Here is a 55,242-nt window from a genome sequence, read left to right on the forward strand (position 1 = left end):
TAATCCTATCTAACCTGGTGTGACCGCACATCCATCTCAACATCCTCATCTCTACTACCTTCATCTTCTGGACATGAGCGATCTTGACTGGCCAACACTCAGCCCCATACAACATCGTTGGTCTGACTACCACTCTGTAGAACTTACCCTTAAGTTTCGGTGGCACCTTCTTGTCACACAAAACCCCGGAAGCGAGTTTCCATTTCATCCATCCCGCCCCAATACGATGTGTGACATCTTCATCAATCTCCACATCCCCCTAAATAATAGACCCAAGGTACTTAAAACTCCCTCTTCTCGGGATGACCTGCGAGTCCAGCCTCACCTCCCCTTCCCCTCCTTGAGTCTCGCCACTGAACTTACACTTCAAGTATTCTATCTTGGTCCTACTCAACTTGAAACCTTTAGATTCCAGGGTCTGCCTCCATACCTCTAATTGTACGTTCACGCCGTCTCGCGTCTCGTCAATCAATACAATATCATCTGCAAATAACATACACCACGACACCTCCCCTTGGATGTGGCACGTCAGTACGTCCATCACCAGAGCAAACAAAAAAGGGTTGAGTGCTGACCCCTGATACAACCCCATCATAACCGGAAAATGGTCCGAGTCTCCACCCACCGTCCTCACTCGAGTCTTTACTCCATCATACATGTCCTTAATCAACCTAACGTAGGCAACAGGTACACCTCTAGCCTCCAAACATCTCCACAAAACATCTCCACGTATTAGTTCTATTGATAAACAAAATAGAATTGAAGTTTTTGACTTGGGTAATTGATGGCCAATGATATTTGAGGCCTAAATATGTTGATCTAAAGCCTACAATAGGACTAAAGGTCAAGATGTACAAAAGCAGGCCGATAAATAGATTTTACGAGATGATCATATATGCAGTGGATTCACAAAGGAACAGAGCAAGGCAGGCTTGTGCCTATCATGCAATTGCAATCAAAATGGTACATGAAAGGATCACAGCCTAAATAAACAAATAAAGATATAAGTGGATCTACCTCACCACCGTGCTCCAGAACAGTGTCTTCCACGACATCACTCAACATCTCTATAGAACGGCAAAAACCAATTATGCAGAGTTTCCTGCCCATGTCAAGGCCCTGGAATATTTATCAATTCCATCTCTCATTAAGATGAAATGAAACCTTGAATAATAAAAGTCAACAAGTAGCAGAAATTTTACATTAGTTGCTGCGATGTCAAAGAGAGCACCCAAACAGAGGCCTTGATTTGGATCCATGTAACTGCTCTCGCGAAATCGTTGAAATCTTGGAGACGCTTTCAATTTTCCCTGCTTCTTCTGCATGTCAAAATAAAATATCAGACGACCTGTGCATAATCATTTGCAGAAGCAACTGTCCTTATTAAAGGAGTAGATTAAGTACGGAAGAGGGGAGCAAGGAGTATGCCAAGAAGATATGTAGATTATGAGATGTGTTTTATTAACTTCTACAAACTGCAGGCTTAATCAATTTTACAAGTATGTTGTGTATCTTCCAAAATAGAATAAACTAATACACCTAACAATGTCGAGAGATCCAATGAATGAGCTATAATTGTTACAAGAAAATAGAACCCTCAGGGGCTGGCCTAGTGGCAATTGACTTGAGCCTTGGGGTATGCTCCCTTTCAAGGTCTCAAGTTCGAAACCCACTGGGTGCAAACAATTTCTGAGGGCCATCGAATTGGGTAAAACCTGAATTAACCGTGGTGCACTTGCGGGAAATTCCTTGCCGAGGGCTTGTACATTCCCGGGATTAGTCGGGGCTCATAGAGACTCGAACACCCGGTGCAAATCAAAAAAAAAAAAAAAAATGAATATTCAATTATGCCTTTTTGCTCAGATACGGCAAGATAAAACAGTGATAGAACTAATGTTTCCTCCCCAAATGGGGGAAAAATAAGCATACATCAAAGGAAGACATTTGTCGCGGGACCATGTTGCCCCCAATTTGAATCAGTCCATCAGCAGTGAACAGTGTGATTTTCTCCTCCTGTACCCACTGCACAGCTGCAAATATCAGGGGAACACTTCAAACAAAATGATTGAACTCAAAAAGGAAAGTTAAATCGACTATGACAACCAAGTGACTATAAAAGTGAAGACATCCTAGTTAAATGATGAACTATATGTATACAAAACGGGACATACCACACAGAGTCAAAAGGAAGAAAAAGTTAAAAAGAGATAAATGCCTGTAAAACATCAAAACTGTTATAAAATAAAGACAGTAAAGTAAAGACAAGTATAGAGAGAAACTGATATATTATTCTGATTCAAACTGATGTACATAATGAACTGAAATCTCTTCTATTCATAGAAGAGAGTAAGTTGCTGTGTAAACTGCTACTGTAAGCTGTCGTGTAAGCTGCTATTATACCAGATATGGATAATCTTCTACTGAGAGCAATGTTTATCCATAACGGAGTACTGAATGGATAAGCTCATTGTACCCAGTATAGACAATCTTCTATTAGGGGTAATGATTCCATAACGGAGTACTGAAAGGATAAGCTCATTGTACCCGGTATGGATAATGTTTATCCATAACGGAGTATCGAAAGGATAAGCTTATTATACCCGGTATGGATAATCTTCTACCGGGGGTAATGTTTATCCATAACCGGGTACCGAAGTGATAAGCTTCTTCAGGAAGCTTATTTCCAATAGAATACTAAATAGATAAATACATTTACGGCGGAATCCCATATGGATAAGCTTCTTCAGGAAGCTTATTTACAACGGAGTACTAAATGAACATCCATAATATAATATATTTATAACACTCCCCTTGGATGTTCATTAAAAGATAATGTGCCTCATTAAAACCTTACTAGGAAAAACCACGTGGGAAAAATCCTAGTGAAGGAAAAAGAATACACATATTTAGTAATACGCATTGCTATGTGCCTCATTAAAAACCTTATAAGGAAAACCTCATGGGAAAAAACCTTAGTAAGGAAAAAAGAGTGCATCGCGTATTTTACTCCCCCCTGATGAAAACTTTGTTTAAAATATTTGAGTCTCCGCATTCCAATCTTGTATACCATCTTCTCAAAAGTTGAAGTTGTCAAAGATTTAGTGAATAAATCTGCTGGATTATCACTTGAACGGATTTGTTGCACATCAATGTCACCACTTTTCTAAAGATCGTGTGTGTAGAATAATTTTGGTGAAATGTGTTTCGTTCTATCTCCTTTTATAAATCCTCCCTTCAATTGGGCTATGCATGCAGCATTGTCTTCGTATAAAATTGTGGGTCTTTTCTCACATTCTAAACCACATTTTTCTCGAATAAAATGAATTATTGATCTCAACCATACGCATTCCCTATTTGCTTCATGAATAGCTATTATCTCAGCGTGATTTGAAGAAGTAGCAACAATAGATTGCTTTGTGGAGCGCCATGATATGATAGTACCTCCATATGTAAATACGTAGCCGGTTTGAGATCGAGCTTTATGGGGATCAGATAAATAACCTGCATCTGCATAACCAACAAGGTCTGCACTATCTTTGTTAGCATAAAACAAACCCATATCAAGAGTTCCCTTTAAATATCGCAATATATGCTTAATCCCGTTCCAATGTCTCCGTGTAGGAGAAGAACTATATCTTGCTAGTAAATTAACAGAAAATGCTATGTCAGGCCTTGTAGCATTAGCAAGATACATTAGTGCACCAATTGCACTGAGATAGGGTACTTCGGGACCAAGGAGTTCCTCGTCCTCTTCTGGAGGTCGGAACAAATCCTTATTCACTTCAAGTGATCGAACAACCATTGGTGTACTCAATGGGTGCGCTTTGTCCATGTAAAAGCGTTTTAAGACCCTTTCTGTATAGGCAGATTGATGGATAAAGATCTCGTCTGCTAAATGTTCAATTTGCAGACCAAGACAAAGTTTTGTCTTTCCAAGATCTTTCATCTCAAATTCTTTCTTAAGATATTCAATTGCCTTTTGGAGCTCTTCTGGAGTTCCAACAAGATTTATGTCATCAACATAAACAGCAAGTATAACAAATTCTGATGTCATTTTCTTTATAAAAATACATGGACAAATAACATCATTTATGTAACCTTCTTTCAGCAAATATTCACTAAGGCGATTATACCACATGCGCCCAGATTGCTTTAAACCGTACAAAGATCTTTGTAATCTGATTGAATACATTTCCTGAGATTTTGCTTCAGGCATTTTAAATCCTTCAGGGATTTTCATATAAATTTCATTATCAAGTGAACCGTACAGATAAGCTGTAACTACATCCATTAGATGTATTTCAAGCTTTTCATGTAGTGCTAAACTGATGAGATATCGAAATGTTATGGCATCCATAACAGGTGAATATGTTTCATCAAAATCGACTCCAGGTCGTTGTGAGAATCCTTGTGCAACAAGGCGAGCTTTGTATCTTTCAACTTCATTTTTATCATTCCTTTTTCGCACAAAAACCCATTTATGACCAACTGGTTTTATACCAACAGGTGTTTAGACAACTGGTCCAAAGACCTCTCTTTTAGCAAGTGACTTTAATTCCAATTGAATTGCCTCTTGCCATTTTGGCCAATTAGATATTTGTCGACATTCTTCGATAGATCGAGGTTCAAGATCCTCACTATCTTGCATAATATTAAGTGCAACATTATATGCAAAAATATTATCCACCACTATTTCAGATCGATTTAAATTAATCTCATCACCGGTCGAACTTATTAAAAGTTCTTCACTCACATGAGCTTCGGGTTCATTGATTTCTTCAGGAATCTCAGAACTAATCAGATCTTGGGTCTCTTCAGAGATCCCTTCATAGTATCGTTTTGATCATTTGTCGATTTTCTTTTTCGAGGATTTCGATCCTTAGAACCCAAAGGCCTACCACGCTTCAGGCGTGCTTTAGATTCACTAGCTCTGCTAGTAGATGGTCCTACTGGGACATCAATTCGGATAGGCACATTCTCTGCTGGGATATGTGACTTAGTTATCCTTTTCAAATCAGTAAATGCGTCTGGCATTTGATGTGCTATATTCTGTAAATGGATGATCTTCTGGACCTCCTGATTACATATAGAGGTACGGGGATCAAAGTGAGATAATGATGAAACTTTCCACACAATTTTTCTTTTGATTTCCTTTTTCTCTCCCCCTAATTGTGGGAAATTTGTTTCATCAAATCGACAATCTGCAAATCGAGCAGTAAATAAATCTCCTGTCAATGGTTCAAGATAGCGAATAATAGAGGGTGATTCAAACCCAACATATATTCCTATCCTTCTCTGTGGTCTCATCTTACTACGCTGTGGTGGTGCTACTAGCACATATACAGCACATCCGAAAATTCGTAGATGGGCAATATTTGGTTCATGACCAAAAACTAATTATGACGGAGAATATTTATTATAATGTGTCGGTCTGAGACGGATAAGTGATGCTGCATGCAAGATAGCATGGCCCCAAACAGTAGTGGGCAATGTTGTTTTCATAAGTAGTGGTCTTGCTATCAATTGCAGACGTTTAATAAATGACTCTGCATGGCCATTTTGAGTATAAACATAAGCTACAGGATGTTCAACTTTTATCCCAACTGATAGACAATAATCATCAAAAGCTTGAGATGAAAATTCTCTAGCATTATCAAGGCGAATAGCCTTTATAGGATAATCTGGGAATTGTACCCTTAATCGAATTATTTGGGTTAATAGCTTTGCAAACGCCAGGTTGCGAGATGATAGTAGGCACACATGAGACCATCTTGAAGATGCATCTATTAGGACCATAAAATATCTAAACAACCACTTGGTGGGTGAATAGGTCCACATACATCCCCATATATACGCTCTAAAAAGGCAGGGGATTCAATGCCAACCTTCATTGGTGATAGTCTAGTGATCATTTTGCCTTGATAACAAGCATCACAAGAAAATTCGTCATTTGTAAGAATCTTCAAGTTCTTTAATGGATGCCCACTCGAATTTTCAGTAATTCATCACATCATTATTGATCCAGGATGGCCCAAACGGCCATGCCAAAGCACAAAAGTATTTGAATCCGTAAACTTCTGGTTTACGATAGAATATGCTTCAACTGTACTAATTTTTGAATAGTATAAGCCAGAAGATAAAGTTGGTAACTTTTCGACAATGCATTTCTGGCCAGAAATATTCTTTGTAATACAAAGATAGTCCTTGTTCATTTCATCTATTGTCTCAACATGATACCCATTTCGGCGGATATCTATAAAATTCAACAAGTTTCTTCGGGACTTGGAGGAGAACAATGTCATTGTCTATAATAAGTTTTGTTCCCTTAGCCAGAAATATAATGGCTCTTCCGGAGCCTTCAATCAAACTTATATTACCAGAAATTGTTGAAACATTTGCTTTTTCCTTATGCAAATAAAAAAAGTATTTCTGATCCTTGAATATGGCATGAGATGTTCCACTATCAATAACACAAATATCTTCATGATTTGTCTTTGATCCAAACATAATTTGAGGATTATCCATATTCTCTAATACTTTCAAAGTATTTGCTCGAGATAGCAGAGTGTCGTGCTAATAACGTGTTATAAAATAAAGACTGTAAAGTAAAGACAAGTATAGAGAGAAACTGTATATTATTCTGATTCAAACTGATGTACATAATGAACTGAAATCTCTTCTATTTATAGAAGAAAGAAAGTTGTTGTGTAAGCTGCTACTGCAAGCTGCTGTGTAAGCTGCTATTATACCAAATATGGATAATCTTCTACTGAGAGCAATGTTTATCCATAACGGAGTACTGAATGGATAAGCTCATTGTACCCAGTATAGATAATCTTCTACTAGGGGTAATAATTATCCATAATGGAGTACTGAAAGGATAAGCTCATTGTACCCGGTATGGATAATCTTCTACCGGGGATAATGTTTATCCATAACAGAGTATCGAAAGGATAAGCTTATTATACCCGGTATGGATAATCTTCTACCGGAGGTAATGTTTATCCATAACCGGGTACCGAAGTGATAAGCTTCTTCAGAAAGCTTATTTCCAATAGAGTACTAAATAGATAAATATATTTACGGCGGAGTCCCATATGGATAAGCTTCTTCAAGAAGCTTATTTACAACGGAGTACTAAATGAACATCCATAATATAATATATTTATAACAAAAACAATAATTACTCTTTCATTCCGGTCTATGCAAGGGAACCTTTGGAGTCAGAAGTATGCATTGTACATGATTGGACATACAGTACATCTTTCTAGTGTTTGATTTTATGCTACTTATTTTAACACACACAAAGAGAGAGAGAAATCACCAGATATTTGGACCTTCCATAGAACAACAAACTTGCCCATAAAGCAATGAAAACATGGTTGATGTTTCAGGGCAGTGTTGGAGTCACAGGACAAAATGTGACATCATACACATGAAACTTGACTGTCCTTAACCAATCCTAACAGAGATTCCTCACCTGTTATCTTTCATCTTAGATCAAAACAATAAAAGGTCCGTAATAAATTTAAAAAATATCCGATCCTCAAGGAGGCAGATGCATGAGCTCCAACTTTGAAGAATTTTAGATGCTTCTTGCATATATGCTTAATATCAAGTTCAGCAGTGTTCAAAATTTTACAGCACTTCACTCTCTCCCCCATAATTAGCTATGCATTTATTGCCTATGCATTTATTGCCTGACAACATATTTTATCTTTTTAAATGGTGTACCCAAAGAAGCCTTGAGAACACGCTTACCAGTTACCAGTAGGAGTGGCAAACGAGCGGGTCGGGTCGGATATGGTTCGGGTCGAAAATAAATAATGAAAAAATGGATAAATTATCCGACCCATATTTAATACGGATAAAAAACGGGTTAACCGGCAGATAATATAGTTAACCATATTATCCATGACTTCTTGCATATGATCACTTTTTGGAGAATTCTTAGTCTCCCTAACTTGAGGAACCCCCAATTTGAGGCTTTACAAATGTAAAAGTTAGACTCATTGGGTATCCATTGGTTACCCATTGGTTATCCATTTAGAAAATGGATAATATGGTTTTTATCCATATTTGACCCGTTTTTAAATAGTTCATTATCCAACCCATTTTTTAATGAATAATATGGGTAGATAAGTTTTTTCTTTAAACCATTTTGCCACCCCTAGTTACCAGTTAATGGTTCATCACACAAGTGCAATATTTTCATAGTAAATTTAGAAGCCACCATCCCTTGTTTTTGGTGAGTCCTAGTCCCAAAGAAAAGAGGGGGAATAAAGGTAAAGCCATGTTGGCCAAGCAAAAACATAATCTCATTAGAATCTCAAAAAAATTGTTTCATATCACGCAAGTCTCTACTATTTGGTTGATAAAACACTACTTCCTTTTTGAATTTGAATAACCATGTTCACCATTTCTGCATGGTTTCGTACTACTCAGAAGTTTAACATGATAATTGTCATCCATGTGGCCATGTTAAAAGTCTCTCTCCCAAAGATACACGAATAAGCATTATGGCTGAGAAAAACATCAATGAGATACAAAATGACACTGATTCTTCCATCATGTTGCACAGGAAATCAAATTCCTCATCACTTAAGTGATCTCCTATTTTCTTAGACGCTCCTAGAAATGATGGAGTCATGGAGGTGTTGCTCTTTTTTTTCCCTTTGGTTTTCAAGTACAACTATTAACTATGGATCCGAACAACAGATGCATATAATAGCATCAACCAAAATTTGCTTGATTCGGAACTTTATTAGGATTTTCTGTATATGAAATCTGATTAAACTGTTTAACAAATTTTTTGCACAACTTGAGATGCAATGCATTACCCGTAGGATTTTTTGGAGTCATTCTCGAAGCATTCCAAACTAACTCCATTTCTATCTTCCTTCTAATAAGGGTGTATGGCCACAAAATTCACACTTAAAAAACTGTACATACATCTATTGACATACTACTGCATCGTGGTCACTAAATTAAAATCCGTGAAGGAATTACAGCTAGCAGAACTTTTTCAAATATGGCCTAGATTTTCTCACAGAGAGAATTGAACCTTAAATCAAATATGGCCTCGTTTTCTTAAGCATATTATAAAAATATCAATAAACTTTAACTTTGAGGTGGAGACAAGAATGACCTAAGGACTCCAACATTAATTGACAAGGAAACTAACGCAAGTACAATTCTTTAATATTGCAGAGCATCACTCTTCCCCCCCCCCCCTTTTTTTGTGAGAAAGAGAAGAGCAACTTTACTTCCTAATAAAATGTCTTTACCCCACCCACCGCCAAAACACACATAAATTAAACTACACAAAAGGAAAAGCATTAATCAAAACTAAGATAGAATGATAGTAAAAGGAAAAAAGAAAACTATAGATAAAGAATGAACATTCAGCACCTAATTCGTAAGAAAGCCTAAACAAGTGTCTCTGCCGCATTACTGGAAAAAAAGCTAAATTCAACACATACATCAAAATATATCCTTATTTTGTGATTAGTTAAGCCTTAAAATTTTGTTGGGGCGGAGCATATAGAGCCAAGGGGGTTCCATTGAATCTCCTCAGTTGAAAAAACTATGCTGCGCAAGTAGGGAAAAAATGAATTTGTTGGTTATATATAAATTGTTAGAATCCCCTTGGAATAAAGGAAGATTTTAGTGCAGTGGCAAATGTGAATTTAGAAATTGCTTTAGGTCGCAGGTCCAAATAAGAAATGTGACATTTTAGTTTTTTTTTTTTTTTTTAACCACCTTGCATAAATTCTAGCTCCTCGACTCATTATATATGATACATGATACCAACTAGTTGAATTAAGCTCAATTGTTGTTGCTACATCTCACTTAAGTCTGATATTTGATAGTCTCTTTTATTTGGATATGGGCCTTAGCGCAGGATAAGTGTAAGATTTAAATATCATCCAGAACTGAAGCCTAATTCGCCTTAAAAATAAATTCAGAAGATAGTATTGAAATAAAATAGACTTGAAACAGATCAAATATATTTAAACAAAATTCATATAGCCGAATCCAGCTAGCTTAAGATTGAGAAGCTTTGACTGATATCAGGCTAAAATGAACAGTAGAGAAGAACATCTCAAACATCAAGCAGCAAAAAGGAAAAAAGAAAAGGTAATTTTTTGCTTTTAAGTTTTAAACTAAAAATATCAAGAGATAGACGAACATACAAGGATCATCAGAGTCAGAAGATTCCCAAGGATAAGGTCCAAGTGCATCACCGCCAAAGAAACCGCCTGAACCGGACGCCTTCGCAACGAACCGGATGGAGCGGATCGACGATTGGCTCGAGAAAAGCGGCGGTTTACGATAAGCCAAAGAAGATGAACCGGAGGAACACGCCGGTTCTTTTAGGAGAGGAATAGAAGAGACGGAGGAGAAACAGACGACAGCGATCTCCGACATTGCTCGGACGGGAGGAGGAATCTCAAAGGGGAGGAATCGGGGAAGGAAAATGATCGGAATCAAAGGAAAGTAAATAGAGAAAAGAAAAAAGGGGGAAAAAGGGGCAGAAAAGGAAAGGAGAAGAAATTGACGCCACAGGAAGTGAGGATGACACGTGGACAAAAATCTGTTTAATTACGTTGGGGCGGTGGTTAATAGGATTAGAGGAGTATGAACCGGGTCTGAAACGGTTGGTCCTATTGCCTTTTACGTTTTTGGATAACTTTTGCATTTGAAAGTTTTTTATGGGAAAAAAAAAAGGAATTTTTACCTCCTATAGCAAAGGTTAACACCTTATTTATTTTAAATAAATACCATTTTAAAAAATTATATTCTATAGATATCTTTTAATGTTTATAGTAAAATATTTATTTTTGGTTACCTCCTACCCTTAAGCCACTATATACGCTATTTTTTATTTTTCTTTCTCCTTTTTCAGATTTTTCTCTCACATAATTACCGTATTTGATATAAACCTCTCACTTCACGTTCTCTCTCTCTAATTTGATACGTCATTCTCTTCCCTCATTCCGCGAATCTCCGCTCTTTCTTCTCACGCCATGCCAAAGGGTTGCCATTGTTGTTGCCACAAATAACCAAACAAATACTGTATGAAGAAAAGAGCTTCCAAACAAATCCTCTCGCTAGTATAAAAGAGCTTTCATCAAAGATCTTTCAGAGTCAGTATTTCGATCTCATAACAGTGGCTATGGCTACTCAACGAAGGGCAAACCCTAGCTCTCATCTAATTACTGTATTCTCTCTGCCTGTCGTTGTCGTCTCCGTTGAGGTCTTCTTCGAGAAGAGTTTCAACGGTAATTTTCTTCATTCTCTCTATTTCGGGAAAACGTTGCAAAGCTACAATTTGGTTGTTGTGTGGTCGTTTTGAATAAAGGTTAGATGTTGGAGAGACCGGTAGTATCACAGTAACGGGAACAATGACGTTTCGAGTCAGAATCGCGGTCCTCACGACGAGACGACATTAGGGTTGTTCTTGAACAAAGACGACGGAGTTTTGGGCTGAGCAACTTGAAGATTTTGTTACCTTTTTTTAAGTGTATTTCAATGTATCTCGTTGTATTTCCATATATTTTATTGTATTCATTGTCTTTTTTCCATTGTATTTTAATGTATCTCGATTTATTCCATATATTTCATTGTATTCGTTGTCTCGCTATATTCCATGAATGTATTCATATATTTTTTTAATTAATATAATTTATGTATTCAAATGTATATATGTATTCAAATGTATCTGCAGTATGTATTCATATGTTTTTGCACTATAAATGACCTGCTATACTTCATGTATTCAGATGTATTATTATATATTTAACTATATTCAGTGTAATTAAATAATTTCTCTGAAGATTGCTATGTTTTTGGGTATTTTTCGGTTGAGAATCTTTTTAATAACTGGAAATACAAAATTTGTGTGTTATAATTGAGTTTGTTGAGTTATATTAGGAGTCTATTATGTTAATTGATTCACTTTCCGTTTAAAAACTATGTAATCCCATGTTTCACGCCGTAAATACAGTCGAATACAATAATCTATCCAGCTGTAATCCCATGTTTCACGCCATAAATACAGTCGAATACACTCGAATACAAAAATCTATCTAGCTGTAATCCCCTGTTTCACGCCTAGAAATTCTATTGTATTCATGAATACAGTAGCTTAAATACATCGAATACAATCTAAAAAATCTCAAAACATAGCTATAGGAAGTAATATAGTAAATGGTAGCTACAACTAGGTAATAACCACTAAAACATAGTGGTTTTTGAAAGTTTCTCAAAAATAATGTGGTTAGAAGAGTTGTGTTTGGATGCATGTTTTCTAATGAAAAGATTCATGAGTAACTCTGGCGTATATGATTTTTCTGTTCGCAGTCTGTCAAATTATAATAAAGTTTAAGATATCATCCCACAGAGATTGGAACCACCTAGGCTACAGATTTATATTGTCTTTGTCACTATTTGAGAGAATCAAGTTGATGAAAGGGGTTGCTCTTAAAAATGTAAAATAAAAGCAATAAATTTTTTTAATTTTTCTGAAAATAAAAATAGAGGTTGGAATACTTTGAATCAGCAAGATAAAATTATTATAATAAGATCAAAATTCTATTAATTATTTCTTTGTTTAATGAAATGATTGCTTATTTCTAATTCAACCAAATCACATAAAAGTAACCAATTAATAACACATCTTTCTATTAGTGTTGTCAATCGATTAACAATGAAACAAAGACCTTGTTTAAAGAATGACTACTTATTTCTAAGACATCACTCCACATAACAACAATATATAAATAGCACCGCTCACGCTTAATGTTATTAATTTATTGGCAGTTAGTGACATTAAATAATAATTGACTAATAACACCTCTTTCGATTAGTGTAGTTAACCAATTAAAGTAATGGCTTCAAACAAGAATTATCTTAGTTGAGTGCACCAAGTGAGAAAAAACCTCGTTCGATTAGCCTTTTCTAAATCAATAAACTTGTTTAAATCTTTCTCTTCTCCCGAATATGAAACAAAATAACAAGATAAAGATTTCAGTAAGTGATATAATTATATCAAATAAATAGAAATAATCAATATCAAATACCTTGGTGCATAATGATGATAAAGAGAAAATCTCAACATAAGAAGATAATAAAATTAAGATAATTATTATAACACTTTTATAGTTTCATCTAGTATCCCAACCAAAGAAAATTACACCATTATGGAGAAAATATAAAATAGAAAAATACTATTCCTATAATAAGAGAAATAACTTTTAAAACTAAAACAAAACTAATTAAAGTTGGTGTTCCCTGCACAAGAATGGTTCTCCTTTTCAATTGAAGTTTACGCCCTTTTTATAGGGACAAGCACAAGCAAAAATTCCCAAGGATGTCATCCTTGGCCTGGGATGTGGTATGGGATGTCATCCTTCGTCTGAGTTGCTCAATTTTCTTCAGTTGTTTCTCCCACGGATGTCATCCTTGGCTCTCTTTCTTTGCCTTTGTATTCTTCTTTCTGTTCTTTGTCTTTCCCTGCAGTATTTATTATATTTACACAAATAATAAACAAAAAGTAATATATTTAGAAATAAAATATTTTTTATTTAATATTATATATACTTAAAACATACACAATTTATACTTATCAAATACCCCCATACTTGAACGTTTGCTCATCCTCGAGCAAAATACACAAAATAAAATAGCGGCTAATTTTTTTTAAAATAAAATTGTGAGAACATTTTTCAAACAAGAATATAACCAAGATCAAAGCCACGAATTCAAATAAACTTTAATTGTACTCATGTTCACTTATTGAGAACCAAAATTATAATACTTTTTAATCCCAAATGTGTCTCACCAAATGAAGAGAGATACCCATAAATCACAATATATCAGTACAAAATAAAAAAGGACATTGAAAAATTCGCTCACTCTCAACAAAGAAGTATCTCAGGCCACTGAAAATTTCCATAAGCTTGACTATCATGTGGTTCTCCACTAATATAGGAGTCTTTGAATTGAGATCATGTAGGGCTTTAATAAGGTTGTAATGTTGGTACTAGGACATGTAAGATATATATGAATAAAGTGACTCAAGTCTCTTACAAGCACCACAATACTTTTGACAATTAAGTATATTGTCTTCCTTCTTTCTAAAACAATTTAGCCTCTTTTTTTTTATTGTCTTTCCTTTCTAAACTCTTTCATTGTTTTTCTTGTTTGCCCTTTTTTTTGCAGTTGTCAAAATTCTCTTTGTTGCTATAATTTTTTTCACACGCAACAATTTATTTCTTTTAAAGTCACATGACAACATTCTCAAAAGATAAGTAAACCCAACTATCATCTATCTCTTCCTTCCACTACAACTCCATCACACTTAGTTTTTTTATATTTTAAAGCGCCAAAAAGGAGATATGGTAAAAAATAGATGTGATATTAAAATAGGCTAAGGGTTAAAGTTTGGCTATCAAGAAAATAAAGGATAATTTATTTAGGCTCAAGGGGGCTGACAAGGGATAAATATAATTAAGGCACGTTAATTTAGGTAATGGTTCAACAAGGAAGGCCTACTTTCATTTCTCAACTCAAAAATCTACCTAGAATTTCGCCTCAAACCACATTCGAGACAAGTTCTAGATTTTTAAATAAGCAGGAGAACTTGGCAACATAACCTGACAACACAATACACTTGGAATCAACAAACATTACAATTTTAATTACCAATAAACAAATATGAGCTTGAAAAGATATTCATATAACACATGGATGATGCTCAATTAAATCTCATTTTTCAAAATCTCTTTCTCAAAAAAATCAAGTTTTAGCCGAGTTATGTACTACAAATTCTAGAAAGTGTTCAGTTCAGAATATTACGACCATGGCAAAGAACTGAACAAAAAATCCATGGAGATGTATAAAAGAAGTTATACTAAAAAATATAAACATACACAAATATATATTCCTCTACCCCCATACTTAAATATTGTCATGTCCCCATGACAAATAATATAAAAGCAAGATGAGGTAAAGGGGCTCTGCTGAATATTTTTTTTTTCTGGAGCTAGTGAACTCCAACCTCAATTCTGAATCACTCTTTCTTTTTCGCTCCTTGAGGTTCATCTTAGAGGGCACTTGGCCAAGAACATCACAAAATATTTTCTTTTTTCTCACATCCCGCTCTTTCTCGACCTTGTCTCGAGCGGGCAAATAATAGTACATGTTGATCATTAACTCCATTCTGCATTTTCACGAGGATCATTCCATGCATTTTTCTGAAAGTCTCCAATAACAAAATCCACAAAATCATAATGATCAAAAAAAAAATAAAGAATGATGGTCCATGAAAATTTTATTTTTGTGTATAACGACCTCTTCATTCTCATTTTCTACCAAATTAATAAATTTATGTGAATAAGAAAATTGGAGTAAGCACTCATCACCTATTGAATTATATTCAATTAAACCTTTATTGTCAGCCTTCTCAATTGGATCGGTATGTTCACCATGAGTGGTAGATTCTTTCTCACAAAGCTCAATTTTTTTATCAATAGGTCTATCCTCACAAGATGCAGTTTTATTTAAAAGCCCGCCACAAAAATTCAAGGAGATTGCCATACTTACTAATTGATTTACTTTTATTGTTAGATCCATAAATGGCTTTATGATTCTGTGCATATTTTTCATCGGTATATTCTATAAAATTATGCACAACTTTTTTCAAGTTTACATTCTCCTCTTGAGGTGATTGACTCTTAATATTTTAATTCTTTTGTGAATATTGATTGCACTCCGGATTGCAGTCATATTCACTAAAATCAGTAAGTCTACAAGAACTAGAAACAACATTAGATTGTTCATTTTATAAAACAAAAGAATAGGAATTACCGGGTTGACATTCATGGGTAAAGTGACTTCCAACATAATATTCACAAGTAATGGACCTTTGACTGATTTTATTAATTAATTGTTCAAGGTCATTCATTCTCCTAGAATCCGCATAGGAGAATATGTTACTTGTTTGGCATTCAAAGCTTTGGTGGTTGCCTCCACAATAGTCACATAAGATGACCTTTTTACAATATTCTTCTACCAACTCAACAAGCAGTTTACTTGGTTGATCGAAATTCATTTTGAAAGTATGTGGAATAAATTGACCCTCAGGATCCCTTTTTTTATTTTTGTTTTTTGGTATTGCTCCCTAGTACTTGTCAGGCACTAGAAAACAAAAGACATGAAGCTAAAGAAACAAATCTCAAAGTAGTAGTAAGACAATTAATCTGAAGTAGATGTTTACCAATCCCCGTCAACGGCGCCAAAAATTTGACGAGCTCTGGGCGTATATGATTTTTCTACTCGCAGTCTGTCAAATTAAAATAAAATTTAAGATATCGTCCCACAGAGATTGGAACTACCTAGGCTATAGATTTATATTGTCTTTGTCACTATTTGATAGAATCAAGTTGATGAAAGGGGTTGCTCTTAAAAATGTAAAATAAAAGCAATAAATAATTTTGGTTTTTCTTAAAATAAAAATAGAGGTTGGAATACTTTGAATCAACAAGATAAAATTATTATAATAAGATCAAAATTCTATTACTTATTTCTTTGTTTAATGAAATGATTGCTTATTTCTAATTCAACCAAATCACATAAAAGTAACCAATTAATAACACCTCTTTCGATTAGTGTAGTCAATCGATTAACAGTGAAACAAAGACCTTGTCTAAAGAATGACTGTCGCACCTCCTTTTTACCGCGCCCGCGGGGCGCGTGGGGAGTTTTCTCCAATTGAAGGACAATCGAAACGGGATTTATTTAATTATTTCAGAGTCGCCACCTGCAAAAATCACGTGCTCATAATGACTACTTATTTCTAAGACATCACTCCACATAACAATAATATATAGCACCGCTCGCGCTTAATGTTATTAATTTATTGACAGTTAGTGACATTAAACAATAATTGACTAATAACACCTCTTTCGATTAGTGTTCGATTAGTGTGGTTAACCAATTAAAGTAATGGCTTCAAACAAGAATTATCTTAGTTGAGTGCACCAAGTGAGAAAAAGCCTCTTTCGATTAGCCTTTTCTAAATCAATAAACTTGTTTAAATCTTTCGCTTCTCCTGAATAAGAAACAAAATAACAAGATAAAGATTTCAGTAAGTGATATAATTATATCAAATAAATAGAAATAATCAATATCAAATACCTTGGTGTATAATGATGATAAAGAGAAAATCTCAACATAAGAAGATAATAGTATCCCAACCAAAGAAAATTACTCCATTATAGAGAAAAGATAAAATAGAAAAATATTATTCCTACAATAAGAGAAATAACTTTTAAAACTAAAACAAAGCTAATTAAAGTTGGTGTTCCCTGTACAATAATGACTCTCCTTTTCAATTGAAGTTTACGCCCTTTTTATAGGGACAAGCACAAGCAAAATTCCCAAGGATGTCATCCTTGGCCTGGGATGTGGTCTGGAATGTCATCCTTCGTCTGAGTTGCTCAATTTTCTCCAGTTGTTTCTCCCACGGATGTCATCCTTGGCTCTCTTTCTTTGCCTTTGTATTTTTCTTTCTGTTCTTTTTCTTTCGCTGCAGTATTTATTATATTTACACAAATATTGAACAAAAAGTAATATATTTAGAAATAAAATATTATCTATTTAATATTATATATACTTAAAACATACACAATTTATACTTATCAATTCAGGAAATATTGCTTTCCACATTGTTTAACTTCAGCATAGCGAATTTCACGCATTAGTGTTGTGCATAATAAGTAGTTCGAATTTTGAAATAAACAAGCAATAATCTTTTCATTAAATTTCTCTTAATTGGAAACATTTTTATGATTATCTAATTATTGGTAATTTCCTAATTATTTTCCTGTACAAAGTTTTAATCAATTTTGTTTTCACAGAAAACAATTAAGTGCTAAGTTGTCTAATATTTGTAAATATATACATACAAAAACACTTTTTAGCGTAACAACAATAATAACAACCTAGTAAAATCTCACAAGTGGGGTATGGTGAGAGTAGTGTGTACGCAGACCTTACCTCTACCCCGAGGGTGTAAAGAGGTTGTTTCCGATAGACCCTCGGCTCAAGAAGATGAAAAGAGACATATTAGTACCATCAACAAAAATCATAGAAATACTAACAACATCACAAGAACCGGTAAATAGATGGAAAGCAAAAACAATAACTAGTAAATAAGGCTCGGCACTATGAAAACAAAAGCGTAGTGTGAACACAACATTGACCACTAGCAGTCTAAGATAAAATCCTATCAGACTAGCCTCACACTGGTACGAGTTAGAAATATGCTCAATTACCTCCTAACCTACAATCTTAATGCTCGGCCTCCACAGCTTCCTATTGAGGGCCATGTCCTCGGAGAAAGCCTCGCCATATCCCTCTTGATCACCTCTCCCAATACTTTTTAGGCCGCCCTCTACCTCTCCTCAGATCCACCAACGCCAAATGCTCGCACCTCCTCACCGGGGCAGCTGGGCTTCTCCTCTGAACGTACCCGAACCATCTGAGGCTTGCTTCTCGCATCTTGTCATCCATGAGAGCCACGCCCAGCTTCTCCCGAATGTCTTCATTCCTAATCTTATCCATCCTAGTGTGCCCACACATCCATCTTAATATCCTCATTTCTGCTACTTTCATCTTCTGGATATGTGAGTTCTTAACTGGCCAACACTCAGCCCATACAACATGGCTGGTCTATCGCTTTATAAAACTTACCTTTGAGTAGTGGTGGCAGTTTCTTGTCACACAGAACTCCAGATGCTAACCTCCATTTCATCCACCCCACCCCTACCCCTATACGGTGTGTGACATCCTCATCGATCTCATCATCCTCCTAGATAACAGACCCAAGGTACTTGAAATTGCCTCTCTTGAGAATGACCTGCGACCCAAGCCTCACATCCATGCCGGCTTCCCTCTGCTCGGCACTGAACTTGCACTCAAGATATTTCGTCTTAGTCCTGCTCAACTTAAAACCCTTAGACTCAAGGGTATGTCTCCAAACCTCCAGCCTCTCGTTAACATCGCCTCACGTCTCGTCTATCAAAACTATGTCATCAGCGAATAACATACACCATGACACCTCCCCTTGAATATGGCGTGTCAGTGCGTTCATCACCATGGCAAATAAGGATGGGCTGAGCGCAGATCCTTGGTGTAACCCCATAACAACCGAGAAATGCTCAGAGTCGCCTCCCACTGTCCTAACCCGAGTCTTCTCCATCATACATATACTTAATCGCCCTAATGTAAGCAATCGACATACATTTAGCCTCTAGGGATCTCTAAGGAACCTCTCTAGGAACCTTGTCATATGCTTTCTCCAGATCAATAAACACCATGTGCACATCCTTCTTCCTATCCCTGTATTGCTCCACCATCCTCCTAATAAGGTGGATAACTTCTGTGGTAGAATGACCCGGTATGAACCTAAACCGGTTGTCAGATATAGACACCGTCCTACTCACCCTCGCTTCTACCACCCTCTCCAAAAATTTTATGGTATGACTTACTAATTTGATACCCCTATAGTTGTTGCAACTCTGGATATCACCTTTGTTCTTGTACAGAACCACCATACTCCACCTCCACTTATCCGGCATCCTCTTCATCCTGAAAATAACATTAAACAGCCCAGTCAGCCACTCCAAACTTGCTCTATCCACACATCTCCAAAATTCTACCGGAATCTCATCAAGCATGGTAGCTCTGCCCCTGCTCATCTTACGCATAGCCCTCACGACCTCTTCAACCTTGATGCGCCTACAGTACCCAAAGTCACAGTGACTCTCAGAATGCCCTAACTCACCTAGCACAATATCCCGATCCCCGTCTTCATTCAAAAGTTTATGAAAGTAAGTCTGTCATCTCCGCTTAATCTGGGCCTCTCCCATCAATACTCTTCCGTCCTTGTCTTTGTGCATCTCACTTAGTCCAGATCCCGAGCCTTCCTCTCTCTCGCCTTGGCAAGTTAGAATAATTTCTTCTCCCCGCCTTTGGCCCCTAGTTCCTCGTACAGACGATCAAAAGCCGCAGTCTTAGCCTCCGTGACCGTCTGCTTCGCCTCCTTCCTAGCTACCTTATACGTCTCTCTGTTCGCTCTCCTCTCTTCCTCGCATGTGCTCCATACTAACTTCAGGTATGCCGCCTTCTTCGCTTCCACTTTATCTTGGACCACTTCATTCCTCCACCGGTCGCCTTTGTACCCGCCAGAGTGACCTCTCGAGACTTCCAACACCTCTCGCTGCCTCCCTTATACAATCAGCCATCGTCGACCACATATCGCTCGCGTCCCCGCTACTCCTCCAGGCTCCCATAGCTGATAACCTCCCTTCCAACTCCTGAGCGATATGTGGTCATAATTTATTCATACTTGGATAAAATTTATTCATAATTTGCATATCGTGAAATTAGTTAAAATCATATTTTGTAAAATTTTAGATAGTTTATTTTGGTGAAATTTTTATGCTTTGTATAGATTTAAGACTACACTTTCAGGACACCACTTGTTGTACTTAAAATTCTATGAAATGGTTAAAGTTGAATGATTAAATGATTAGGAATCTAGTGCAACTAATTAAAACACTCAATCCATTCTATATTTAATAACATATCACTGATGTCACTAATCTTAACATATCGCAATGTTAAGATTATAGAGTTTCCAATATAAAAGGGTATCAATGTCCTTCAAACAGAACAAAAAGGGCAATATCACAAACTAGAAATGAAGCAATATTATGTGATTGCATTCAAAGATAACTGAGAGAACCAATATCGACACTTTCATTAGCGGAATGAAATACGACCTTTTTTCAGAGAACTTCTTCCCTTTGACGAAATAAGCACCTTTTCTGTCGACCCAAAATTATTGAGGGAGGAAGAAACTAAACAGTAAGATGGCTTTTAAGGAACCCTTTGTTGACGCAAAAGAAACAAAAATTTCGGACACTACTAGCAGAGCTGGGAATCATGGACACATGAAGAACAGCCAAACAAGGCAGTCATAAACAAAATTTAGCAATATTGCTAGTTCCTTACAGAAACTGTCAAGACATTTACAGAACTCATATAAGTAAATCAGTATCAAAGGAGCTACATAGACAGAAACCGAAAAGAGGAAGTTCAACTCATTGACATTAGCTTCGGACCATTATCTGGCATGCCCATTCCAGCTGCCAAATCAGCATCCAGTTGGGTGTGTGGTGCAGGGCCCATCATTAGCTTTACACTACATGAACAAGAACTAGTCAGGTACACAAGGTTTCTACCTATTGTACAGATGATCAATCACAATGATAAAACCAGAAATAAGTATACAATCAACTATCATAAGAAAACCGCAAGTTAACAACTAATAACTCAAACTTGTAAATGTGAGTTGCATATTTCTAGCTGAAAAACATCCTATATTTTTATAGCCAAATGAGAGGAATTTTTCTCCCATGCACTACGTATATGTCATATTTACATCTCAGGATGTCAACAAAAAATTACTCTTCTTACCTCAGGATATATCCTTAACCATCCAAGAAACCAACTCACTCAGCTGACTAAGATGAAATAGAAAATATGATAGGAAAAAAATTGTTCAAGGTGTCTTCGAAGCTCTATTACTACATGTGATATTCAGCACAAAATGCTGAAATTTCATACTTCAACATTCAGAAATCCAAGATAGTATCCTGAATTTCAAAACTTTCATAGCCGGAACCACAGAGTCATACACATATATCGTCTTGCCATTCAAGTTCAAACTCCTAAAAAATAATGGGTATTAGTATCTAACGAGATCCTGAAGTGTGAAATTCCAGGATACTATCTTGGATTCCTGAATGCAGAAGTGTGAAGTTTCAGAATCTATCCCAGGGTTCTAACTATAGAATTTTATAATCCAAAATACTATTCCTGGATACAATGACGAAATGTAAAATTCACATCACATGCATCGGCTTTAAGTGAATTTTTTTTGTCTTTTGCAATTGAAGGCATGTATTTTATTAATACACCTTTATCAATGATATATGTATAAAGACGAATTGAATACAAACACTATTTTTATTTATTTTGCATTGACAAAATGCTACTAATGCAGAGTAAAAATCAATGTGCAGGTGGTAGGTGTTAACTTTGGCTATAAATAGCCTTTGTTCTTTATTAGAAACATAGACAAATTAATAGTTATTGTTTTTCACTTTGAACAAATGTCTAAAAGCCCTGTTGGTAGTGAAAGGCTTTTTCGATAAAATGAGGGAGGAACTAGCCTTTGATGGCCTCCATGTCTAAGAACACTGTTGCTCTGTTTCAGGCCAAAGATGCTGAACAACATCGTATTAAGCTTGCTCATAGGGAATTTGGTCTGTTGGTTGAGTCCCCTATTATCGTCTCTCATTTTGATGATCCCACTGATCTTTGGGTTCTTGGCTTTTAAAAAACAAATTTGTGCAATAAAAATGGAAGCTGTTCTAAGGATCAATTTGTTATCCTTATCATTAGTTATTTTGTAAAATTATTTTTGTGCAATGAAAATTCTGCTCTTCTTAGTATCATTTTGTTAGATATATTAATGCAAATTATATGCTTTTTTAAAATTTTATGTCTAGTTTTTGTTGAACACCAGGACAATTTGCGGGATATTACCTTATCCAGGTTTGAAGTCCATTATAATGTCCTGGAGTTCCAAATTTAGCAATTTCCATGTTATTTTCAGAAATTTGAACTTCAGGGTAAACTATTGGATTTTTAATTATTCTTATTTACACTTTATACAAAAATAATATCTATAATAATTTAAAGCATGTCTTTTCATATTCTTTTTGAAGTTTTTGATGAAATGTGGCTGCAAAAAAGAGATAAAAAGTCACTACTTAATTAATTTGCATTGAAATAGGTATCTAACAGAGGGTAAATGAAGCATCAACCGGCAGGTGATGATTTTTGCTGTAAAAGGGCTTTGTTTTTGTGATAACGATGTACACAATACTTGGAAAGCAGAAAATGGCTAATAACAACGTTCCTCTTACTAAACTCAACATTAAAGAGCTGAAACAAGACACTGAGGTTCTGAGCACTCAGCTTCAGAACTCCAGAAATCAATACTGAAGGGACATGGAGGCTGAAACTCAAGAGGATCTAGTGGTTACTCGTGATGGCGGGAACTCACCTTGACTCCCGCTCTTATCGCTCTTCCAGATCCACTGATGGAATGGATGATTAGTTTTTCCAGATTAATATTAATATTAAGTATTTTGTAAAGATGATTCTTCATCTCAGAAAGATCGTCTTAAATATCCACCCTACATGGGGGACTGGTTTTTATTTTATTTGCTGACACGAAATAATTTGTAAAGCTATCCTTCATGTTAGAAGGATTGTCTAAAAAATAGAGCACTCTAAATCTCACACTACTTAGTCCTATACAGACACACAATCTAAGAGTTAACTCATAGAATCAGCTTTAAGCTCCATTACCACGGCAATAGAATTAACAATAAACTTGAACTGCAGATCTTCACTTAATTTTAAATTTGACTCATGCGAACCAATATTACACAATTATACGTAAAGAAAAAGAAACTGAATTAGCTGAAAGATATAATCATACCGCTTCCTGTGCTTTTTGGTCTTGAAATGTTCGTCTCTCACCGTAACATTTGCAAAATAACGACTGATACAATTAGGCAAGACAAAATTAAGGACATTTATAAGTAAACATAAAACAAAGGAAGAAAATTGTGTTAAATTGAATTAAAAAATCTACTAATTGAGTTGTAAGGAAGTTGGAATTACTCGCAGTGGAAACAGTAATATTGTCCCATGCCGGGAAGATCTTCGTCGACGGGCAACGGTTTTCGTTCCCCTTCCGGCCGTTTGAGCTCATCAAAAACGGCGTCGTCGCCTTTCACAAGGAATTTGGAGCGGCGAAATTGTTTGTGGGAGTACCGTCGCTTCTTCACGCTTCGATGAGGACACTTTCCTCCCATTGTTACTGCAAATTGAGGGTTTTACGGTTGACGGTTCAGAAGCCGAAACCCTAGAGTATGTTTTAATATATAAATTCCAAAATACGGTGTCGTTTAGATCCGGATCTCGTTTACGTTAATTATATTCTCAGCGAGGGGCAAGAGTAGCTTAATCATGAAATGTTAACCCCCTTAAGAACCGATATTTATTATTTGACCCCTTTCATTTTTATGAGATGTTTGTATGAGTGTTTAGCTCTAGAAGCTATTTTTATGATCAAGTCCCAGTGATAAAGCATTGAGATAAAATTTCTATTTTTTTTTTAAGTATTACATTTGGATATAATATGTAAGAGGTGTGAATTAAAGTTTGAAACTCTTAGCGGAAACCAACTTCCAATATTTTTTCTTTCTTTTGATAGAAAATATCTTTAAAGTAACATTTTACATATACACTTCAAAACAATTGAACATTTATGTCATAACAAACATTAAAATGTACATATCCAAAATCATTTCTTACTAGTAATACTATGAAAGATAACATAGAATTTGTTCGCAAAGTATGATATGTTCCCTCTGTTTCAATTTATGTGATATTTTTTGCTTTTTAAGAGTTAAACAAGAAAAAAATTTACCACGATTTATTCTTATGCTCTTTAAATATTTTAAATTGTTAAATTATTACTATGACTTATAGTACTTTTATGTAGTTTTTAAATATGAAAAAAAAATTAAAAACTTAGAAATTAATTATATGTCCGGAAAAAAGTTTGGCTCTCGAAACTGAAACTATGTCACATAAAGAAAACACCTTCAATGAAGTTTCTCGATCTTTCTTTCATTCTTTCTCAGTAACTTTCCTCTTCTTGCTAAAAAGATGTCAACCACTAGTTTATATGAATGGCACGAAACTTCTTTCCTCACGGTAGGGGCCTCTCTCTTCCCTCCTTTTAGGCCATTACTTTCCAATTCCCAAAGGACCCAAACGGCAAAAACGGTCCTTGCTAGCTAAGTCATATTCATTTTCTACTACTGGCTATTACTACTACTGGGCTTCTTCCTTTAATGGAGGTCTGGGTCCCATAAGAAATGACATAGAAGTAGAGATGTCACATTTGGCTCAAGTCCAAATGACCCGTCCAACCCGTCTATGTTTGGGCTGGTTATTGACCCGTTTATTTATTAAACTCAATCCACCTTGATCCAACACATCTCAACTCATTTAAAGTTGGGCTAATTTTTAGCCCAAATTAATCTATGAGTAACTTTCCCAAAAATGTTTAAAAATAATTTTTTTTTATTTGATATGTTATATATAATCATAACAAAAGAAAAAAAAATCTTATTTAGTAAATATATAATTCATAAGAAAACCACATATATTAATGAAAGTTTTGTGATAGTTCTGCGGGTTGGGCTATGACCCAAATTTTAGCCCATCATTACCCAACCCATCTCAACCCAAAATTTTTTTGGACGGGTCATTATTAACTCAATCCATTTTAACCTGCCCAAAATCGGCCCAACCTGCCCATTTGACACCCTACATATAAGTCACATATGTATGGGCCAAAATTAGATCGAGTTTAGCGAATGCAAATAGACGAGCTGAGGCCGAGGTCGAAGCCAAGTACGGCCCAGTGGCTAGGAGTCGCTCAGAGAGAGAGATCAGTGCCAAGGTCGAGTAGAGAACAAACAACATCAACGGTTAAAATATTCTTAGGATTATGAATAGGAATATTCTATTGAATATTCCCCCAATTGTACTATTTTAGGATTTTCTAGGAATATCCTTTATAAATAGGAAGAGAGGGGGAACAAAAAAAGGGACTTCTGGACCTTTAGGAGAAAGCATCTTGTAAAGGGTTGACTACCAAGAATATATAAAAAGCTTGTCTTGTCTCCTCTATTTGATTCCATTGCTCAACATTCCTCTTTTATTCACAAGATCCAAGAACACTTTGTTCATTTCCATAGTCAGTTGTCGCATGCTATAGTCAGAAGAAGGAATCATCCATCTCATTCAACATTTGGGTGACAAATTCCTTCTTATTACATTTAATGTCATTTGTCACATTTATTGCATGTTTTTATTCTCATATTTAGTGATAGTCATTGAGCATTAACTTGGCAATCATTGACTTGAAGACGGTCCAGTACCATCAAAATTATTGAACTTCAGATCTAGGATTTATTACGTTTAACTAGGATTCACCCTTTATCTATTTATTAAATTGGTTTAACAAAAAGGACCTAAAACTTTTTCATCAAATAATTTGGCGCCGTCTGTGGGGAGTTCCTAATTAAAAAGTTTAGTTTCTTTTAGATCTTAAAAAAAAAAAAACAAAAGCTTCCTTTTTCTTATCTGTACAAGCTAACAATGACAAGAAAAGGAGAAGAAAAACTGAAAGCAGTGATGGGTGTCACTACTAACCTCCTAGGCACCATCAACGAGGTGGACAGGGAAGCCGAGGAGAATGTGACGTCGAGCGCCTCACCCAGGCGAAGTGACTCACCTCCTCCTCATGGGAGTGTAACCACTTCACATGAGAAGGGAGCCTCCACATCCACGACGGAGGAAGCGCCGCCCGCAGTTAAAAAGTTATTGGAGGCGTGGCTGACAAATACCTTAAATAGTATATTAGACAAACCCGCTCAAGGGGCAAGTAGGAACACCGCACGAGTTGACACCCCAACAACCATCCATGATCAACATGTTCCTACCCCAACAGGTAACACTTACACCATTGTTGATGTAAGTAACGACGCCCTCATAGCTATTCTGAGGAAAATGGAAGAAATGGAGAATGAGAAGAAAGCACTCCGCGACAAAATGAGGGAGCACCAAGAAAGGGTTGATAAGATACTAGGCGCCCCGAAACTTCTACCAAAACAGGACGTCGGCTGGTTCGTGGAACAGCCATACAACGAGGAGGCAACCCCACATGTTATACCCAAAACTTTAAAATGCCACCATATTTGAAAATATACGACGGCACAACGGACCCTGAAGACCATATCATTCATTACGCCACGGCGATAAAAGGTAACGACCTCTCGAAAGAGCAGGTACCATCGGTGCTACTAAAAAAGTTTGGCAAAACCTTAACAGGGGGAGCCTTAACATGGTACTCACAATTACTGGCATGTTCCATAATGACGTTCGAGGAGATGGCTGACAAGTTCGTCACCGCCTATGCCGGGGCCAAGAAAGCAGAAGCCAGAGTGAATAACATATTCGCCAACAAATAATCGCCTGGCGAAGGACTCAGGGGCTTCCTCGCCCGATTCAACAGAGTAAGAATAAGCCTGCCAAATATTAGAGGGGATGGCGATAGCGGCTATTCAAAATGGGTTAAACAGGAACGGGTCGAGGGCGACCAAAATATTATTAAGCAGACTCTTGAAATACCCTCCCACCACCTGGAAAGAAATCCACAACGCTTACTGTGATGAGGTAAGAGCAGACGAAGACGACCTCAATGGTCCAACTCAACGGTTAACGATAGTCCAAATGGAACCAAGGAAAGATCGTCAGAATGACAGCCGAAGAGATCCCGCAGGCCCATGCCTCAATTGGTAAAGGCACCAACCGTACATCAGAGCACCCATCCCACTACCTCCCCGCCAAGCCGATGGGGCGTCCAGGCCATAAACGGGGACTCACTAAAACGAAAGGGGTATGCCTCCACTTTTATCTGCTCATAATTTTTGTGTTTCTCCTTCAGAAATAGTTTACGCCCTAGAGAAGTTCGGTCTCAAGGTGAAATGGCCACAAAAGATGAAGTCGGACCCAAATTCCAGAAAGTCGAATGCCCTTTGCGAGTTCCATCAGGAATGGGGCCACAAGACCGAGGATTGCATAGCCCTACGACAAGAAGTAGTGAACATGCTCCACCAAGGACATTTAAAGGAGCTGATGAGTGATCGAGGGAGAGCTAATTTCGCCCGTGGACGAGAACAATGGCCCCCCAAAGCCACCCTCCCCTGCCCGCACCATCCAAATGATCATCGGCGGAGGTGACGAAGCAACAATCAACCATGTGAAGTTTACCACCACACACAAATTGAAGCGGTCGATCACCCATGAACGATATGATGACCTCAAAGATAGTATCATCTTCAATAAGTCAAATACCCATGGTTTGACCTTTCCTCATTTCGACGCTCTTGTCATTACTTTCGAATTTCAGATACCTGTAAAAAAAATCATGGTAGACAATGGGGGCGGTACGTGTATTATCTACCCTAGAGTTCTCACACAAATGAGACTCGAGGATAAGATAGTACCATGTTGCATAACACTAACAGGTTTTAACAATGCAGTTGAACGAACCTCCGGAGAGATAACATTGCCTGTTCTGGCCGGGGGCGTCATCTTGGAAACAACATTCCATGTCTTGAACCAAGACACAGCCTACAACGCCATTATAGGGTGACCCTGGATACACGCCATGAGGGTCATCCCATCCAGTTTATATCAGCTCATCAAGTTCCCTACCCCATGGGAAATATTCAACATCCGTGGTAAATAGCGCACAGCTCATGAATGCTACCGCATCGCCCAAAACTGACATACACTCTATAGTTAAGACTGAAGTCGGGGACCGAGTCTGAGTCATGGAAGCCATAGGGTCAATAGTGGAAGACCTTGATCCCGTTCAGCTGGACAAAAATGACTACAACAAAAAAGCCTACATCGGCCACAAACTCACAGAACCAAGTAAATTCCATAAATTTTTAACTGACAATGCCGATCTGTTTGCTTTCTCCCATGCAGATATGTCAGGTATCCCGAAAGACATTGCAACACACAAGCTGAATGTTGATCCACTCTACCCGCCAGTATGACAAATCAGAAGAAATTCAATGCTGCAATCAACGAGGCCGTCCGCAAAGAGGTAGAAAAATTGCTCGCCAACAGTTCCATTCGAGAGTCAAAGTACCCCCAATGGGTCGCCAACATGGTCATGGTGAAAAAGAAAAACGGGAAAGGCATATGTGTGTAGACTTCACGGACCTAAACAAAGCCTGCCCGAAAGACTTTTTCCCATTGCCTCACATCGATCAGCTCATCGACGCAACAATGGGGCACGAGTTATTAAGCTTCTTGGACGCCTACTCTGGCTACAACCAAATCCTCATGGAGGAGGAGGACTAGGAAAAGACCACCTTCATCATCCACCAAGGGATGTAATGCTACAGAGTCATGTCGTTCGGGTTGAAAAATGCAGAGGCGACCTATCAGAGGCTGGTCACCAAGATGTTCAAAGAGCAACTCGACAAAACAATGGAAGTCTATATAGATGACATGTTGGTCAAATCAAAAAGAAAAGAGGACCACATCGACCACCTGAGGGAAGCCTTCGACATACTTAGACGATACGGCATGAAGCTAAACCCCGAAAAGTGTGCTTTCAGCGTGACCTCGAGAAAGTTCCTCGATTTTTTGGTGTCGCAGATAGGCATCGAGGTCAATCCCGACCAAATCAAGGCTATAGAGGGAATACCTAAAATTTTGACTAGCAAGAAATAGGTGCAGAAGCTGACCGGGCGTATAGCCGCCCTGTCAAGATTCATCTCACGATCCTCAGATAGATGCCACAAATTCTTCAACGTACTCAAAAAGGACAACGGACTCCAGTGGAATTCTGAATGCATCAATGCCCTAAGAGAATTAAAGTCATACTTGTCCTCGCCCTCATTACTCGCCAAGGTAGAACCTGGCGAACGTCTCTTAATCTACCTGGTTGTATCCGATATTGCAGTAAGTGCAGTCTTGGTCCGTGAAAACAAAGGTACGCAATCTCCAATCTATTACATTAGCAAAACCCTGGTCGATGCTGAAACGAGGTATCCCTACCTCAAAAAACTAGCTTTGGCATTAGTCGTAGCATCACGAAAGTTTAGACCCTATTTTTAATGCCACCCTATCTCGGTGGTCACGACCTAAGAAGCATCCTACATAAACCCGAGTTGTCGGGTATATTGGCCAAGTGGGCCACCGAATTAAGCGAGCACGATATAACATATCAGCCGCAAACATCGAGAAAGTCGCAAGTACTCGCCGACTTCAGCGCCAAAATAATGCCTGAGGCTGAGTAGGAAGCCTACCGTACCTCCCCCAAGTTAATCGACCTATGGGTCTTGTACACTGATGGTGCCTCCAACGCGTCAGGATCTGGACTGGGACTCGTGCTCGAGGTCCCAACATGCGAAGTCATCTGCCAGTCCATACAGTGTCCCAACATGACTAACAATAAGGCTGAGTATGAGGCCATGATTGTAGGACTGAAACTAGCTCTCAAGTATGGAGCACGATGAGTCATCCTCCGATGTGACTCATAACTTGTCATCAATCAAGTCATAGGGACTTTCCAAATCAAAGAACAGAGGCTACAAAAATGTCAGGCAAAAATTCATAAGTTATTGCCCGAGTTCAACGAGTGCCAACTCGACCAGATACCTTGAGCACAAAACATCAAAGTAGACGGCCTCGCCAAATTAGCAGCGGCCACCAAGAACATAAGCGAAAAAGAAAACATGGACCCCCTCCTCCGTTCGTCAATAGATCAAATTGAGGTATGTACTATAAACTGGACTTGGGACTGGCGCAACCGTATTATGTCATATTTGCAGGACGGAGTGCTCCCACCTGACAAAAAATAAGCCAAGAAGCTTCGAATGCAAGCGGACATATACAACATCATCAACCATGACTTGTACAAAAGAACGTTTGGCGGTCCCTTGGCGAAATGCCTAGAACCAAACCAAACTAGGCGCGTACTCGAAGAAGTACATGAAGGCCACTGTGGAGCCCATACCGGTAATAGAGCCCTCGTTATATGCCTCATACAGGCAGGCTATTACTGGACCACCATGAAAAAGGAAGCCGCCAATTCGTTAGAAAGTGCGAACAATGCCAAAAATACACTCCAATGATCCACCAGGCGGACGAGCACCTCCACTCAGTCACATCGCCTTGGTCGTTCAACAAATGGGGGATGGACATCGTCGGACCCCTTCCAGCAAGACGAGGTAATGTACGATTTCTTTTGGTTTTAACTGACTATTTTTCCAAGTGGGTAGAAGCAGGTGCATTCGCCCAAATACGCGAACAAGAAGTTATCACATTCATATGGAGAAACATCATATGCTGCTTAGATATCCCCAAAGAAATCAGTTATGACAACGGAACCCATTTCACCGGGAAAAAAACCACCGAATTCTTCGATAAATGGCATATCAAGCGAATACTCTCCACACCATATCATCCCGCAGGCAACGGTCGGGCGGAGTCCTCCAATAAAATAATACTGAACATCATGAAGAAGAAGCTTGATGACGCCAAGGGACTGTGGCCGGAACTGCTACCGGAGGTGCTATGGGCATACCACACCATACCAAAAACAAGCACAGGAGAAACGCCATATTCACTAGTCTATGGGACTGATGCAGTAATACCAGTCGAAGTCGGGGAACCAAGTTTGAGATACTCCAAAGAGAGCAGACCAAGTAACGATGAAAGCAGAAAGCAAGACCTCGATGAAACAAATGAGCGAAGAGACATGGCCTACGTAAGAATGATAGCTCAAAAACAGCAAGCAGAACGATACTACAACAAAAAAGCCAAAGTCAGACCACTCAAAGTACAAGACTATGTACTCAAAGCCAAAATACAAGCGAGCAAAGACCCACGGGAAGGCAAACTGGGAACCAATTGGTACGGACCATACAAAATCACGGCAACAGCAAACAAAGGGTCATTCCAACTAGAAACAATGGAGGGAAAACTACTACCAAACAATTGAAAATTCGCCCGCCTCAAATACTTCAACTTCTGAAGACGGACGTCACCCAAGTCGTACTCTTTTTACCTCACCCGAGTTTTTATCCCAATTGGGTTTTTTCGGGGAGGTTTTTAATGAGGTGATGAAGAGGGCGTCTCGAAGTTTAGGCATTAAGTTTATCGCCCTGCCTATCGACTACTTCTCTAGGCCGAGCAATGAAGGGACTAGATAGACTGGGACTCCTCGAGTGTATGTACGGACCGAACAGAAATATGTAATATTCTCCAATGAATAAACAAAGCAATATATGACATTCTTACACAACTCCACCAAATTTACACATCACGCCAAAACAAAGGAAATGTACATTCGATCTCACTCAAATTATTTTCTAAGTTAACATTCGACCTCGCTCGAATTAACTTACATTCGACCTCGTTCGAATTAACAAAGGAAATGTACATTCGATCTCACTCGAATTATTTTCTAAGTATACATTCGACCTCGCTCGAATTAACTTACATTCGACCTCGTTCGAGTTAACAAAGAAAATGTACATTCGATCTCACTCAAATTATTTTCTAAGTCTACATTCGACCTCGCTCGAATTAACTTACGTTCGACCTTGTTCGAATTAACAAAGGAAATGTACATTCGATCTCACTCGAATTATTTTCTAAGTCTACATTCGACCTCCCTCGAATTAACTTACATTCGACCTCGTTCGAATTAACAAAGGAAATGTACATTCAATCTCACTCGAATTATTTTCTAAGTCTACATTCAACCTCGCTCGAATTAACTTACATTCGACCTCGTTCGAATTAACAAAGGAAATGTACATTCGATCTCACTTGAATTATTTTCTAAACCTACATTCGACCTCGCTCGAATTAACTTACATTCGATTCGAATTAACAATGGAAATGTACATTCGACCTCGCTCGAATTAACTTACATTTGACCTCGTTCTAATTAACAAAGGAAATGTACATTCGATCTTACCCGAATTATTTTCTAAGCCTACATTCGACCTCGCTCGAATTAACATACATTCAACCTCGTTCGAATCAATCTATATTTGACCTTGCTCGAATTAACTTACATTCGACCTCGTTCGAATCAATCTCCATTCGACCTCGCTCGAATTAACTTACATTCGACCTCGTTCGAATCAATCCACATTCGACCTCGTTCGAATCAGCTTACATTTGACCGACCAGAAGTTAGGGATTTTCTCAATAAAGAAGACACTCACAAAAACAAAGAGCCGAAAATTCATAGCAAAATATAACTGTTCCATTTCAATCATTCCATTCCAATACATTTTATAAAAGCTTGAAAGACGGCCCCACAAAAAAAACCACAAAACACAAAAAACAGAAACCAAGTACAAAGACTTCACACTGCATCGTCCCCCCCATCACCGATGTCACTGGCATACTCATCGTCGTACCAAGGGTCGAGGAAAGCCCATCTAAGGCGACTTCATCATCGTCCCCGCAGGGCGTACCAGGATTATAACCACAGGTGTCACAAGCTGCACGTGCCTTGACACGAACATCCTCAAATTCTGCCTCGAAAATCTTTCCAGCCGTCTTTAAAGACCTATATATGTCAAGTTGGGCCTCAGCATGAACCCACATTTCATACAACTCCCGTGACACACCAGGATCGACAAAAGTATGAGAAGTAGATGGCTGAGCCAGCTGTTGCGCCTTCTCGGCTCTTAGGGCAGCAACCTGCTCATTCAGCTCAGACAGCTCCGCCTCCAAACCCCCGATCCGCTCCTCAAACCTTGTCTCCTTGAGCGCCGAAGTTTCCGTCTCAGTAGCTCGCTTAGACCTGCAAACACGGAGGGTGCCCCCTACGGTTGCCGCCTCCACTACAACGGTCATTATGGCTTTCTCAGCTCAGCCCAACTCTTCGACCCTGGTGCTCAACTCACCCCTCAAGTTGACGTCCCTTGTTTCGCTTTGCTCAAGCTCGACCCTTAAAGACGCCACTTGCGTTTGAAGGTCAGTATTCTCGGCCACCACTCCCTTGCTCACCTCGAGCTCATCCTCCTTAACCCTCAGTGTATTACATCTCACGTTTTCGTACGTTAAATTTTTTGTCTTCAGTTAATTGACGTAGACTCAGGGATGAGATTATCTTGAGGTTAACGTATTTATGCTATTTATGACAAGCGATAAGTAAGTGTCATGAAGGATAAAGAGTATACAAATTAAAAAAATTAAGTTTCGTTGAAGGTTGCCAATTTAGGATAAAATACGGGTCGAGCGATAATACCCGATATTTATGGACTAGTACCATCCAAGGTACCATATGACTGTGATATTATGATGTATAAAGTATACTAAAAATGAATAGTACTTTTAGGTAATTTGAGATAATTCTTAATTATGCGGGTAATTGGTTAGTTACCGGATAACGGAATATTACCTAGTTAATTAATAAATTTAGTGGATAATTATTAATAAATTACCCACCCAAAAAAAAACATGGCACAAATCTACAAGACTAAGAATGACTCTTAGTCATACAATCCTAGGTGGCTACCTAAGATTCATTTAAATTAATAAGTAAAAACTTATTAAGAGACTTGTTCCATTCCATTTGAGCAAAGAACAAAAACGTTCTGTCCCATCTCATTTAAGCAAGAAACACATATATTATCTTCCTAGTCCAAAAACTTCAAGAACAGAAGCTATTCAAACCACAAAAGCTCCAACGATATTCCTGCAGCAACGGGAATTGTTAGAATCGTAGCAACATAAAATTTTGCGGTTCTAAAGGAATATTGTGCAATCTTCTCCGAAAATATTATACGGAGTTTTTCCTACTTTAGCTATGTTAAGGTCATCCCTTCTTTCTTTTTGGCATGGTCCAAGTTATATAGAAGAAACAAGCAAATGCACAATTTTTATAAACGACTCTATTCATAGAAATATTAGGGGTCTCTATGTTCTTGATTCTCCATGTGACATATTATTATATCTTCTGTTCATGGGTCTCAAAATAATATGCAGTTGATAAATCTTATTCGAAAAGAATATTGAGATTTTTAACATATTTTCATGCATTTTATTCATTTATGTATATACATTGACTCATGACCAGACGGCGTTATATACACGTATTTATATGTATATATTTATATATATGGGATATGGAAAAAAGGTTACGGTGTTATATACGCACCACCACCTGATCAGTTGGTATATGTTGATGATGTTGCCCACAGTGGCCGAGACGATATGATGGGATGCCCTCAGAGGCTTGATGATATTATGTACACCTATACCCATGCATGACATGACATTTATATGCACGTGCATGATATTATAAATGTTTCAGAATTTACAAAGTTATTCAGATTTACAGATGGATTTCTTTATTCCATGTCTCATCTATGTCTTTTACATAATGATTTTCATGCCTTACATACTCAGTACATTTTTCATACAGATTCCGTATTTCACAGGGCCTGCGTTTCATGCCCGCAGGTGCAGGTAGGCAAGCTGACGGTCCTCATTCTTAGGATCCTTGATCAGCGAGAGTTGGCGTGCTCCACTTGATCCGGAGCTGATTTTGATTTTGGTACGATATGTTTGTATATATATGGGTATGATGTGGCTCAGTCCCACCTTTGTACAGTTATATTTCTATTAGAGGTCTGTAGACAGTTATGTACAGTTGGATAGTATGTGGCCTTGTGGGCTTCCAGTTTGGGTATATAGTTGCCTATCGCGGCCTTGTCGGCTCGCCCACTATAATTCGTACGTATACGTATATATGTCTTTTGGATAGATTTCCTTCATGTATGTTATTCTCGTAATTCAGCAGATATTAATCAAGTTTATAGATTAGACGCATGCTTAGGGGTGTTCGACAGGTAGGGCTCGAGCACACGTCGCGGCCCTTCAGTTTGGGTCGTGATACAATGCCCCCTCAAGCACGTTGCATCTATCGATGACCCTCATAAGCTCCTCGTCCTTCTCCCTCAGCTCCTTATCCTTCTACTTGAGCCCATCACGTAGTGTTTGAAACTGGTCGTCCTCGCTAAGTAAGTTGACTAGCGTTCGGTGCTTAGAACGGTACTCTTTGTACTTGGATACCATCTTCTTGAAGAGAGCCGTTCTTCGCTCTTCCCGCCGATCACGCTCAATCTCCATAATAAGGGTCTGACACGCAAAAGAAGATAGGTCAGCGGAAGTAAACTACACATACGAAATGAACTAACTTAACATGGGAAAATGAGCTTACTCGTTAGGCCATACCAGATATACCCAACGACAGATCTGCATCCTTCAACGTTTGTAGCATCCTATTCTCAGAGTCCGCACATAGAAGAGCGAAAGCCGACACCGCCCGTTCTGAGTTGGCCAAGAGGTTATAATATACGGGGATGACTATGTGATGATTAGGCCCCTCCATCCTTATCTCTACTCGGGTGAACCTCTCTTCGAAATCCCGCACCTCCTCAGGGTCGATATCGAAGCCCGATCTATCATCTTCTACGAGGACGGTTCTATACCTCTCGTCTGCTAATGATAAGCCTACCCTGGCTGTTTGTGAGAGATCCCCTTTGTCGTAGGTCCCTTCAACCTCTGACAGCCTTTCCTCTGTGACGATAGTTGGTGCGGGAGAAGCCTCAATGCCCAATGAGGGTGTCGCCTCCGCATCCAAAATAATGGGTCTTTCCGGCTCGGCATCAGCAACACCGACCTTTCTGGTCTCCACCCTCCGCCTTTTCCTCGGTACCGCCTCCTCCTCGTTATGAGACGACTCATCAATTAGGTGCAAGACGGAATAATCAGAGGTCTCAGCCGATGTAACGGCTGCCTGTGGGGCGGAATCGCCCAACGATGGAGCTAGAGTTTGACCCTCTCATACGGACTCAGCCAGTATGAATTGCATTCCAACTGAAGCGACCACCTGGTTGAATGTGGGCACCGGAGCCATTGCCTTCTTAGAAGCTCACCGACCTGGCACAAAAAGATAATCATGTTAAAAAATGACAAGTCGGTGATAAGCTATAACGAAGAGGAAAGGGTCGTAGAAGTGAGAATTAGACTTACTAGTCGAAGGCTTGGACCTGAACCGCTTGTTAAATGACGCCCAGTCACGAATTCCCACAATATGAGGTAAGACTCTAGTTACCCAGTCTTCAATGTTAAAAACCAGGGAAGGTGGAACCTATCAGCTGAAAGTGGAAAAACACGAGCAAGTTAGAAGCAAAAAAGGGGGGATAAACAAAATACATGACAGATGGTAAAAGACCTTTACGGTTGAAGTTCCACTGCTCGGGGAACCTGGCTGGGTCCTCCACTACGTGCTCGATCCTAACGAAGAAGTAACTGCACCAGAACCGGCGATTCGCTTTGTCATCCATCCCCGTCACCAATCCTTTAGTCCCACGGTGGTGGAGATGAATCAGCATGCCTCTGTAGCAACTAGTCGAGAATAGATGCAGTAGATGACGGATGGAGACTTCGCAACCGGTCAACTCTGTAAACTTCGCCAGCATCAAAAAGACTTTATATAAGTAAGGGGAAAGCTGTGCCGGACAGACACCATAAAAGCGGCAGAACTCCTCAGCTAGTGGGGGAAGAGGAAGAGAGTAACCCACCAAAAACGGGTAGGCGTAGAAAGCACAATACCCAGGCCGGTGGACTTGTATCGCGTCGTTCCCCGCTGGAACAATATCGATGTGAGTAGGGATACGGAATTTAGACCGTAGGGCAGATATTTGTTTCGACCCTATAACATATAGTACCTGCTCAGGAGCCGGGGCGGGCTTTTTTGGGAAGTCATTTCTAACCGACGGGTTCCGGGGAACAACCTTCTCCACAGTAGAAAAACTTTCGTCTTCCGCAACCGTGGGTTCATCGCCACCGGAAGGCATGGCCACCGACAATGGGGTGGCATCAAAGACTATGACAGAAGTGTGAGGGGAGTTTGTCATTTATGCAGTAACGTGTATACAGTAAAGCCGGAAAGAGAGTATCAACGGGAAAAGAAACCCGAAGCTAGAGCTAAAAAGCAGAAGGACATCGGAGACAAGGGTTAGAGAAGAAGCAGAAGAACAAGCAAAATGCAAGTGGAATATGAAGTGCTAAAAGTTCCATTTTTGAATCCCCCTTCCTCTATTTATAGGATATTGTGGCACCCAAATCGATGCAAGAAATTGTCATTGACACCAAATCGAAGCAACAAAGGCACTATAAACAAAGCATCGCATCGGGAATATGCGTAATGATGACGCGCGTGGCCATGACATCACCCTATGTCAGCTATGCCAACCACAACCTTTGAGTCAATCCGTCATCAATCCGACATCGATCAAGTCATCTCGTTCACCACGGCTGAATTTCTTGTGATTAGATGCAGATAAAATCCGCTCATCGAGGACTCCCAAGAGGACGACCTCAATAAGCGGAGGGACTAACTGTATGAGTCAAAATTAGGTCGAGTTTAGTGAATGCAAACGAACGAGCTGATACCGAGGTCGAAGCCAAGTACGGCCCAGTGGCGAGGAGTCGCTCAGAGAGAGAGATCAATGCCAAGGTCGAGTAGAGAACAAACAACAGCAACAGTTAAAATATTCTTAGGATTATGAATAGGAATATTCCCCCAATTGTAAAATTTTAGGGTTTTCTAGGAATATCCCCTATAAATAGGAAGAAAGAGGGAGCAAAAAGGGGACTTCTGGACTTATAGGAGAAAACATCTTGTAAAGGATTGACTACCAAGAATATACAAAAAGCTTGTCTTGTCTCCTCTGTTTGATTCCATTACTCAGCATTCCTCTTTTATTCACAAGATCCAAGAACACTTTGTTGATTTCCATAGTCAGTTGTCGCATGCTATTGTCAGAAGAAGGAATCATCCATCTTATTCAACATTTGGGTAACAAATTCCTTCTTATTACATTTAATGTCATTTATCACATTTATTGCATGTATTTATTCTCATATTTATTGATAGTCATTGAGTATTAACTTGGCATTCATTGACTTGAACACGGTCCAGTACCATCAAAATTATTGAACTTTAAATCTAGGATTTATTAAGTTTAACTAGGATTCACCCTTTATCTATTTATTAAATTGGTTTAACAAAAAGGGTCTAAAACTTTTTGGTTAAACAACATGTATACTCAAACTTATGTAAGTCACATGTGTACAGTGTACTCAAACTTCTTTTTCAGTATGTCATTTTAGTTCTTGTTACCGTAGGTATCGGCTCCTCTACAGGTCATGATTCATTAATTGGTACGTGCCTATATGAGTATTTTAGGGTCTCTTGTTCTGTAATTCCACACGTCATGATCTACGTGTCAAATTACATATTAATGTCAATGGAAGTTTCACTTACGGAGTTGAAGACGAACATGTACAATATCAGAGGATAACAAAAGATGCATCTATGTTTTGTTGGAAAAGTCGACAGAGGGAATGATAGTCGATAGTTCCGGGGAAAATTTGAACTTGTTTCATATATTTTAACCTCCAATTACGAATAGTATATTTTTGGTTTGTTTCTAACACATATTAACAGATATACTGGATTTTCAAATAATCATTCATGTAACATACTATATTAAGTCGTAACGATGGAAAATAATATGTGCGTAACTAGCAACTGTTTATGCTAGTTAAAGAGTTTATGGACCAAAAGCGACTAATTTTACTAGAAAGTAAATATACTTGATCACATCTTATAAAGACTAAAACTAATACTATCTTAGTTTATATTATATGTCTTTTAAGATTTTTATATACCTCTTAAAAATATAGTTAATAACCTTAAATAAAAGAGTATTTGTTTATACTATATTTTATATTTCTCTTAAACACTCTACTAATTGGATGAGGAGTTTTATTTTGTGTCTTATACAACTTACACTAGTTGTATGAGACTCCTTTCTGTCTCACAAATTTGTGGACCCCAATCTTACACTTCTGGGTCCACAAAACTGTGAGACAAAAAAGTTGCCTCATACAACTAGTGTCAGTTGTATGAGACACAAAATAAAATTTTCCCTAATAGACCAATAAGAACAGATTTTAGAAAGAGATAATGAATTACTTTTTGTTTTTCGACAATATCAAATATTCTAAAACATGTATTTAGTTTACCAAAAAACGTCTAATAATCGAAGGGAGTTTCTGTTATTAATTATTAGTCGACAACTATCATGCTCTTTAAGATATATATTTATACTAAGCCAATAAATATAAGACATATGTTTTGTATATACACTTTTTTATGCTTAACCATAATTAAGTGATATGCATTTTTACTTTATTTTATTAATTCTTAAAATTAATTATTTAGTTAGGTGTAACATTCCATGCATGTAAGTATTTACCTACTTTTTCATCCTCTTCCACCCGCGCGCCCACAAGGTTGCGAAAAGAAAGAAGAAATAAAAAAGGTTGTTTGTCATTGAATTTGCTCTCGGTGTGTACCAAATTAACTTATGAAATAATTTTTATGGTGTATATATTAAATTAATAAATTTATGACATGCATTAACACATAATTTTTAAACTTAAATATTTTTAATTAATTAATACTATGTGTGAAATTAACGGAGGATTAACAGGATATGAACCCTAGAGATAAGAAGAAGAGAATGAGGGATGAACTAGAGAGAGGTTAGAGAGAGAAGCAATAGAGATGAAATGAATTCATTCATTGATACTAACTGAAAATCTGAAGGATTTACAATATATATAGTTAGGTAATTAACTCAATAATCAACTAACTAATGGAACTCAAATTATCGGTAATTAAAGAGAGGTAAAAAGACTATTCTGCCCTTACTATTTACACTTATGTTACCCCTTTCTCAACATTCCCCCTCAAGCTAGGAGGTGCAAAAATATTGAGAACTACTAGCTTGGAGATTAGATGTTCATGTTGAAATCTGGTGAGACCCTTGGTAAGAATATCTACTAGTTGATCTTTACTAGGAATGTACTTTGTTGCTATCAGACCTTGCATTATTCTTTCTCTTATAAAATGGCAATCTATTTCAATATGTTTGGTTCTCTTATGATATACAGGATTGGCTGCAATCTACATAGCAGCCTTACTATCACTGTATACTTCAATAGATAAGATTACTTCAATTCTAATTTCTTGCATTAGTCCTTGTAGCCAAATGAGTTCAGCTACTGTGGCTGCAATACTTCTGTATTCAGCCTCTGCAGTACTCCTAGACACTATAGTTTGTTTCTTTGATTTCCAAGCAACTAAGGAGTCTCCAATCTTGATTAAGTACCCTATTACCGATTTCCTGGAAATTGGACATGCTGCCTAGTCTGCATCATAGTAGGTTGTGATATTGTTGTTGTTTGAGCTTGGTAATAGAATTCCTCTTCCAGGTTGATTCTTGACATATTTAACAACTCTCATAGCTGCCTCCATGTGGGATTTTTTAGGTTGTTGTAAGAACTGACTAAGAATTTGAACATTAAAAGAAATATCAGGTCTGGTCGTTGTTAGATAGAGTAGTCTACCTATCAATCTTTGGTATGAGTTAACATCAACAAGAGGTTCATCTACTAACTGACTAACATTACTGGAGTGATTATCATAATCTTTTGTTGTCAGTTTAACATTAGTGTCTAAGGGAGTTGCAATAGGTTTAGTAGCACTTAATCCAAGTTCTGATATGAGTTTTAGTGCATATTTTCTTTGGTGCATTAGTATCCCTTGTTTAGATCTTGCAAACTGAATACCTAAGAAATACTTTAACTCACCCAGATCCTTCATTTTAAAAACTTGATGCAGATTGTTTTTTGTTTCTTCAATCAACCTCAAACTGACACCTGTTATCAGCATGTCATCAACATACACCAACACCATGATAGTACCTTCAGATGTTTCTTAATAAACAAAGAGTGATTAAACTGACTTTGCTTGAAATCAGACTTTATTAGAGCTTCAATCAATTTTACATTCCATTGTCTTGGGGCTTGTTTTAGGCCATACAAGGATTTAATGAGCCTGCATACTGATTTCTTCTCCCCTTGGCTCTTAAATCCTTGTGGAAGCTCCATGTAAATTTCATCATATAAATCTCCTTGAAGAAATGCATTATACACATCCATTTGGTATATATGCCATTTTTTCTTGCTGCAATTGCTAGTACTGTTCTTACTGTCTTCATTTTAATTACTGGAGAAAAAGTTTTTTGGTAATCAATTTTCTCTTTTTGATTGTATCCCTTTGCTACTAATCTGGTTTTAAACATCTCAATTTTACCTGTAGCTTGTACTTTACTTTGTAAATCCATTTACACCCTATTGGTATTTTTCCTTCAGGAAGAGAAACTATATCTCATGTATGATTACTTTGTAAAGCATCAATTTCTGCTTTTATTGCTTCTATCCATCTAGGATCTTTGGTTGCTTCTGAATAAGTTGTAGGCTCAGTAACACTTGAAGAGGTGCAAATGAATGCCTGATAAGTTGGAGACAGTCCTTCACAAATAATGTAGTTTGATATAGAATATGGGACCTCTTGATGAATATTAAGTGACACAAAGTCACTTAGCCATATAGGTGGTCTTTTTCCCCCTATTAGACCTTCTATATCCAGACTGAATTACTGGATTTGTGGTTTGTGTAAGCTCTGTAGCTGGCATCTCAGTGTCTATATTTTGAAAATCTTGAGATGAGCTGCTTATAGTTTGATTCCTAATTTATTCATAGACTTGAGGTGGGTCTTGTATAGTTTCTAGAATATGGTTAAGTTCTGGTTCCACAGTACCACTTGGATTTTGTATTGATGTCTGATTATGTACTTGTATATACTCAGGTACTGAACATTGAATGTCTTGTAAATGAGAGGTTGTTGAGGTTGGGAATATAGGTACTGAGTAATCTTCTTTCTTCTTGGAAGGAAAAATATCTTCTCTAAACACTGCATCCCTATTAAAAAAAGGTCATATCCTTCAGATCATACAATATATATCCTTTTTGAGTTTCTGCATATTCCATATGGACTGCAGATTTGGTTCTTGATGACAGTTTGTCATGTTGCTGAACTATTTTTACATAGCATAAGCAATCTGATACCCTTAAATGAGTATAGGAAGGTGGTTTCTGATGTAGTCTTTCATAGGGAGTTTTGTTGTTGATGACAGCACTTGGAAGTCTATTTATAAGATAAACAATAGCATTTACATAGTGACCTCAAAATCTTATTGGTATTTCAGCTTGAAACCTAATAGCCCTGGTGATCTCTAAAATATGTCTGTACTTTCTCTTAGAAACTCCATTTTGCTGAGGAGTATAGGCACATGAAGTTTGATGAATGATCCCAAGTTTCTTTAACATCTCACTACATACTGAGTTTATAAACTCAGTACCATTATTAGTTCTGATAATTCTAACAACCTTGTCAAACTGAGTTTTGACTAATATCAAAAATTGCTGTAATAAAACACATACTTCAGACTTCTGTTTAAGCAATAATACCCAAGTCATCCTTGAAAAATCATCAACTAGTGTTAAAAAGCATTTATTACCATCATATGTGGGAGTCTTATATGGTCCCCATAGATCCATATGTACTAGATCAACCTGCTTACGATTTTAATACCGCTAATAGAAAATGGTAATCTTGTCTGCTTAGCACAAGGACAAACTACACACTATTTTACAATATCAACTATAAGATCTGTTCTACTATGAAGCAACTTTTTAAGGATTGTAGTTGAAGCATGAGCAAACCTCCTGTGCCATAGATCAATATCATTTGTTGTAGTTGAGTTGGTCTGATCATCATCTTTTATTCCAGTTGCTACTGCTAAAGATGTTCCAATAGCTTGTCTTTCTAGTATGTAGAGTCCATCATCTTCTCTACCAATCACCCTCACCTTCCCACTGAAGAGTTCCTGAAATACACAGAAATCAGGAAAGAAAGTTGTTGAGCATTGCAATTCCTTTGTTAGTCTAGACACTGATAACAAATTGAACTTAAATGATGGAACATAAAACACATTAGTAATTGTGTTTCCTTCTGATATAGTGCTAGCACCAGTATGAGTCACATATGAAATATCTCCATTTGGCATGAATATCTTCTTTGTTTTTTCAGACTGAAGGATAGTCGATTCATTTAGCATATTCAGATTAACTACCATATGATTTGTGGCTCCTGTATCTATTATCCACTCTTATAGACTACTAGAAACCATTCGAACACAACTAATACATGTTGTATTGGCTGCAAGAGTTGAAATTGTGCAGGAAGACTGGCTAGCTCCTGTTTTGTTGAGGAGTTGAACAATTTGATCATATTGCTCTCTTGAGAATGTGCATCATGTCATTTGATTCAGTTGATTGAAATTAAGTCTAGTTACAGACCCTTTGTCCTCAGTAGTTGAAGAAGCTTGATTCGTATTCATGTTCAAATTCTGTAAATGACCTCTTGCATCATTGAAATCACTGTATGTCTTTGAATTGAATTGTCAGATATGACATTGTAGGATGTATTATTTCCTGCTCCCCCTTTCTTTTTTGGTCTATAATCAGGTGGATAGCCCACTATTTTGTAACAATTTTCTTTGCTATGTCCCTTAAGTTTAGAGAACTCACATGGAACATTATAGTTTTTCTTGAACCTTTGATTTCCTATGGATCTTGAATACATTACTGCATCAAAATTTCCTGACATCATTGCAGGATTAGTTCCTAGAATTCTTGTAGTGTCTGCTATTGACTTTTGACCTTCATCACTAATTATCATAGCATATGCTTGATTAACTGTAGGAACTGGACTCATTAAAATCTGACTTCTAGCCTGAGCATACGAGTCATTAAGTCCCATTAAAAATTGATACAGCTTAAGTTTTTGAAGATACACAACAAACTCCTTAGATTTAGGACAATCACAGCTTGATGCAGGCACCAAGGCTTCAAACTCTTCCCACATATCCTTAAGTCTTGAGAAGTATACAGAGACAGATGCAGTACCTTGAGACAGAGTTGTAATTTCTTTATGAAGATTAAAAGATCTTGAGTCATCTACCTTATTAAATCTCTCAGATAAATCTTCCCAAACTATTTGGGCACACGAAGCATATATGATTCCACCAAGAAGGTTTTTAGAAATAGAATTCATAATCCATGAGAGTACAATTGCATTTACTCTCTCCCAGCGATTCCATAGAATTTCTGAAAATTTTTCTTTCTTGCATGTACCATCAATTAATCCTAACTTGTTCCTGCCTAACAAAGCAACACGCATAGAGCGATTCCAAATCGAGTAATTCTCAATACCTGTGAGTTGAAACGAGATGATTTGTATACCACTCACATCAGCTGGAGACAAGAACAGAGGATGATTATAGTCAACTCCAATTGGTTGATTTCCAGTTCCAATTGAAGAATTTCCAACCGCATAATTCAATTGTTCCATTGCATGTTGTTGATTGTCCAAACTTTGTTTGTTCTCCATTGACAAGAATTCACAAGATTCTATGAATGATTTTTTGTAACTGCGGAATAGATCGATAATTCGAGCTAGAATCTCAAGCTCGTAAGCTTTGATACCATAAAATTAACGGAGGATTAACAGGGTATGAACCCTAGAGATAAGAAGAAGAGAATGAGGGATGAACTAGAGAGAGATTAGAGAGAAACAGTAGAGATGAAATGAATTCATTCATTGATACTAACTGAAAATTTGAAGGATTTATAATATATATAGTTAGGTAATTAACTCACTAATCAACTAACTAATGGAACTTAAATTACTGGTAATTAACGAGAGGTGAAAAGACTATTCTGCCCTTACTATTTACACTTATGTTACCCCTTTCTCAACAAATAACAATCCGAAAGGGACCTAATACATATGCGTCCCACTTGCATACATCCATATCATCACATACAAATTCATACATTCTTCTTTCTCACCTACCCACTCCCTTCCAACAAGAAAAACTGAAAGAAAAGAGTCCTATTCATATTCTTATAGTGTGTGGGAGGAGGCGGTTTCCTATTAAAATACTTGTCCTGAAATAAGTACACTAATTAGGAAACTAAACTAACTCATTGTCTATATATATTGTCCACTCCACCTCTATTTTCTTCTTCAAACCATTCTATTGATTCCTTTCAATGACGAAAATTAGGAACTCTAGTATTCCCTTAATTTAGCCTCTACAAATTCTCCAATTCCTTCGGAGAAGAGAAATAACCAAAGACCTTTAGTAGAAAAGAAGAATGAATCCGGAGAGAAGACCACCGGCGGTTTCAGTGACGCCGGCGGAAAATTAGACGATGGGCTCGCTACCATCCTGTTAAAACTCGATTTGCATTGTGAAGGCGGTGCTAAAAAAGCCAAACGTTCAATTGGCCGATTTGAAGGTAATTAATTTAAATAAACATCATTTATCTACATAATAGTACATTATTTAGTAGGCGTTTCGACATACAAATTGTGCTTTTTGAAAGAAAAAAAATAGTATTTGGAATTAAATTGAAAAATGATATTTGAAATTTAAAATTGAGTTTGGTCATGCATTTGAAGTGAAAAAATATTGTAGTTTTGTGACCTGAAAAAAAAAATTAAAATTTTTGAAAAAGTTGTCAAAACTAATTTTTAGTTTTTGAAAAACTCATTTTCGAATTTTTTTCAAAAACTTACAAAATTTCATGGACAAACATATTTCTAAAAAAGAAAATTTGTTAAACGGACAAACAGGTCCTTAATCTGATACAAGCAAATTATATGAAGGTTCGGGCTAATTTTTAGTTTTATTTATTTTAACTGAAGCTGTGGAAGACGTAAAGGCGGATTACATCAGTGGGAAATTGACGGTAAAAGGGAATGTGGATCCCTTATGGCTCCGGGAAATGGTTGAAACCAAGACAAAGAAAGGTGGAGCTCATTTCTGCTCAACCCAAAAAGGACAGTGGCGGCGGCGACGACGACGGAGATAAAAAATCCGATGACAAAGTTGAGAAAAAGGCCGAGGAGAAGAAAGGGGAAGATAAAAAGCCCAAGGAGGTAATTTACTTTTTTTTTTCTTCTAACGTACACTTTATATTGTTTATCATAATTTAATTAAGCCAGGAGTTACAGTAATTACTGTTTAGTTTTTTATCAATAAAATAAATTAATTTGTTGTTGGATTATTAGAAATTTTTCTAACTTTCTGCTATTTTCTCTTTGGTTGTTTAGCCTCAATTTAACACGGTGGTATTGAAGATTCGGCTGCAATGTGACAGGAATGCTCAAAAAGCAAAGCGAATTATAAAGAAAATCGATGGTAAGACTTTTTCCTTTGTAGTAATTGATTTAATTTATATATACTGACTGTATGTAAAAAATTACGCTATCAAATTATTAACCTGTTGTGTGTCATGTTATAATTTCATTTATTAGGAAAAATTATTTGTAATTATATTTTAGGTGGTGTAAAAATTCGTGTTCAAATCCCATTTTTTTGACTATATATTGTTTTCATCGTAGTTGACTATTTTTCCATTTACACTTATGTAGAAGAAGTGAGTATAGCTCTAGAAAAAGATTTGTGACAGTGAAGGGAACATCATCTTACTTGAAAGATAAATTAAAGAGGAAGATAGATGTTGTTACACCAAAGAAAGATGGTGAATCAAAGTTGTAAGAACAGAGCTGAAAGAGCAAAAGACAGACAATGGTTACAGCATTAATCCAAATACGTATTATATATGCTATGCAAGATTATGATCATACTGGTGGCTATGTTATGTAAATCCTTAACAGCGCCTCTGATGAAAATCCTAATGGTTGCTTTGTTATGTAAAATTAATTATTATCATCCCAGCACCTCATTAAGAGGAAGATTAGTTCAGCTGAAGTGTAAATACATCACTATCATATAGATGAAAAGTCATGATAGTTTTTGTTTAGGAAATACTACAGGTTAGACAGAAACAATTAAGCTGCAGCACTATGGTTTAATCGGTTTCATTTATTAAGTTTTACAAGAGAACTTACTAGTCTCTTGTGGTATTACATTTGAATTCTCTTGTTAACATTATTCGTGTAGCGCCATGTGCTATCCGGGGAGACATTAACATTATTCATTCGTTTAGACTTGTAAATTTTAAGTTTGCAATAATATCATTCAATTGTTGTGCAAATTGTGTATAACTTCCTATTTGTTACGTGTTCTTTTTTACCATTATCAGTTTATCACATAGTGCCAGTGCGTGCACACAAGAATTGATGTTTTGACCTATGGAGAACATAATAGAGACCACTGTATTTCTTTTGATAAATCATACTACTAATAATACTGGTGTTTGTCTTACTTAGCATTTAAATATTCACAAGTTTGTACGACTAGGTCTAGGCTATTCAAGTTTTAATCCTATTTAAATAAGGCTGGCAAAAATAACTTGTGATTTAATTAGAATTTGTCGCAAATTTTGAAGAATTGGGATGGATAGACAAAGACTTGTCTTACCATATATAGTTCTAGCGCACTAGTACAAACTGTGTCGTAATTTTATAACAAATTATTCAAAATACTGATGGATCACTTGGAGTTTTTGATGAATATATATATAGGCAAAGACTTGCCTTGCCACAAGTCCTCGTAACCATAGTACAAATAATTTTCGAACAAATTAAATTGTTCACAAGGCCTTGGTGATCATCAGAGTTTCTGATGATGTGCAAAATTTGCCTTACCACCAGTTCTAAAAAATCGTTAGGAGTTGCACAAAAAAAAATTCACTAATACGATTTTGTTTCAGAATTGATCCAAATTTGATAGATCCAACCTTTTTAATACCAATCACGACAATTTTCAATAGTTAAATTCTATTCAACCTTCAAATATAAATAGTCCCATTTTTTCTTGTTCAAACTGATTTTTTCAATCTCAACAATTGTGTTGTACAGTTTTCTGATGAGGTCCATCTCATTGAAGAAAGTATTAGACATGTGCCTAATAAAAGTTTTCTTTGGTTTGGTAGCCAACCTTGTTGACTTGGTTTGGTTGGTAGCCAACCTTGTTGAATTAGTTTGGTTTGGTAGCCAACTTTGTTGAATTTCTTTGGTTTGGTAGCCAACTTTGTTGAATTGTGAAAAGTGTGTGTAAATTGTCAAATATGGTAGGCTTTAGAGAGTGAAGCTTTGGCTATAAAAGGAGAGCTTCAACTCTCATTTCTACACACCAACAAAGAGAGAAAGAAAGAGTGAGGTTTCACAGACAAGGTATAAGAAAATAGTCTGTGAGGAAAATAGAGAGTGAGCGATATTGTAGTGAGGTGGGAATATCAAAAGAGGGTTATTTCTTTTGAGTGTTGTAGTGGTCTTTGGAGTATTTATCTCCGACCTACAAAGTGTAAAATTCCTTACTATAGTGATATCAGTTGCTCCTCTCGGGGTCGTGGTTTTTTCCCTTATTCAGAAGGGTTTTCCACGTAAAAATCTTGGTGTCATTATTACTCTTTTATTATTGTTAATTACCGTATCTCGGTGCTACATTATTATTCCGCTTTATTACCGTGAATATTATTTTGGTAAGGGGTTTATTCCCAACAACTGGTATCAGAGCACAGGTTCTGCTCGTTCACTGAAATACTATTCACTGTCGGTAGTACTATACTTGGTGAAAAATAAAAATGTCCGGAGTAAAGTACGAGGTAGCAAAATTCAACGGAGATAACGGTTTCTCAACATGGCAAAGAAGGATGAGAGATCTGCTCATCCAACAAGGATTACACAAGGTTCTAGATGTTGATTCCAAAAAGCCTGATACCATGAAAGCTGAGGATTGGGCTGACTTGGATGAAAGAGCTGCTAGTGCAATCAGGTTGCACTTATCAGATGATGTGGTAAATAACATCATTGATGAAGACACTGCACGTGGAATTTGGACAAGGTTGGAAAGCCTATACATGTCCAAAACGCTGACAAATAAATTGTACCTGAAGAAGCAGTTATACGCCCTACACATGAGTGAAGGTACGAATTTTTTGTCACATTTAAATGTGTTTAACGGACTAATCACACAGCTTGCCAACCTCGGAGTGAAAATCGAGGAAGAAGATAAAGCCATCTTGCTATTGAACTCGTTGCCATCTTCGTACGATAACTTGGCAACAACCATCTTGCACGGTAAGACTACTATTGAGTTGAAAGATGTCACATCGGCTCTTCTACTCATGAGAAGATGAGAAAGAAGCCTGAAAATCAAGGACATGCTCTCATCACACAAGGTAGAGGCAGGAGTTATCAAAGGAGTTCGAACAACTATGGTAGATCCGGAGCTCGTGGGAAGTCAAAGAACCGATCCAAATCAAGAGTCAGAAATTGCTACAACTGTAATCAACCAGGTCACTTCAAAAGAGATTGCCCAAATCCAAGGAAGGGCAAAGGTGAAACCAGTGGCCAGAAGAATGACGACAACACAGCCGCCATGGTGCAAAATAATGATAATGTTGTCCTCTTTATAAATGAGGAAGAGGAATGCATGCACCTGTCAGGTCCAGAGTCGGAATGGGTGGTTGACACAGCGGCATCTCACCATGCCACACCGGTAAGAGATCTTTTTTGCAGATATGTAGCAGGTGATTTCGGCACAGTGAAAATGGGTAACACAAGTTACTCAAAGATTGCGGGGATTGGTGACATTTGTATCAAGACAAATGTCGGATGCACATTGGTTCTAAAGGATGTGCGGCATGTACCTGATTTGCGGATGAACTTGATCTCGGGAATTGCTTTAGACCGAGATGGATACGAGAGTTATTTTGCAAATCAAAAGTGGAGACTCACTAAGGGATCATTGGTGATTGCAAAGGGAGTTGCTCGTGGCACGTTGTACAGGACAAATGCAGAAATATGCCAAGGTGAATTGAACGCGGCACAAGATGAGATTTCTGTAGATTTATGGCACAAAAGAATGGGTCATATGAGCGAGAAGGGATTGCAGATTCTTGCCAAGAAATCACTCATTTCTTATGCCAAAGGTACAACTGTAAAACCTTGTGACTACTGTTTATTTGGTAAGCAGCATAGAGTCTCATTTCAGACATCGTCTGAAAGAAAATTGAATATACTTGATTTAGTATATTCTGATGTTTGCGGCCCAATGGAAATTGAATCAATGGGCGGTAACAAATATTTTGTTACTTTTATTGATGATGCTTCACGAAAATTATGGGTTTATATTTTGAAAACCAAAGATCAGGTGTTTCAAGTTTTCCAGAAATTTCATGCTCTAGTAGAAAGGGAGACGGGTCGAAAGCTAAAGCGCCTCCGAAGTGACAATGGAGGTGAGTACACTTCAAGGGAATTTGAAGAGTATTGTTCAAGTCATGGGATCAGACATGAAAAGACAGTTCCTGGAACCCCACAGCACAATGGCGTAGCCGAGAGGATGAACCGCACCATTGTGGAGAAGGTGAGAAGCATGCTCAGAATGGCTAAACTGCCTAAGTCATTCTGGGGTGAAGCAGTTCAGACAGCCTGTTACCTGATCAATAGGAGTCCATCAGTTCCGTTGGCGTTTGAAATCCCAGAGAGAGTTTGGACCAACAAGGAGGTGTCCTACTCGCATCTGAAGGTGTTCGGTTGCAGAGCTTTTGCACATGTACCAAAAGAGCAGAGAACAAAGCTGGATGATAAATCTGTTCCCTGCATATTTATCGGATATGGAGATGAAGAGTTCGGGTACAGACTGTGGGATCCTGTAAAGAAGAAGGTCATCAGAAGCAGAGATGTAGTCTTCCGAGAAAGTGAAGTTGGAACTGCTGCTGATATGTTAGAAAAGGCGAAAATGGTATAATTCCTAACTTTGTTACTATTCCTTCTACTTCTAACAATCCCACAAGTGCAGAAAGTACAACCGACGAGGTTGCCGAGCAGGTGGAGCAACCTGGTGAGGTTATTGAGCAGGGGGAGCAACTTGATAAAGGTGTCGAGGAAGTGGAGCACCCCACTCAGGGAGAAGAACAACCTCAACCTCTGAGGAGATCACAGAGGCCAAGGGTAGAGTCATGCAGGTACCCTTCCACAGTGTATGTCCTCATCAGTGATGAGGGGGAGCCAGAAAGTCTTAAGGAGGTGCTGTCCCATCCAGAAAAGAACCAGTGGATGAAAGCTATGCAAGAAGAGATGGAATCTCTACAGAAAAATGGCACATACAAGCTGGTTGAACTTCCAAAGGGTAAAAGACCACTCAAATGCAAATGGGTCTTTAAACTCAAGAAAGATGGAAATGGCAAGCTGGTCAGATACAAAGCTCGATTGGTGGTTAAAGGCTTCGAACAAAAGAAAGGTATTGATTTTGACGAAATTTTCTCACCTGTTGTCAAAATGACTTCTATTCGAACAATTTTGAGCTTAGCAGCTAGCCTAGATCTTGAAGTGGAGCAGTTAGATGTGAAAACTGCATTTCTTCATGGAGATTTGGAAGAGGAGATTTATATGGAGCAGCCAGAAGGATTTGAAGTAGCTGGAAAGAAACACATGGTGTGCAAATTGAATAAGAGTCTTTATGGATTGAAGCAGGCACCAAGGCAGTGGTACATGAAGTTTGACTCATTCATGAAAAGTCAAACATACCTAAAGACCTATTCTGATCCATGTGTATACTTCAAAAGATTTTCTGAGAATAACTTTATTATATTGTTGTTGTATGTGGATGACATGTTAATTGTAGGAAAAGACAAGGGGTTGATAGCAAAGTTGAAAGGAGATCTGTCCAAGTCATTTGATATGAAGGACTTGGGCCCAGCACAACAAATTCTAGGGATGAAGATAGTTCGAGAGAGAACAAGTAGAAAGTTGTGGCTATCTCAGGAGAAGTACATTGAACGTGTACTAGAACGCTTCAACATGAAGAATGCTAAGCCAGTCAGCACACCTCTTGCTGGTCATCTAAAGTTGAGTAAGAAGATGTGTCCTACAACAGTGGAGGAGAAAGGAAACATGGCTAAAGTTCCTTATTCTTCAGCAGTCGGAAGCTTAATGTATGCAATGGTATGTACTAGACCTGATATTGCTCACGCAGTTGGTGTTGTCAGCAGGTTTCTTGAAAATCCTGGAAAGGAACATTGGGAAACAGTCAAGTGGATACTCAGGTACCTGAGAGGTACCACGGGAGATTGTTTGTGCTTTGGAGGATCTGATCCAATCTTGAAGGGCTATACAGATGCTGATATGGCGGGTGACATTGACAACAGAAAATCCACTACTGGATATTTGTTTACATTTTCAGGGGGAGCTATATCATGGCAGTCTAAGTTGCAGAAGTGCGTTGCACGTTCAACAACTGAAGCAGAGTACATTGCCGCTACAGAAACTGGCAAGGAGATGGTATGGCTCAAACGGTTCCTTCAAGAGCTTGGATTGCATCAGAAGGAGTATGTCGTCTATTGTGACAGTCAAAGTGCAATAGACCTTAGCAAGAACTCTATGTACCATGCAAGGACCAAACACATTGATGTGAGATATCATTGGATTCGAGAAATGGTAGATAATGAATCTCTAAAAGTCTTGAAGATTTCTACAAGTGAGAATCCCGCAGATATGCTGACCAAGGTGGTACCAAGGAACAAGTTCGAGCTATGCAAAGAACTTGTCGGCATGCACTCAAACTAGAAGACAGTGCTACCTCCTCTAGATGAATGAGACTGGAGGGGGAGATTGATGATGTCCATCTCATTGAAGAAGTATTAGGCATGTGCCTAATAAGAGTTTTCTTTGGTTTGGTAGCCAACCTTGTTGACTTGGTTTGGTTGGTAGCCAACCTTGTTGAATTAGTTTGGTTTGGTAGCCAACTTTGTTGAATTTCTTTGGTTTGGTAGCCAACTTTGTTGAATTGTGAAAAGTGTGTGTAAATTGTCAAATATGGTAGGCTTTAGAGAGTGAAGCTTTGGCTATAAAAGGAGAGCTTCAACTCTCATTTCTACACACCAACAAAGAGAGAAAGAAAGAGTGAGGTTTCACAGACAAGGTATAAGAAAATAGTCTGTGAGGAAAATAGAGAGTGAGCGATATTGTAGTGAGGTGGGAATATCAAAAGAGGGTTATTTCTTTTGAGTGTTGTAGTGGTCTTTGGAGTATTTATCTCCGACCTACAAAGTGTAAAATTCCTTACTATAGTGATATCAGTTGCTCCTCTCGAGGTCGTGGTTTTTTCCCTTATTCAGAAGGGTTTTCCACGTAAAAATCTTGGTGTCATTATTACTCTTTTATTATTGTTAATTACCGTATCTCGATGCTACATTATTATTCCGCTTTATTACCGTGAATATTATTTTGGTAAGGGGTTTATTCCCAACATTTTTTTCAACCAAACCAAATCAACTTATAAGTTCAATGGAATTACCATCCGATTATAACCACATACGTCTTCAATTTTTTACAATTTTAATTGTGTGCTCATAATTTATTGTTAGAAGAAGAATGAGAAAGAGGAAGAAGGAGAAGTAGAGTACGAAGGAGGATGAGGAGAAATTCCGGCAGAGACCTATACCGGCTACTTCTATTAACATGTACTTATTACAAAAGTTAAACACGAAGCCTTAAAAAGGCCATTCGGCGAAAATACTTGCTTCTTCACTACAAGATGGGACTATGTGATGGATATTTGGACGCCTCTCCTAGTTGTATAATTGGATTAGTAGGTACAATCTATAGGTCGGGTATGTTTGGATTTTGCAATTACCAAATCAAACCAATTGTGTCGGGTTATTAAATCTAAAGACCAAATCAATAAAACTCAGGTTTTTCAATCTCTGTTTTTCTTGTTTTTCCGGTTAAATCTTTGTAGGACAAAATATGTAACTTGTGCTCAAAATATTTCTTTAATCCGTAAGATACAACTATATAAGGTATTTTTCAAGAAAATAATACAAAATATAAGATGTGTCATGAAATTATCCTAAAATATTTAACAATAAAGACAATAAAATTATGTAATATAAATATTGCTAATTAAAAAGCAATAATAAAAATAAACATAATCTAAAAGTACTAAGTCATGCGAAAATAAGTAGACTAATAAGGGATTATTAATTACATGACTAAACGCTAAAGAAAAAATAAAAATAGGTTATGTATTTTTATCTAAATTATTGCAAAACAAAAAATAGATATTCAATACATTGTCGTTTGTAGTATTGAAATGAATGTCTTTTATTAGCATTAGTATTGATTTGGTTTTGGTTTGGACTTTTGTTAGCTTCATTTATCCCTTATTTAAGTTACTAATATTAATGACTATAAAACTTATTGAAACATTCAAAAGTTCTAAGTCCAACCTTGAAACAATACCTTAAATGGTAAAATTTTGAAAAAGTTTAAGAAATATTTATAAATTACATCACAATAAGTATATTTATATATTAAATATATCTAAAATTTATATATATGTAATGTAATGTCGGGTTGGTTTGGTTTCA

General features: G+C 37.4%; 5 protein-coding genes across 6 annotated transcripts in view; 2 read left to right on the forward strand and 3 right to left on the reverse strand.

The window, feature by feature from the left end:
- Nucleotides 1–10,661, reverse strand: part of LOC104221932 (uncharacterized) — a 12,697-nt gene extending 2,036 nt beyond the window's left edge. The window contains exons 1-4 of the mRNA XM_009773091.2: nucleotides 10,197–10,661; nucleotides 1,930–2,030; nucleotides 1,203–1,319; nucleotides 1,018–1,119 (exon numbers count right to left, since the gene is read on the reverse strand). Of these exons, the coding sequence (XP_009771393.1) occupies nucleotides 1,018–1,119; nucleotides 1,203–1,319; nucleotides 1,930–2,030; nucleotides 10,197–10,431 (555 nt within the window). The 5' untranslated portion in view covers nucleotides 10,432–10,661. The remainder of the gene's footprint in view (nucleotides 1–1,017; nucleotides 1,120–1,202; nucleotides 1,320–1,929; nucleotides 2,031–10,196) is intronic.
- A 10,357-nt stretch (nucleotides 10,662–21,018) lies between these two features.
- LOC104221933 (uncharacterized) lies at nucleotides 21,019–24,121 on the reverse strand. The gene is made up of 3 exons (XM_009773092.2): nucleotides 23,833–24,121; nucleotides 23,648–23,710; nucleotides 21,019–21,274 (listed from the first exon to the last, which is right to left on the reverse strand). Exons 1-3 carry the CDS (start codon nucleotides 24,024–24,026, stop codon nucleotides 21,169–21,171), a joined length of 363 nt encoding a protein of 120 aa, XP_009771394.1. The 5' UTR covers nucleotides 24,027–24,121; the 3' UTR covers nucleotides 21,019–21,168.
- A 7,212-nt stretch (nucleotides 24,122–31,333) lies between these two features.
- LOC138883696 (uncharacterized) lies at nucleotides 31,334–31,819 on the forward strand. Its single transcript, XM_070164398.1, has one exon. It carries the CDS (start codon nucleotides 31,334–31,336, stop codon nucleotides 31,817–31,819), a length of 486 nt encoding a protein of 161 aa, XP_070020499.1.
- Nucleotides 31,820–44,233: 12,414 nt separating this feature from the next.
- Nucleotides 44,234–45,283, reverse strand: LOC138883697 (uncharacterized). Its single transcript, XM_070164399.1, has one exon. The coding sequence runs from the start codon at nucleotides 45,281–45,283 to the stop codon at nucleotides 44,234–44,236; it is 1,050 nt and encodes a 349-aa protein (XP_070020500.1).
- Nucleotides 45,284–46,096: 813 nt separating this feature from the next.
- LOC104221934 (heavy metal-associated isoprenylated plant protein 3-like) lies at nucleotides 46,097–47,961 on the forward strand. 2 transcript variants are annotated; one of them, XM_009773093.2, is made up of 4 exons: nucleotides 46,097–46,197; nucleotides 46,607–46,840; nucleotides 47,015–47,102; nucleotides 47,336–47,961. In XM_009773093.2, the coding sequence occupies exons 2-4, from the start codon at nucleotides 46,661–46,663 to the stop codon at nucleotides 47,368–47,370; spliced, it is 303 nt and encodes a 100-aa protein (XP_009771395.2). In that variant the 5' UTR covers nucleotides 46,097–46,197; nucleotides 46,607–46,660; the 3' UTR covers nucleotides 47,371–47,961. The 2 variants fall into 2 exon arrangements, with proteins under 2 accessions (XP_009771395.2, XP_070021596.1); XM_070165495.1 differs by having other exon boundaries at nucleotides 47,339–47,884.
- The last annotated feature ends 7,281 nt before the right edge of the window (nucleotides 47,962–55,242 follow it).

Source organism: Nicotiana sylvestris, chromosome 12, assembly GCF_000393655.2.
Source record: "Nicotiana sylvestris chromosome 12, ASM39365v2, whole genome shotgun sequence".
In the NCBI taxonomy this organism is placed as follows: domain Eukaryota; kingdom Viridiplantae; phylum Streptophyta; class Magnoliopsida; order Solanales; family Solanaceae; genus Nicotiana; species Nicotiana sylvestris.

Excerpts from the sequence above, each read along its gene's own strand:
- LOC104221933 (XM_009773092.2), bottom strand. The coding sequence starts at position 24,026 with ATGGGAGGAAAGTGTCCTCATCGAAGCGTGAAGAAGCGACGGTACTCC. Across the intron at positions 23,711-23,832 it reads TATTACTGTTTCCACTGCGA|TCGTTATTTTGCAAATGTTA; the intron begins GTAATTCCAACT and ends TAATTGTATCAG. Across the intron at positions 21,275-23,647 it reads ACCAAAAAGCACAGGAAGCG|TGTAAAGCTAATGATGGGCC; the intron begins GTATGATTATAT and ends TTGTTCATGTAG.
- LOC138883696 (XM_070164398.1), top strand. The coding sequence starts at position 31,334 with ATGAAGAAGAAGCTTGATGACGCCAAGGGACTGTGGCCGGAACTGCTA.
- LOC138883697 (XM_070164399.1), bottom strand. The coding sequence starts at position 45,283 with ATGGAGAACAAACAAAGTTTGGACAATCAACAACATGCAATGGAACAA.
- LOC104221934 (XM_009773093.2), top strand. The coding sequence starts at position 46,661 with ATGTGGATCCCTTATGGCTCCGGGAAATGGTTGAAACCAAGACAAAGA. Across the intron at positions 46,841-47,014 it reads AAGATAAAAAGCCCAAGGAG|CCTCAATTTAACACGGTGGT; the intron begins GTAATTTACTTT and ends TTGGTTGTTTAG. Across the intron at positions 47,103-47,335 it reads AATTATAAAGAAAATCGATG|AAGAAGTGAGTATAGCTCTA; the intron begins GTAAGACTTTTT and ends ACACTTATGTAG.